The 58,298-nt window shown below is 49.0% G+C and overlaps 1 protein-coding gene across 2 annotated transcripts; it reads right to left on the bottom strand.

Moving 5' to 3' along the window:
• Positions 1–781: 781 nt before the first annotated feature.
• VPS45 (vacuolar protein sorting 45 homolog) lies at positions 782–54,782 on the bottom strand. Of its 2 annotated transcripts, none has more exons than XM_074939109.1 (15): positions 54,556–54,782; positions 53,673–53,807; positions 51,485–51,545; positions 47,263–47,342; positions 46,652–46,720; positions 44,272–44,409; positions 43,744–43,854; positions 41,169–41,303; positions 40,699–40,812; positions 39,922–40,089; positions 32,091–32,249; positions 30,811–30,918; positions 30,167–30,288; positions 21,675–21,806; positions 782–1,583 (listed from the first exon to the last, which is right to left on the bottom strand). In XM_074939109.1, exons 1-15 carry the CDS (start codon positions 54,646–54,648, stop codon positions 1,496–1,498), a joined length of 1,713 nt encoding a protein of 570 aa, XP_074795210.1. In that variant the 5' UTR covers positions 54,649–54,782; the 3' UTR covers positions 782–1,495. The 2 variants fall into 2 exon arrangements, with proteins under 2 accessions (XP_074795210.1, XP_074795211.1); XM_074939110.1 differs by lacking the exon at positions 782–1,583 and adding an exon at positions 1,974–2,034.
• Positions 54,783–58,298: the final 3,516 nt, after the last annotated feature.

The raw sequence follows: 58,298 nt of genomic DNA, 5'->3' as shown, positions 1-58,298 counted from the left end.
AGATCTAAAGAGGTCACAGCCCGAGGGGGCAAGGGATGGCAGGTTTCTGCTGGGCAGGATGGTCATGGCAAAGCAGCTACAGTGCCTATGTGGACGCTCCCTTCCCGTGGGCATCACACAGTGGCTGGGTCACTGGAAAGTCTCCATTTTACTTAGCAGGATCTCAGAGGCTCACTCCTATGAAAGGAGGCAGGACTGCAAGGCCTGGCTGCAGGCAGGTAGGAGCCAGGGTCTCAATTTCCCATCCCATGGGCTAGCCCCAGCCCCGCTGCCGCACTCACAGCGTTAAGGATTTTGGCCCGGGCATCTGGAGGGGAAGGAGTTGGAGCCTTGGAACTCTGTTCCCAACTCACTCAAAGTTCGGTTTCTTCCCCTGAGCCCAGCCTAAGGCTGCAGGATGCAGCCCAGAGAAGAATGGATGGAGCTTTTGGCATCTTCCAGCACTGGAGGCATAAGCCACGGAGTAACCAGGGAGGTGGAAATCATGTCCCAGTATAGGGCTCACTGCCCAGCTGTCAAACTCACAGGGTCAGGCTGCTGTGATCCACTGCCCGGAATGGAGTTATCACGCACTTCTACAAATGGGGAAACCGAGGCACAGAAGTGACTCCTCATTTGGGATCACAGAGCGTGTGTCAGGACCAAAGTTAGCACTTGATATAGCCCGGCTGCCAGCCCTATGATCAGGACTCTGGCATGTTCCTCCCCGCCATCTGCCCTGGGGTTATAATTCAGGCTACTCTTCCCAAACCATCACAAAACCAAAACTGTTGTTTCTGCCAGAAAACTGAATTTTATTTTTATTAGTGTCACACGAACTTTTCCCGATCACAACACGGGAACAGAAAGGGGGGAAGGAGTACAGGGGCCCGTGCTGCTCTGTCCCCCCATGGCCGCAGGGGCTCAAGAATGGGGCCAGTCAGGAATATAGCTAGTTTCATGGACATTATAAAAGGAGGGGGACAAATATCTGGAATCATTTAAAATATAAGAGTTGGTCAGAGTGGGATGTTTAATGAACTTCCAAACATACAGGCCTAGACCCTGAAAGTTATCGGTGAGGAGCTGGGCTGCAGACAATTAAACAAATATAGAGCCAGAGGCTGCGAGAGCCCATCCAGCCTTTACCTTGGAGGGATCAACACACGCAGGCAACTGGAGATTCTGGGCAGGCCAGTTGTGGTTATGAAGAGACACAGAAATAGCTGGATTTTCAAAGGCGCCGGGCACCCACAGGTAACGTTTTCCCAGGATCTGTGATTCCGCCACCTCCCTGCAGTTCTTCTGCTGCGTCCCATTAAAGAGCCAAGCAGGAAGGTAACGCCAAGGATGCTGGGATTTCGGGCCCAGCCTGGCGTGTTGAGGCAGAGGCCAGCTTGTGTATTGTCCAGCAGCAGGATGGCAAGATGGACCGCGGGAGCGCCCGGCGCCGCTTCGACGCCGTCTGGTCAGTCTGTAGGAGCTCCAGATGGGAAGCGGCGGCGTCCCCCAGCGTTCACCGCCTGCTGCTCGCTCTCACTGTAACTTGAGAGCTCTCGGCGCCCCGGCCGCGGAACCCGGAAGCTGAAATTTCCTCGAGGAAGCTGCCAAGCAGAGAATCAAAGTTAGCAGAGCCCAGAGCCAGTGTTTCATTCTTCAGGCAGACAACACCTGGTTTTGAGCCTTCCATGCAGGCAACGGGTGCTCTGCAAGCTCTGAGCTCTGTGCCTGCTCTCAGTACCCCAGGATGTCCCCACCTTGCATCTGGAGAAACTAGGCACAGAGAGGCGCCATGACCTGCCCAAGGGAGTCTGCAGCAGAACAAGGGATAGAAGCCAGGAGTCCCAGCCTCCTACTGTCAAGCTCAGTCCCCCAGACAATGCCCCACCTCACTAGCAGGTTTCCTTCAGACGTGCCGCTTCCTCTCCAAGGGGGAGGCATAGACGAGCTGGGTCAGCGGGCGGATGGGGGAGAAGGGGTGGGCGTTGACAGATGCTCAAGGCTTGTCTTCACTGCGGAGTGCACCCAGGTCTGGGCTTGCTACTCGTGCGGGGCCTGCGAGGACACAGGTTTGGCTCTAGGATTTCTGGGGGTGTCAGAGAGGAGTTATGCAGGGTGAGATCATAGGAGCTTTCTTCCCTCTCCCCAGCAATAAGGATTCCTATAATGTGCCTTGGGGATTTAACCCCGGAGACACTGAAGGGCAGAGTGGAGGTGAGGGTGCACGCCCCACCCACCTGCTTGCATACACCAAGTACCATGCCAGGCCTGGGCACTGACCGCACTGACAACCAGCCTGCAGAGCAAAACCGCCTGATGCTTTCACTCAGCCCAGCCATTCAGAATTAAAGCAGCAGGGCCCACCTCCTCCTCCCAGAGTAGGACTCAGGTCTCTCTCCTCCCCCAGGCAATGAACCACAACTCTGCCTGATCAGGGCAGCATTTACTCATCTCCCCGGCTCTGCCCCTGCTCTTCCTTGCCAGGATCCTCTCACTCACAAAGCCAGGAAGCCGCTCGCTCTGGCTCTTCCCAAGCCACTGATGGAGCGGGAAGAGGCGAGGGTTGTAACCTCCGGCTAATGCTTCCTTGACATTTCACGCTAGGGGTTGGCAGGGTTCCTGCAGGCAGTCCCTCTGGCTGGCTGGGCCACTGCTCCTCAGCTCACTTGCCAGCCACTGGGCCGGACTTGGACACAATGCAAGGGTCTCTTTACTTCCCAGGCATTCACAAGTCTATGCATTCAATCGAGAGATCACTGGTTTAGATTTAAATCGCATCCAGACTCCTTGGGCGCGCTGGCAATTAATTCAGCTGCAAATCCCATTATAAAGAAGACCCCAATTTAGCAAAGGGTTTAAGCATGTGCTTAAATTTATCCCTAGTCAGCAAAGCATGTACGGATGGGATTGGCAGGGGAGCGTAAGGGAGTTTAGATTCCAAGGGCAGCTGAGTGCCTAAATCTTAGGCAATGTTAAAAAACTCCAGACTTAAAGAACACACTTAACTTTAAGCATGTGCTGAAGGGCCAGTGAAACCAATGAGACATCAGCAGGTACCCGAGTGCCTCCAGAATCCAGGACCATTACGCCAGGCTCATTAAGTGTTCACATGCAGAGGAGTAATTAACAAACCTGGCCATAAATCAAAACCCTTTCCACCTCCCCACCCAAACACAGCCTTCAGCCTTTCCCCAAACCCTGCCAAACAAAAGGCTTAGGGAGCGCACCCTCATTACTGCATGCCCAGATACTAGGCGGTATAAGAATTTACACGGAGCAGAGTCTGCAAATCAGTGACCCGCTCCTTGGAGAATTTACCTGCCAGAAGCCAGCTCCTGTGAAACACACCGGGTTTGCAGACCACCCCCACACTCCCCCGCACCTCCTGGCAGTCTCTGGGAAAGGAGCTTGCAAAGCAAAGGCTGGGGCAGCGTGTTAGTGTAATAATCTTCTGGGGAGACAGGAGCTCCCCCTGAGCACGTGAGTTCAGGACTCCTGGGGTCTACTCTTGCCCCTGACTAATGCCTGCTGCTTCGAGGTCTTGGCAATTTCACCCCCTCTGATCAGACGGTCTGAAGAGGCCGAGATTATCCACACCCGGAAACGTGGCCCTGCTTTCAGTGAAAAGGTTTGCTCCTGTTGGGAATATGGAGTCACTTAGCAGCTGGGAGAGAGCAATAGGTCAAAGAGGATGTTGCACGGGGTGTGTTGGGGGTGTGGGCGTGTTAGCAGGAGAAGCAGGGATGTGTTAGAGCCAAACGGGGACTATCTGCATTAAGGACCCAGCCAGGCAGCCTGACCCGTCACAAATCACAGGGAAGCTTAATCCGGACGAGCGCACACGAGCGAGAGGCTAAACCTTGGGAACACATTGGTTTAAATACGTCTCAAAGTGGTTTAAGGGTTGGGGCTTTAATTCAATCCCTTCAGGAAAAACAAACTCCCAAAGGATAATGGGCTAAAGCCACTGGCATTGTTTTTGATTCATTGTAGGCTTTTTACTGGCTCCTGCAGTATCTAGAGGCCTTGTGGTCCAGTGGGGAGGGCACTGGACCAGGCCTCAGGAGACCTGCATATTGCTTCCACTTAACCCAGCCCATCATAATTAAAGAAGCAGGCATCCCTGCCCCCCGTCCCAGCAGGCCTGGGTTATGTTCCCAGCTCTGCCACTAAGCTGCTGGATGACCTTGGGCAAGTCACGCCCCTACTCTGTGCCTCAGTTTCCCCACCCATCTTTTGTTACCATCCCTTTGAAGCAGGGCCTGTGTCTGTGCAGCACCTGGCCCAATGTGGCCCTGGTCTCAGTGGGGGTCTCTTGACACTACAACAATATAAATAACTATAGCACAGCGTTGCATCTGGATTCATGACTATCCTCCCAGCCCCCTTATGAGGCAGGGAAGGAGCGTTCTCCCCATTGTACAGATGGGGAACGGAGGCACAGAGAGGGGAAGTGACTTGGCCAAGGTCACAGGGAGTCTGTGGCAGAGCCCAGAACTGAAGTCAGATCTCCTGAGGCCTAGTCTAGTGCCAAGAGCCCCCTTTTACGCTCTCTCTGGAACCCCCCCCCCCCCCACACACACTTTACAGGTGTGAACTGCAGGGCAGATGTGTTATGAATCTTATGCAAAAACACTCTGCTGCTGGTGGGATCCCAGCTGCTACCGGCCATGGAATGGCAAAGGAAAGAGAATACCCACCAGCCGCGAACACTGCAGCAAGGAACTTAACTTTGTTCACACAGCACCTTCCAGCCGGGCATCTCAAAGCCCCTTACAGACAATTCATTCAGACTCACCACCTCACTGTCAACTGGCTTTCACTGCCCCGGCCTACACTGGAGAAACCTGAGCTACCCCGAGAAGTAACTTGCCCAAGGTCACACGGCAGGCAGTAGCAGAGGTTTAATTAGCACCCAGGAGTCCCGCCTCCCAAGTCCCTTGCTCTAATCTTGAGACAACACTGCCCCCAAAGTAGGTGAGGTAGGAGAAGAATCACATGATTAGGTTGAAGTGCTGAGCTGGGAACACACATACCTTCAGCCCTGTATGTCTGCATGAGCACAGATGGGGCCAGAGGCCCAGCTGATGTAGATCAGTGTAGCCGCACTGAAGCCAATGGAGTGGGGCTGACTGACACCAGCTGGGGATCTGGCCCCAGCGACTCCAATGAAGCAATGCCCATTTACACCAGCTGGGGATCTGGCCCAGCACAGCCTTTGTGAAGCAGCTCAAGAGTTTTGAAAACAAAAGGGACGCCCCGCCCTGTAAGATCTAATCAGGACCTGGGTTGCACGGAGGATGGTTACGCACGCAATGTTCTACACGGTTACCAGGCTATGGATTGATTCATTCCCCCAATGTGCTGATCAAGTTACTTTTAAAAAAAACCAGGTGACACTGCAAAACACAACAAAAATTCCTGTGGAAATGTTATTCCCCCAAAATAGATCGTCAGAATCCGGGGCTGCCTGCCAAGGTGGTGAATCATGAGGCTTTGAAAGCAAGCACCGAACCAGATGCGAATTAAGCCCTGCATTCTGGCGCGGGTGAAGTCCCGACTGATGGCAAGGAGAGCCGGACCCGCGCACGCGGTGGCCGCTCGGTTCTTTGAAGACAGCTGTCAAGTTCCGCCTCCTGGTTTTATTTTTAGGTTCTAAAGGCAGCAGATGGAATCCATAACAGCGCCACAGGGACTGACTTGCTTTTCATTTTAAAGGGGATTCTTGCTCGTTAACTTTATCTCCAGGAGGCTGGATTCACAGCTATGCTAATGTGCCTTCATGCCAGAACTGGTCCCTTGAAAATCTCCCCATGGAGGGGCCCTCCAATTAGAGTGGAGCTGATGAGGGTCCTGCTCCCAGCCCCCAGAACAGAGCGTGGATCGGGGCACAGCTACTGTGCAGTGTGCTGTAGCTATTCTCCACTTCCCCGGGGGCCCCCCAAGAATCAGAGAGCAACTCTAACTCATACTCCACTTTATACTGGGGGCCAGGTAGGCCTCTGCCCAGACCAAGAATACAAGGAGCACAAAGGAGTCGGGAAGCCCCAGATACAGGAACAAAGTGACTGAGAAGCAGGCCCTGTATCTATAAAGATCAGAAGCCTGGTAAAGATCAGGGAGCAGAGAGCTGGGAAAAGATTTGCCCAGTTCACGTGCCCCTAGCCACGGACTTACTCCTACATCCATGTTAGCTAGCATGGATAACCAGCCTCTAGCTGCATGTTAAAACCACATTTAGCACCAAATACTTCTGGTAGCCACATAGCTCGAGCTACTGGAGCTCTGACTAGGGACACCCTGGCTGGGGAGTGGCACATGGAAAACAACAGGGCTAATCCTGTAACTGGGTCACCCTGTACATTCCCTGGGATTAGTCGCTGCAGGATTGTGCTTAACCTGCGCCCAGGACCTGTTGGCTCCAAAGCCGGATGTTCCTACCAGTCTCTTTCTCCTCTTTTTAGCCACATATCTATTCTTTCCCCGCACCTCCAGCAGCCCTGAAACTCTACCAGTCAAAAGCACACAACTCTCCAGTGCTGGAAAACAGTCTTATGGCTCCCTAGCAAAGGATCAACCCTCACTGTGAATAAAGGGGAGGAAAATTGCTCTCTCCACCCGGAGCCCAAGGAAAGGGAGGGGGAAGGAACTGTGATGAGAGACCAGGGTTTTAACTGCCCTGCTGCAGTTTCCTCTTCCTGATGTACTAGGCAAGTTCTGAGATCTGCAGGGTGTGGGCAGGTTTGCACAGAACAAGCAAGCACAGAAATTGGTCAGGTGGGCATAGCTGAATTGAACAGGTGACTCAGTAGGGGGCGCTCTTCCATCCCAGTCAGAACTGACCCCAGTGGCCCAGCGTGGGATTAGGTGGTGCTGTGCTGCAGGACAGGGAGAGCGGGGAGTCAGTCGTGGGGGGCTCTTTTTTGAGTCAGTGCTGACTCCAACACTTGAGCATAGAGCAAAGAGGTGCTATGGAGCCTGAGGTGCAGATTTTTGGAAATGAGGTAAAGCCATCAGCACACAGATAGATGGGAACAGTCCCAGGGAATTTCTATGTGAGACAGGACGCTAGCATCCTGGCCAAATTCCATATCAGGGAACTCCATTCTATCTGACTTCTCCCCCATTTCAATAGTGTGCCACATTTCTCTTTACTCCTCGCCCAACACTGTTGAACAGCATTGCAGGTGGCTGTTAAACAGCTGCCACATTCCACCCCAGAGGTGGCTGCCTTTCAGTGACTCTTGCGTACATGATATAGATACAGTTTTAGAACCCTTCAGGATGGAAAGCAGTAGATAAAGCCCAAGACATTTTCATGACAGCTCTGGACTTATTCTGTCGGACGGATTCGCCCTGAATCCTGCAGGCAGCTGCAAAGATTGTTAAGATCGAAATTCAGGACTGGAACCATGCCAGGCATGGACATTTGCCTTCACAGTAAATAAAATTAAATGAAAAAAAAAGAAGACTAAATTATGTGTATATATAAAAAGAGGATCTACCATTAATACCCCAAGCTTTTCAGCCCTTCCATTATTGTTCATTATGCTAAAGAAAGAAGCAGATGGGAGCTCGAGTCAGAGGTTTATATTTAGCAAGTGGTTCCACCAACGGGCAGATGCAGCGAAATTGCCTTGAACCTAATCTTCAATGTAGGCCCACTATAAAAGAATTTCATTAAGTGGACAGATGTGGCAGTTCATCGCTCATACACCAGATCTATCTTTACGGTGAGTCACTGCCTGGTGTTCTTCACACACAGAACATGGCCACAAAGGCCCTTTTACCTTTTTGATAAGTCGTAACAAGGGTATTTTTAAGCAGATCTGCCAGCTCTAATTTAAAAACAAGGGAGGTAGCCCATCTGATTTTATTATAAAGACATGGAAAATTCCTTAACAGGTATTTATACCTTGCTAGTGTTTTCCATCAGAGGCTCTGAAAGCATTTTACAGTCATGAATTTTCAGCTTTGTGGGGAGATGAGTTAATGATTCTCTGTTTACAGGCAGTTAACTGAGGGTAAAGGCCTGGTTTCTACTAGAATCATAGGACTGGAAGGGACCTCGAGGGGTCATCTAGTCCAATCCCCTGCACTCATGGAAGGACTGAGTATTATCTAGACCATCCCTGACCGGTGTTTGTCTACCCTGCTCTTAAAAGTCTCCAATGATGGAGATTCCACAACCTCCCTAGGTAATTTATTCCGGTGCTTCACCACACTGACAGTTAGGAAGTTTTTCCTAATGTCCAACCTAAACCTCCCTTGCTGCAATTTAAGCCCATTGCTTCTTGACCTATCCTCATAGGTCAAGAAAAACAATTTTTCTTCCTTCTGGTACAACCTTTTACATACTTGAAAACTGTTATGTCCCCTCTCTGTCTTCTCTTTTCCAGACTAAACAAACCCAGTTTTTTCAATCTTCCCTCATAGGTCATGTTTTCTAGACCTTTAATAATTTTTGTTGCTCTTCTCTGGACTCCCTCCAATTTGTCCACATTCTTCCTGATATGTGGCACCGAGAACTGGACACAATACTTCAGCTGAGGCCTAATCAGCGCAGAGTAAAGCTGAAGAATTACTTCTCATGTCTTGCTTACAACACTCCTATTAATACATCCCAGAATGATGTTCACTTTTTTCGCAACAGCGTTACACGGTTGACTCATTTAGCTTGTGATCCACTATGACCCCCAGATCCCTTTCAGCAGTACTCCTTCCAAGGCAGTCATTTCCCATTGTGTATGTGTGCAATTGATTGTTCCTTCTAAATGGAAGGAAACTGAGCATGCACGACTCCCAACGAAGTCAACGGGATCTGCAAATCTATCGATCAATTGATCGTGCTTATCTGCCTTCCATCACTGTAGTATCTGAGCCCCTCACAATATTCTATGGTTGTATCCTCACACAGCACCGTGCAGCAGGGCGGTGCTATTACCCCCCTTGTACAGGTGGGGAAACGAGCACAGAGAGACAAAGAGACTTATCCAAGGTTACATGGGAAGTCAGTGAAAGAGCAGGGATCAGAAAATGTGTCTCCAACCACGGCACCATCTGCCCTTGCTATGCTCAGATGCTCAGTCTGAAGGTCCCACATCAGGCTGAATTCTCATTCACACCGGAGCGATGTGACCAGGCCTTCATGCAATCAAGAATCAGGCCCCCTCTTTTTAGGCTTGTGCCTATGACTTGCCAGGGTGGTGAGCATGGGCATGAGCCAGGTCACAAAATAAGGCAGCGACACAACCCTCAAGATACTACAGCGAGGAGTGCGCGGAGAGTACCCGAAGAGAGCCAAGCCCCTAGGCTTCCAGACCTCTGCTCTAAACACTAGACCGCAAAGAACAAGCCTTCTGCAAAACTCACACCCCTAGGTGTGGCTATGTCCCTGCCCAGCTGATCTATGTGCACGGCCACTGATGCAACATAGAGCAGAGCTCTCGTGTGACCCAGCCATTGGCATCTCTGCAGGGCAAGACATCTCCTAGCGTCCTCTCCCTGCTATGGCTTTCTGGCTGTGCGTAGCTGCGAAAGCCAGGACTTACCCCTTAGAGTTTAGTGCGATGGTTACTCTCATAAATTGGGCATGTGTCCACATCTCTCGGACACTATGGTAACATCTGCACATCTCAAAGATGCGGATCAGCTGTGAAGCGATGCCCCCCTCCCATGGGAATATGGGGCTCTTCTTCATTAAGGCAATTAAAAAAATGAAAATCAGCTGTTATTTTGGGGCATCCCAGGATAAAAACACAGGCCTGCCAGCACTCGGAACTCCCTGCCAAGTGACACACCCCGTGATACGTACAGAGCGCTCCCGATCGATCGTTCAGGAGAGGAACACACGAAGCAGCGAGAGGAAGGGATGGAGACAAACCCGCCGGGCTGCAAGAAGCTGGAGTCTGGCCCTAGAAGCTGGCCTTGCACTACTAGTTATCAGCTGAGACTAGAGCTGCGGAGCGGTTCTCGCTCTGGAGGAATGATACTGGCACCCGCTGCTGGAGTCAGAACCGCTGCGGGCAAACCGCCCCATGAGAAAAGCCTGCTTTCGTTGAACTTAATAGATAAGGCTTTGTCCAGGGACTAGGGCACTGGGATGCAGGGGGATTCTGTCAAGCCCAAGCTTGAATTTCAAATCCGTTGCAGGCCGGGTGTTGAATTCCACACAAAAGAAGTAGGATGCTGGTCATTTACCAATGGAAGGAGGCTGGGCCAAGCCCATGCGCTGTCCCAGTGGAGGAAGGTCACATGGAGGAACAGACGTCCTGAAAGGCTCCCAATTACATTTAAAATGGGAAAGCTCCCCATTCAGCGCTAAGTCACTGCTCTCTCTATCTGCGCTCGGGCCTAATCCAAGTGGACACTTTAATGTTTAAATAGCTCCAGGCTCTACAGAGGAGCTGTTGCTACGACACTAATGCAGCTAACGTTGCAAATGTTCTGTAAGAAAGGGCAGGGTGCTGGGGAACCTGACCCAACGCTTTGCCAGCAAGGACGAGCACAGGGACGGCAGAGCAAATCTTAAAGCTGCTGCAAAACGACATTTGCCAAGAGCCCTGTTGCGAACAGACTGTACAGCATACAGGGACACTCAGGGCCCAATCCTGTGCAGCAGCCGGCTCCTTCAATTCCTGCTAACACTGAGCATCTCTTAGGAGTGCTCAGTACTTCGCAGGATCAGGCCCCGTGGCCCCTGGATTCAAACCTCACTGAAGCTGATAGGGGTCCTATTGATTTCAATGGGCTTTGGATCAGGCCTTAAGGGACAGATTTTTACAGGTTTCTAGGAGCCTAACTCCCACTAAAGTTAGAAGATTTTATCTGCAGTTTCAGTATCATTAAGGCCTGAGGGCCTCCAGGTTGGTAATAGTCTAGCAAACAACGCCCCTGTTCCCTGTAGAACCACTGGCATTTCGTTCATTTGCAAGGATGGACTCGATTAGTGGAACATGTCACATTTTTGAAGTGTAATTTACTTACATGGAATTCCTTGGAATGCATGCTCCACTGTCCCACACACACACTTCGCTCACTGTGCATGTATGGATATATACACAAAGTGAGCAAAGTATAGTTGTGTGTGTATATACACACACCCCTCCCCCCCAGCTCCACCCGGCCAGATGCTCATTTACACTAAGGTTCCTTTACGTTACACACAGATTTTTGCCCACTTTAAGGCCCCTTTACACTGCCAAAGTGGAGTAAAGGGGCCATAATGCCAAAAACAATAAAGGCTGCCACACTGTAAAGCATCCACTCCCAGTACCTTAGGCTTACGCCTATACATTGTACAATGCACGGGGTATTTAAACAAACACCATCACAAAGATACGAACCACAATAACACAACCAGCTCCAAAAGCGCATTTGTCTCCTGCTTAGTTAAAAACAACCAAAAAAGCAGAATCGTTTCCCCTGCCCCATAGACACAGCTGTTGATCAGAGAGTGGAAGTTGGACTGGTAAGAACAATGAAAGCAGAGAATTAAGGTGCTTACGCTGGCTGCTCAGAGTATTAATATAAAAATCTCCTTGTTTATTGTGAGATATCCACTCTAATCCAGAAGGAATAATAGAGAGTTCATTACAGGGAGGCCAGTGGATTACCAGAGGAGTTAGAATGTGATGGAAATATAATAAAACCCTGGGAAGGCTTCCTTGTATTAAACCGCTCTGTCAAAACTGCTAAATTTCTTTGGATCCCACTGCACTGTTAAAAACCTTCTCTCAATGTGCAGTCAGTGAGGAGGGGGTAAAGTGGAGTTGTCTAGGTCAGGGGTTCTCAATCTTTTTCTTTCTGAGGCCCCCCCAACATGCTATAAAAACTCCAAGGCCCCCCTGTGTCACAACAACTGGTTTTCTGCATATAAAAACCAGGACAGGCATTAGTGGGTAGCCAGCGGGGCAACTGCCCAGTGCCCCACGCCACAGAGGACCCCACAAAGCTAAGTTGCTAAGGATTCGACTTCAGCCCTGGGTGGAGGGCTCAAGGCCCTGGACTTCAGCCCCTTGCGGTAGGGCTTCAGCTTTCTGTCCTGGGCTCCAGCAAGTCTAACACCAGCTCTGCTTGGTGGCCCCCCTGAAGCCTGCTCACGGCCCCCTGGGGGGCCCTGGATCTCTGGTTGAGAACCACTGGTCCAGTTCACAGATAATCACAAAGAAACCCCAGGGGATCGATACATGTCTGATTCCCTCAATATTTAATAATGACAAATCTGCCTCGTTTGACATTTGGGCTCAGGACAGTAACTGGAAGAAAGTCTCTGGCCTGGGCTACGCAGGTTAGACAAAAAGATTGGAGGATCCCTTCTGGCCATAAAAATAAATAAATCTACAAACTTCACATCCTGGGATTTTGTGTAAAGTAAGTTGTTTACATTTACACAAAAAGCAACGGTTTCAGAGTAACAGCCGTGTTAGTCTGTATTCGCAAAAAGAAAAGGAGGACTTGTGGCACCTTAGAGACTAACCAATTTATTTGAGCATAAGCTTTCGTGAGCTACAGCTCACTTCATCGGATGCATGAAGTGAGCTGTAGCTCACGAAAGCTTATGCTCAAATAAATTGGTTAGTCTCTAAGGTGCCACAAGTACTCCTTTTCTTTTTACAAAAAGCAATGAATCCAAAAGGATCTGAAATTATAACCGTTTGCTCTTTTCTCTGGAAGAGATCATTTACAAATCCCCCAGACTCTTTAGAATGGAGCCGTTGTGGTGTAATAGGACAACATGGTTTTAGGGTTCTGTTCTTGCAGGGTCAATAATGCTCAGCAAATTTACCAGGTCTTGCCATATTTAATGTATAAAGTCTATTAGTAAATAATCTTACATTGCCATGGTGCCTTTTGTCTGAAAGGCTCCTGAGGTTTGTGAGGCACTAAAGGAATTACTGAGTCTCTTGTCCAAAGGCAAATCACCTCTGGGGTGGAAAGCAGCAGTTGCTTTCAATGGACGGCAAATGCTTTGCAACAGGAAAAATGATGTCCAATAGAGATTGCAGGAGGAATTTCAGGTGGGAAGGAGCATACAGTGTTAGCCAAATTGAAATTTAGCTGCAACACTGGGATTCATTGAATTGTCTCAAGGGGTCAGACCCCCTATTTGATCCCTCATCTGAATAACGGCACCTCCAGCCATACAGCTTCTGCTAGCACCGGGGGGGAAACATTGGTTCAGCACGAACTTGGGGAAGACGACTTCCGGCTGGGCTACCTGCCCCTCTCCCTGTAGCATGTGGTATTTTCCCCTTGGAGCTCTCCCATCCAAAGTACTGGCCCATGCCCAACCCTGAATGGTTTATAAGACCAGAGATCACAGCCAAATTCAAAAAACGACAGGATACCATGTCAGCCAGTTCCTTTCAATGCATTGCCCACGTTGTTACAGACATGCTCTCTGTGGCCTCATCCTGTACCACGGCACTTGCAGACATGCTGTAATTACCCATAAATTCATAGACTAAGGTCTAAAGGGACCGTTACATCATCTCGTCTGATCTTCTGTATAACCAGACCAGAGAATTCTTCCCACTTACCCCTGGACTGAGCCCAGTAACTGGTTTGGCTAAAGCAGCTGCCAGCAACACACCCAGTCCTGATTTGAAGACATCAAGAGCTGGAGAAGCCACCGCTTTCCTTGGCAGTTTGTTCCAACAGTGACTCTTCCTCGCTGATAAAGATTTGTGCCTTATTTCTAATCTGAATTTGTCTGGTGTCAGCTTCCAGCCCATGGGTCTCTCTCTGCCTTTCTCCGCTGGATTAAAGAGCCCGTTAGTACCTGATACTTTCTCCCTGTGAAGGTCCTTATACTCTAATGGAGTCACTCCTTGATCTTTTCGATACCCTGTCTGGCAGGCGTTGTTCCATCACTCAGCCATGGCCTCATCTTCTGAGAGCACCCGAAGGGAGCCGGTTGGTGCCAGCTCTGAAGCGGCTGGCTTTTTGGGAGAGGAAAGCCTGGCTCCTGGGAACTGTCTGAGACACCAGCTCCTGTCGCCTATGTGACACCAAAGAACCATCAGGGAGAGAACTTTCAATCTCTACCAATCCGGGCTGGATCTGAACCAGAGACCGGCAGAGGAAAAGGGGCTTGGGAAAGATGTCAGGAGCTTTCTACGGCACTGAAGTTCATACATTATGGGTTGGACCCTTCTCTGCCTTGCATCTTGTGTCATCATTTCCACCAATGAAGAGTGAGTGCAGAGTGGGTGTAGGATGCTGCTATTCTGATGTGGTTTCATTTTATACCCAACATGCACAGGTGTGAATGACTCTGTAGGGCACAAGAGAAGTAGAAAACCAGACCTTTGTGTATTTGATGGTCATGTTGCCATAGCCACTTCCCTTTACTTTTACAGCTAAGCCTCAGATTTTAATTAAAACTGTATTTTCTTCATCAAGTCACGGCTCCGGTGCAAAGCTTGTCATCCACCTCTTTTCCTCTTTCGCTGCAGAACAGGAGTAGTAAAACATCCACTCTCCTTTGGAGACTAGTGCATCTGACAGTATTTCCAACGTAACTGGCTTTTCTCCTCTTCCTGATTTGCCTGTGATCTTGCCCGATCGTAGGAGTGCTGGAAGTGAGTCACTTTGCTATCGGCAAGCTATGCGTCCACAGAAAGACATTATTCTCTTACCCAGGGTCTCAAGTAATTGTGCTCCAAGTCTTATCCGTGTCCTTTGTAAGCTTCCAGCTCTCCCATCCATGCAGGACATGGATATGCCGCACCTCAGCAGTCTCGTGCGGATTTTTAATAAGAAAAGCCCTGACATTTTGCCCAGACACTAGTGTCCCCCAGTGCTCTGCAGGCCAGAATCACAGGCTCTTTTAACTCCCCGGACAAAGCCTGCAGCAGCAAAGGCATGGTCCAGAAGCTACGCTGCTAGAATAGGAATCGGGAGACCTGCACTTTGCCCAGGTCTCTTTTTCCCCCTCTATATCCTAGAGCTCCTGATACTTGACCTTCCTTTGGAAAATGCTTTGAGACCTATGGACGGAAAGCACTGATTTTATCAGCATTACGGGGATGCTTGCCTCACCCAGTAGGTGAAAAAATGCAAAAATTATTCCAGTTCGTGTCGTTTTCAGATGAGGATCCCTGCTAATCCCCATCCAGAGACACGTGGGCAGGACCCTGCGATAACATGACATCCATCTTTTTTCTTTCCTTCTTTGAAATGCAAATGGAGGTACTGCATCCTACCTTTTCTGTAAATAATTCAGAGACGACGCCAAGCTGCAGTCAGGGGAGAAGGCCTAACTAGCTGACGTTACTCAGTACAGCAGGAATCTGAGCCCAGCCTGAAAGAGTGGCTCCAGCACTCAGCTTCTGGGATCCCATCCCAAAAAGACAACGTGCCAGCTGATTTAGAAAACCAGCAGCTCTTTGCCAGGAGCTACAAGAACAATCAGCATTCTGGCATCCTCTCGGGTGATCAGAGCAAAGAACCACTATCTATATCCCAGTGTGTCATTTTCATTGACAGATTCCTTCTTCTTGAACCTTCGGCTAAGGCCAAGTGCTAGATCAGTTTAATATCGGGTGTGCACCCTGGGGACACCCAGGTATGGAGTGTGCTCAAATACCATGGTGATGGGCAGCGGAATAAATCCCTAAGATAAGCTTTTCCATCTCTAAGTTCTGTGGTTTACCTTCCTCACAGGGCCCTGGTAATTCTAACACCATCGCTATGGCTAATATAGGTCATCTCTTAGCAAGACTGCTCCATGATTAACTGAATCACGCTAGTGCCTAGAAGTCCCAACCAGAACTGGGACCCCACTGAGCAAGGCACAGACATAAAAATCGGAGACCGTCCCCACCCTTCCAATCTAAGGGTGTGTCTGCACTGCAGTCTGAAGTGTGACTGAGGCACAGGTAGCCAGACCTGCACTAACACACCTGAAAAAAAGCAGTTTAGATGCAGTGGAACAGCATAGGCTAGCAATGCAAGAACAAACTCCGGGTTCTGGGCAGCTTGTGTCATGTAGAAATACTCTGAACAGACAGAGGGTGGGAAAGGAAACTTAGGCACAGACAGGGAAATGATTTGCCCAAGGTCACACAACAGATCAGTGGCAGAGGTGGGATTGGAACCCATCTCTCCTGATTCCCAGTCCAGTGCCTTATCCATTGGACCATGCAACCTCTTCTGCCCTCCTCCAGCCTAATCAATACACTGCTGCCAAAGTCCTCTCTATCCCAACCACGTCACCCCGGTCCTCCAAGCCCTTGGCTGACTTTGATCTGTATCAAACAGAAGCTCCTTATCCTCACAACCAGGGACCCTGCCTATGTGTGTACCACACACATACTCTCTCCTCCCCAACCCCCAGATGCAGAATCATGCAGTGAGTACTAAAAATGAAGGGTGAAATTTTCAAAACCAAAGTAGGTCAGCAGTTCTCGACTTAGGGTTACGGTCTCCGGTGGGGTAGGGTCTGGGGTCACAGCTACCCCGTCCTTCCTAAATTGCTAGAAGGGAGACAGTAAAGAGCCTCTGGAGGAAACATCTGGAGAAGTGCCTTTGCTGAGCCAGTCAAACTTTAAGCCCACCACCAAACAGACAGACAGGAAAACACGGTCGAAGAGCCCTGCCTCCCCTCTGCTCTAGGGACACAGCTAGGGATGCGGAGCTGTTCAGTGGAGTGTGTTAATGGTACTACGGCTTCTTTGCAGAGCCCTTCCAATACGCGTGGCCTCCAAGTGTGTTACAGGACACGTACTTCAGTTCAGTACACAGATCCTCTTTCAAGGCAGGTTTCGGCCTTCAATACTGGGTGAAAGTTACACCTGTCAGGAGATCTCTGCTATCGGTTACCTTCTGCCGTTGCTCCGTGTTTCGTTACGGCGCAAAGGCTGTCAAGCCATCAAGATTTGCAGTGGGGCTTCCGTTATAAGCCTAATTTTACCATTCACCAAAACATCTGATCAGTCTCAAAATGGGTAGACTGGACCTGGGGATGAGGCAGAAGCTTGTCCCAAAATTTCAAGTGACACAAATTGGGGGTTCCAGGATTATGGCGCCCTTAGAGCTGTTCAACACTTGAACCTGGTCTCTACCAGCAAAATTACCTCTTGCTGACAGCAGGTGTCAGCAACGGGTGCATCTAAACATGGATTAGCTGCAAATGTAACATCATATTTTCAGGACAGTTTCAGAAACAGCGATTAAGAGCTGCCTGGTATGGGATTCAAATGGAAGAGGGGACAGGACCTCGAGGCTGGTCCTACAAAACCAAATATTTGCAGTGTGCTTTGAGCCTGCTGGCTGAATGGCACTGTGCAAGTGCAAAGCAACAGTGGTACAAGACCGAAGAATCTAAAATTCAAAGGGCTCTCAAGAGTGACGGGTCCAAAACATATTCCCGTGTTCTAAAGTGCACAATGGATTGTAGCCGAGTTGCCAGTGGGGGAGGGGAGAACTCAGTCATCCTGGGATCATGTTTTGGACCCATCACCTGCAAGTGGAGGCATGACAGGAAGGATGGTCCAGTGGTTAGGAGGGAAATTCTGGTCAATTCCCAGCTGTGCCACAGACTTCCTGGATGACCTTGGGCAAGCCTCTTAACCTCTCAGTGCCTCAGTTTCCCACTGTCCTGCCTCACAGGGATGCACAGGATAAATAAATGAAAGATGGGGAGGTGCTCAGGCACAATGGTGACAGGGCCAGACCAGGACCTTAGATAGACAGTGTCCTTTTAACTGTACTGTGCGATCGTCCAGTTTATGCAGGTTCTCCAAAACAAACCTCTTGGCCCTCAAGCTGGGGAGCACCCTCCAGCCTCCTCCAACCCTTCTCACGGCTTCTGTTCCAGGGTCATTAGAAAGGAGGGATTCCATTGTAGGCGGCACATGGCCAAGTACACCAGCAGTGAGGGGAATCTGCCTTTGGATGATGTGCAGTGAGGGATATGCCAGGACTAAGTCACTAGCTGGAAAGACTAAAGTTTCATGTCTCTGAAATAGATGCCACCGCCCCCCTCCCCAGTCTTCTCTGGTAACTGCATCTGCTGCCCCCTTCTCCCCATGCACTCTGGGAAGAGCTTATATCAACAGCAATGATGGCACTTGGCAGACAGCCCTGCTGGGCCTCTGAAAAATGCTGATTCTGGGTTGGCACCTATGTGTCATCTTAGTGCTACCAAGGTCTTACAGTACAGCCTGGGGTATGTGTATTCTGTAGATGGGGGGCATAATTCCAGCTTGGGCAGAAGTCCATGCGTTAGCTCTGCTCGAGCGAGGGCAGTAGACGTAGTGGCCCGGCAGCCCTGGGAGCAGCTGGGGCTAGCTGCCCGAGTACGTCCCTAGACTCTTAGATGGCGCTGTGCTCTGGCAGCTAGCCTAGGCTGCAGCAGGGACACCGCCATAGATGTAGGCCATTAAGCTCAGGCCATAGCCAACCTCTTAGAGTGAGGAGCTTAGCCAGAGGCCTCCAAGAGTCATAGACCAGGAGTTCTGTTCCTGGTTTTAATACTGACTTGCCATTGGCCTAGGGCAACACATGCCTCTTTGTGCCTTAGTTTCTCATCTGTAAGGCAGGGATAGTTACTACTTACTTCAGAGAGTCTCTCCCAATTCAGGAAAGGCTCCCTGGTCAGCACCACGCTCAGTAGATGCTAAACTCCGACGAAGCCAACGGGAATTCAGCACACGTTTAAAGTTAAGCATGGGACTAAGTGCTTGGCTGAACAGGAATGAACTTAAGCAGATGCTTAAATGCTTTCCTGAACCAAGGCTGCTGGGAGGCGCTATGATTTAATTAGCCTGGCATTTTCCAATGGGAGTTAGGTGCCTACCTCCTTTAAGCTCTTGGGGGAGAATCACAGCCTCGATGTGCGTAAAGGGCTCTGAAATGACCTGCTGGACGATGTGATAGATGCAGTGGTATTGTGCTAGCTGCAACATTAAACAAGCCACTGCAGAGAACAGTTTACAGGGTTCAGGCTCCTTTTCCAGACTAGAGATCTATAGGGTCTGGGTTTTACTTTGTTTCTCTAATTTGGGGGCCCAGTCTGCTTTCGGCACCTAGCATCTCTAAACATCACTGGTGAATAGCCACCAGGTGGGAGGGTTTTGACCCAGTTTCCAATCCTGCAGGAAGCTGTCATTCAGCTTGGAAATGGATCTAAGCAACCATAGGTGCATTGTCAGCCTCTGCGCCACACCCTGGGATTTCTTGGTTTATACAAGCTCTTGCATTTGGGAGGGAATGTACGTTCGGCTGCTTGCTGGGAATTAGAGTAAATGGAACACCAGGAAACTGGTTTTCAAAGTGATTCAGGAGCAATGAAGCCAGATGTTTTCATCATAGTTGCATTTTTACAGGCTGGGTGCATCTTTCCAAAATGACATTTTAGCAACTCCCTTTTTCCAGAGGGCCTATTGGACAAGGAGCAGTGAGCATGACTGCAAAGTACTTTATCTTTCCGTTTCTAGCAATGCAGTTTAGCTCCAAGGCTAACCATGGAGCGGGGCGGGGCGCGAATGGAAAGCTAGCTAGTTTGGGTAGGATTTGGTCAAAATGTGGGCTAATACAGACTTGCCTTTGTAACCCAGTTCGTAAGAGCCACTTGCATCTGGACTGGTGTCCAATTCGAGGGCTTTATTAACTGAAGGAAAACTAACAGATTTCAGAGTGGACACTGCTGCACATATGTAAAAAAATATGTTTGGTGGGAGTGGGGGTGACAGCCACTGGATCGTGCAATACGATACAAATGAGTGCTGTGCAAGCAGCTATGCAACCTGAATATATCTTGTGGGAGACGGAATTAGGATGGAGGTGCAGAAATGAGGCATTTAAAAGTCCAGCATAATAGGTATAGTAGCAAATATTTATTGGGCTAAAATTGCAAGTGTGTGTGTGTAGATAATAGATTGATGTACCCAAATGCATCCCTCCACATGCTTTGATGTCATTTATTTTCCTAGACTGCAAGTTCTTCTGGATGGGGACTGTTTCGTCCTATGTGTTTGCACAGAGTCTAGCACAATGGAGCCCTGATCTAGGCACTACCAGAATAGAACTAACAATGATAAAGGCTCACAAACTTGGTCCAGCTGGTGAACAACCCTGGGACAGATTTATGGCTTCAGCAGCCCATCCAGCCTTGCGGGTTGGATGGCTAGACCCAAGAGCAGACATGGGTCCTTGGGGTGTGGGTGTGTGCAACGCAGGCCAGTTAGAGTGTCTATGAGAATGTTAACACTCAGAAATTGCAGAATGTGGAGGCAGAGATTTTCAAAGTTGTCTAGGGGATTTGGATGCTCCACTCCCATTCATTCTAATGAAGTCCCGTTTGCCCAAAGCCCTTAGTCAGCTTTGAATATTGCAGCCTGAATGTTTACATGTAATGTCACCAGAATGATACAGTTTGCATTTAAGGTTTAATGAGGTTTCAGCCTCCCCTCCGTCCGTCCCTACAGGGCAGAGGGGTCCCTTTAAGTTCAGAGCAGCTGTTGGACAACTCCAGGGACTGTTCCAGCTCTAAGATTTCACCACATTTTCTGATAGAGCACATGGGATGGATTCAGGTCACCTGTCACATTCCTTCTAACTTTACCCTCCTGTTCCCCATCAACTGATTGGCTACCGGCCCAGGAGACTTAATTATGAAAGGGGAGAGAATGGGATATTTGGAGGGATGTGGGGGAAGAATTGAAAGAATCCTTGGTTCTCTGCTTAGCTAGCAGCTGGCACGGGAGAGAAGGAGATACTCCCGCCTGTTCCTCCACCCCCTGGCAGGAGGTGGTACAGATGTATGGTCTAGTTTCCCCCTTACTAGGATAACCGAATCCTGACTTGGACGCTTTGATCAGCACTTAGGCCTGTGAAATGGTGCCCATGTTTGGAAACTGGGCTCGTAAGTTTCATCAGCTGATCACATCACACAAGTCCCAGTTGTTTCCTGGAGAAAGCAAGATGGTATTCGGAGGAACTAACAGGGAATTTTAGGATTGGATCACCTGCTTCCATTGCTGCGGCAATGCAATGCCATTGGCACTGCCAGCACAAACCCACTAAGAAGTTAGTTGCTTGGAATGTTTCAGGGGCAGCACTGGTAACATAGGATCAAAGAGAATTAAGGGTGATCAGCATACCCAAGAGTCTTGCAGGATCAAGCCCGTACACCTGGCCCATCTCCTAAGGGAGGATATGGAGGTGCACGGTGGGTTGGGAATGAAAGCTCCTTTTGTAAGAGAGCGACGTGAAGAGCAGTCGGTACTGTGCAGATCTGCAGGCAGCACAGAGATTGCCATTACTGCAAGCACAGAGCCTGCTTCCGATCTCACTTACACCAGTGGAACCCACCTGACCTCAGCAGATTCATGGCTGATTTACGCCAGAGTGATTGAGAGCAGAATCAGGCGTGTGGTCTGGATTTCTGGGCATTCCCTTACCTTCCCATTCATACTACCGTGGGCAGCAAATTCAAAGCAGGAGAAACTATGCACATACGCCTCTCTGTACCTAGAACTTTTATCTTTGACTTTCAAGTTCCTTAAACCTTCAGCCTGACAATCTGTTCCAGAGCCAACAAGGTATTTGGGGCTACACCTACCAGGCAGGGTGGTTAGACCAGAGATCTGACTGTTCAGTGGTGCCCTGAAATTCTCCTGTGTCACAGACCTAGACTCAAATAAACCATTTTCAAACCCATGGGATAGGGCTCCGGTCCTTGTTACCTTTTTGTGTTGTGGATGGTGGTCCCTCCCAATACGATCCGGACCCCAGGGGTGGTGCGGTTAAGGTTATACACAGTTAACGCCTCTTCATAGGTTGCTCCTCCAATGATAAACACAATAATATCTTGAGGCCTGCAATGAAAAGGGAGAGCTCTTGAAACGGAGCAGGACAAAGCATTAGACAACACAGCCTAGGGATAAATCCTGCCCTGGCCAGGGACACTGATTGAGCAAGCCAGTGGATTTTCCCCTATATTTAATTTCTGTGACGTACAGGGCCCTGAGGGGGCAATGGTGCCATAGCACATAACATGGCATTTAAACACTTGTACCTTGCTAAACACTTACACAATGTGTGAACAGTTCTGAAAAGGCGGTAGCAGGCAGGGTCTGTATTCCCACTGGGCGCCACCATGACACATCCACCAATGTTTAATGCACGAGCACAACCCTCCTAGGGCTGTTAATTTAAGATTAATTTAGGAGTCAAATAAGGGCAGCGACAGCGTTGTAGCCATCTTGGCTCAAATCAGCTGCAGTCTTTCTGGCTCATTATGGAATTGGTGGGATTATGCCTAGTTCACCTCTGAGATTATAATCCCTAAGGAGTTTAGGAGCACAGGATTTTACAGGGAAGTTGCAGGGCTGGGGTGCTTTCACCTCGGTACATGCAGAGAGACACGTGGCCCTGAATATTTTGCTTCCCCAAGAAAGCCGGCACTTTGATCTCTCCCTCCTCACACCCCCAACCCCAAGTCACCCAGCTGGCTCAGAGGTACAAGAAGTTGGTCCTGGCTCATGAGGCACCTTTGATCTGTGAACCCTGGAGTGCACTGTACGGGTTCCACAGGATATGGTGCTGTGCATCCTCTCAGGTGACTCCAATAACGTACATTACTGAGTCCGAAAGCTTCTCTCTACAGGGCAGCTAAATTGTGACACAACCTCCTGGTTACCTTGCTGCTGTGCTCCCTAAGCCCTCAAGCCTGATCTCTGTTCTGCAGCCAGGTATTCTCTTAGACTAGAGCTGCTTGCTGCAACAATCAGAATAGCAGCAATTCGTCTACGTGGTCCACGCAAGCTCCTGATCAGAAGCAAGGCCCAAACTGTCAGAAAGTAGTTTCTAGTATAGGGTGCCCAGAATCTGGCACCTCAAGCCAGATTTTGGAAGTTCTTGGAAGCTGCACGTACTTGGCCCATCTGAAAATCAGATCCTGGGTGCCAAAACTTTAGGTGCCTAATATTACAGGGCACTTGGAAAAACATGGTTCTCAGAGTTACGTTAAACAAAGAAATTGCTTCCTGAGGCATTCAATGGACTTCAAACACAAGTTTCATCTGCAGTCAGTGTATAATCTCCTCTTGCTGTTCTTTGGAACAGCGGATAGTGGCTTAGCTTCAGCTGTGTAGCTTTCACGAAAGGACAGGGTTTTTATCAGAAAGGCGTCCCTTGTAGAAAAGGCCTAAAAAGGTACATGAACACGCCAGCCTAGCCGTTCCACACTTGAGCTCTGCAGATACAATGGTGCGATTTATCATGCAGATGTTTTGGGCCATCAGTCCAGAGTAGTTATACGGTGGGAGAACTATCAGGATTTCAGCAGCACAGCGTACGTCGCATTCACAACATTCCCAGCGAGCTAGGATTCTGTGCAGCGATCGCTCCCCGAAGAGTTACAGAGTCCCTTGAACAAAAGCAAGCTGTGAAATCTTCTGTACGGCAGCCTTAAGATAAGCAGGTTATATACAGCGACTGCATGTTCAGACTGTGCAGATTCAAATGTTTCACTACAGTGGACGAAGTTTCTATGCACGAGCAAGGGTGTGAGTCACGGAGCCAGCCCCGGAGGATGGAGACTGCTGTGCCATGGCTTTTAGCTGGTTCAGACATGCCGCTTTGGAAACTGGATGCAAATTTGCCCAGCGCTTTTGGGGATGGAGAAGGGGGAAAAAAAAAAAAAAAAAAAAAAAATCTAATAAACCATAATCTGCGGTACTGAAGAGTATTTCTGAATCCCTTTTCAAGAACCACTTCCGCCGTGATGCCTAGGAGAGATCAGCCAAATCACTGATGGCTAGAAAGAGGGGCCAATGGCACCAGTTGACAATGTACTTTATAATAATTGAAAGCGGGGCGTGGGGGGGTGTGTGGTACTGCAAGCTTAATAGATAAAATCCCTACTTTATTAGACAGTTGCACGTGCGGTTAGAGGACACAGCACACAGCTGGGAGTCAGGACTTCAGGGTTTTATTCCCAGGTCTGCTGGCGACTCCCTGTGTCTCTCCAGGGCAAGTGTTGTTTGCTCCGTTGGGAAGTGGGTATAACACTGATCTGCTATGGGGGTCACAGTGGTTATGTCTCACAAATCCCAACCAGCCAATTACATCTGTTAAATTGAACTAGTGACTGTAACTGGATCAGTAAAGCAACAGGCAAATAAAACAAACAATTTAGCACAGGGAGTCACTTAGTTACAACCTCCACCCAACCCCACTTCATCCACTGGGTCTGTCTCCAAGCAGCTCAGGCTCACAAGGCCTAAGGGATTTACGTCCCCAAATCCCCAACTACCTCCTTTTGGCTCCTTCAGAATGCCCGGCCTCAATCTTGGCATCATAGCACACGGTCACCCTTGTTTTCAAGGCTTCATGCACCACCACCATAAAGTGCTTTGAGATCTGCAGATCCCAGGAGGTACAGCAGCCCCAGGCAGGCAGCGAGCCTGCCCTAGAAGTCAGGGCTACGTTGCTGTGCAGGAAGTTGATCCCAATGCACGAGGCCGAGAAAACACACTATCAGACTAGTGGCTCCAGCACAGCAGGGCACCACATTTGCAGGAGGGAGCAGCGGGGGCTTACTGCCCAGATGAAGCCCCAGACAGAGGAGTCTGGCATTGGCTGTTCTTGTCCCTGCGTCCAGAGACAATCAGATCTTGGCCGCTTCCAAACGGTGCTAAACAGATTTTTTTTAAAAAAACCACCCCAGCAAAGGCAGCTAAGGAGGAACCCAGAATGCATATGAAAACAGTATCAACACAGCTCATCCTGACATTACTCCTCCGCCCACGCTACCCCTGCAGTAGCTTCAGTGAAAGCACGAGCGGCCTTACAAATTAATTGGGGAGGTCTAGTCACACTTAACATCATGACCCAGAAGAGGCAGATCAGAGTGAGGCTGCTTAGCTCTGCAGTTGATACCAACTTGGGAGAAGACATGAGGACTGAATTACTTTGACGGCGTCAACCATCTTTCAAACCCTCCACTGCTCCCCCTTCTCTATCGCAACCAACCTAAGCTGATTGAAAGTGAATACCCGGCCTGGCCGAGTCAACCCCCACCTACCTATCATCTCTCATCTGCTGTGGAGCTGTTAACGTTCACCTCCTATCAGCCTCTGGTGCCGGCCTCCACTGCCCACTTGTTAAATTTTCACACAGGCAAGGAGGGAGCTCCCCCTGAACATCTGCCTTCAAATCCCTCCTTCTACAAACTCTCCTTTGCCCTGGTGCCTGCTAAAACCTTCACAGCAGTTCGGCTGCTGGTGTGTGGAGACCGCTGCCTAGTGTCACTGACCAAGATTGTCTCACTGGTTAGTTGTACTCCCCTGTCTGAGGGTCTCCACCCATTGGCGGAGAAGGACCTTGCCCATTTTATGGACTTCTGATCAGACCAGGTTTCCAAACATGGTGGTATTCTTATTCCGAACAGGGCAAATCCCCATTTGAGTGGAGTCCAGGTCACAGAAACCACCCCAGCTGGCACACCAGAGCGCAGATCTAGCTAACCCAGTAAGCTGAACAGCTGCATAGCAATGCCATTGTCAGACAAGAGTATGGCGGAATCAAGCCCCTGACAAGCATTTTAAGAGGAAGGATGGTCTTGTGGGTAAGGTACTGGGCTGGGACACTTGGGATCGCAGCCCTGCTACAGACTCTCTCTGACCTTAGGCAAGTCACTTCATCTCCCTCTGACTCAGTTCCCCGCCTGTAAAACAGCGATAATAATCCTTCCTTTCTCCCAGCCTGTGTGTATCTTGTCTGTTTAGACTGTGAGCCCTTTGGGGAACTGACCGTCTCTGACTACATGTATGTACAGCACCTAACACAGTGGGGCTCTGATCTCAGCTGGACCCTCTATGAGCTACTGTAATACAAATAATGAGCTTTTGGCGAGCTGTCGCTAGCATGACTCACGCAGTAGTGTCGATGGGCCTGCACGTGTATGGCAAATAGGAGGAGAATGACATTTAAACGGCAGGAAAAGGAGAGTTGGAAGCGAAAGATTAAGTGGAATTGCTTGGAACCCTGCTCGATGATTTACAGAGATTCCCCTCCCCTCCTTGCTGCTAATTTGGACCAGGAGCTTCTCCTCCCCCACAAGAGCATAATATTTATTACAGAAAGACTCATACACTGAGAAGCCTTTAAAAATTCTTTGCCGTTCAAGCGGTTGCCTCCCTTTGATGGTGAAATACAAATGTTTCATCCTGACCTTTTGCTGAACTCGCGTCAATCACTGGAACGCCGTCCGCTGAAACCACACGTGGCAACACGCTCTAGTCCAGTTTGCCCTGGGCTGGGTTTTAAGTGATTCCCTGACATGTATTATCAATGTTGTGAAGTTTAAGGTGGCTCCTCTCTCAGTTCCTTTGGAACATTTCGGGATAGATTTTAAGGCCTGATTAATTTTCCATCAATCTATCTATCTATCTATCTAAGGTACTTCTGTGGCCCCCCATGACCCTGGAACTTAAGTACCTCACAATCTAATATATTTATCCTCTATGGGAGAGCTGGACTATGATCCCCGTCGTAGAGAGAACGTGAGGCGTGCTTATAATTCCTGCACTAGGTCTGATTGAGTGCAGGGGCCGCCGGGGCTTGTGGGCCAAGTACATCCCTAGCTCTCAGATGGGACTGGACTTGGGGTGGCTAGCTTGTCCCGCCACCCCACCGACACTTCTATTTTCAATGCGCTAGCTTGATCAGAGCTAGCATGCGTATGTCTCCTTGGGCTGGGAATCACCCCCAGCTTAAAGTGTAGACATACCCTAAGTGACTTGCCCCAGGTCAGACAGGAGCAGAGAACTGAATGCAAGTCTCCTGAGTCCCAGGCTAGTAGCGTAACCACCAGGCCATCTGTACACTGAGCCCTGGATTTCCAGTGCTCCAGCACCTTAAACTCACTGGGGTATGTTCTCCCCCATCAATGCCTGCAGCCAGACCATCTAGTGCTCTCAGCCAGCCTCATGAGGCAAGGTGGGCCTGGAACAGGAGACCAAGCAAGTGGTGCAGCAGGAAGCGGTGCATGCATCTCCAGGGGGCGCTCCGCCCCAAGCCAGTGCTGCTGACCCTCATGCCACAGTGACACTGGGGGAAAAATACACGGCCACCTTCTGACCTCATCTAGGAGCAAGCGGCAGGTCGGCTTACATTGCCCACTTGGTCCTTGGCCTTTCTGCTGACACGGCCAGCTGTGCTAGTGGGTTTTGCCAAGAGGACTCCTGTCTCTTTGGAAGCAGTACAAGACCAAGTTAGGCCAACTTTCAGCATCTATTGCCCAGCCCCCCCCCGCCGCAAAAATAATCAATCAAGCACTGAATTATTTTGTACTTTAAGAAAGGTGAAAATAACCCCCAGCTTTTATCTGGCACATCTAACTGTAGTTCTCAAAGCGCTTTTACAGATAGGGAAACCGAGGCACAGGATGGGTCCTACTCAAGGTCACCCAGCAGGCCAGTGGCCGAGCTGAGAATAGAACCCAGGTCTCCTGAGACACAGGCCAAATTCTGTGTGGACTAGGCTACACTGTCTCCCGCTGATAAAGAGAGACAAGAGTTGTATTTCTTAACAATCCCAAGGGGCTGCAACAAGATGCTGGCATTCTGGGTACACCTAACTGTCCAGTGAGAGCCCAGCTAATCTCATGCCCCTGCGCTATAGCCCTCCAATGAACCCCGATGGCTCATGACAATCTGTGGGAGGCTCCACAATGCAGCTGTTATTTAATATTGCACTAGAGGTTCCAGTTGGGATCACCTTGCTAGGCGCTGTACTAACCCCAGGGAAGACCTGCTCTGAAGAGCTTAGGGCAGAATATGGTTTGGCATCTCTGCCGTTGCCTTTTGGGGTTTGTTTATTTTGCTGAAGTTATAAGAACTCCCTGTGTTTACTCAGTCAGTTACGTGGTTAGACTGGTGCTATGGTTTGGGGTGGGGAAGAGATGGAAACTTGGTTTTTGTCCAACTTAGCTATATTTTGTTTTGGATCTAGGCATTTCTGACCTTCTTATTCATTGGGAAATTAAACCCTGCTCCCATTCCCTGAGGAAATCCCTTAGCACCGTGATGTCGCCAAGGGCAGATTCTTGCACTCTGTGCCACACCACTGGAGACAAGCCCTTTTAGGGCCATCTCATTGGCAACCAGCACGTTTAATGGCAGAGGGTTAAACGAAGCTAGAGGCACTGGCTGGCTCAAGGGACCCTTTGCCCCACCTCGCTGGCTCCAATCAAGCATCTGGAAATGGAGCGTCTGGAAATGGTTATTGCTGTTTGGTGGCCTGCGTGAAATGAATTGGTGGGTCTCACTTCAGGGCCACTGGACAAATGCCCACGTCAAAGAGAACAGAACTGGCCCCTTTGGCAGGCTGAGCAGAGAGGCCAAGGAGACTGAAGTCCCATCTCAGCCTAGAGCAATCCCTCCAGGGCCAGGCTGGAGCATTTCCTAGGAGGAGACTTCCATTTCTTGACATTCCTAGGAGCAAGCTTGAGTTTCTGCTGCCTTCATCCCCATCCTGGGACAATCAGATGCTTTTCCCTTTCCAGCAGCCCCTTCCACAAGCCCCACAATCCACTGCTGGATTTTTAAAAGGAGCATCTGGCATGAGGCAGAGATTTCCTGGCACGTAGACAAACAACTCATCTCTTGTGTGCCCATAATTCTTTTATCACTCAGAAATAAAGTGGTTAATGGCCTCGGCTGTCAAGCTGGCGTGGAATCTGGACGCCTTTCCGTTCTGAAATATGTTTTCACTTGTATCAGCTGGATCGCAAAGCCCTATGGTGGGGCTAAGGAAGGAAGCGAGAGCTGTGCTGGGTGTACCTCCAAGAGCCAGAGAAATTAACGAGCATTATTGGACACACTCCCTCCCCTCCCAATTGCTCAATGTAGCTGAACCTCGGTCCCAAAGTCCGCTTCCCTTCTGCTCTAAATGAGTTTGCAGTTTTAATTTAACCCAGCCTGCCCTGCAACAGCCACCCGATTTGTTGAAAAATTATTAGCTCGCAAAATGTGGCAGCTGCTAATAAAAGCTGGCAGGATCCGGTGTGTGAGGGGGGTGAGGATTGTTGCAACACTCTGCATATAAAGTGCCTTCCCCAGAGGGTCGCCGAGCGCTTCGCTGTGCCAACCCACCGGGGCTCATCAACAGGGAGTGAACCTAGGATAGTCAGCATCAGAAGCACAGGTGTCTACCTTTTGGAGCCAAAAGAATAACTCTAAGCTTGCAGCAATGGCAGGCTCTTATCCTCTAAACAGATTGTTCATTAGAAGTGGCTTGAACACCCTGAACCAGTATATTACAGAAGCAGAAACTGATTTACAGATAAGGAAACTAAGGTACAGAGGATTAAGTAACTGGTCCAAGAGCTGGGAATAGAAACCAGGTCTCCGGCCTCCCAGTCCTGTGGTTTAAGGCACAAGGCCATGACTTCCTCTCAGAGGTCATTAAATCATTGGAACCTATACCTGCCTTTAATGGCCATATTGACAATGGACCAGCTCAGCCCTAAAAGGGCAGCCACATTCTTTTTCAGTTAGGACTACTAGCCAGCTTATTAGCCACACTGGGCGAGGTCAGGTTCTCACCAGAAAGAACAACCGGCTCAGGAGGGCAAGTTAGCCATACTTTAACTTGCTAGCAAGAATACTGTGGGAGACCATATGAAAAGCTTTGCTAAAGTCAAGATATATCATGTCCAACACTTTCCCCATATCCAGTTATCTCGTCATAGAAGGCAATCAGGTCGGTCAGGCATGACTTGCCCTTGGTCAAATTGAGACAGAGACGTTAAGCGACTTGCCTATGGTCAAACAGCAAACCAGTAGCAGAACTGGGAAACAGAGATCAAGTTTCAGTTCCTTGCTTCCCCTCTAGAGAGTGCTGCTGTCTTGAGACAACTGGAAGGAATCAAACTGACAAACAGGCTAATACTCTTAAAGCAGAGCTACAGGGCAATTCCATACATGCACTGTCTGAAGGCAAAGGGAAAAATATAGGGGGAGATTTCCAGAAATGCTCCAGGACTTAACTCTGCTGTTCTTACTTTTACCATCGATAGGCCAAGATCGAGTGCTATGGAATCCCCTCCACATCATATAGTTATTAAACAAAACGTCATGATGTTTCCTGAGCATGCTGGACACAGGTATTAACTATCCCTTATTTACCCCAAAGGGGTTCTCCTGTCCCCAGCCTGCCCCCTCTGTACCTGTCCCGGAGCGTGCTGGGACCCAGGTAGGGGTACTGGCCATCCTTAAGTTTTCCTTTGATGAGCTGATCTAGAGTCTCGTGCAGGAAGGGCTGATGCTGCGTATACACGTTCTCAACACCCTGGGATACAGAGAGAAAGTGCTTTTAATTCAAGGCAGGAAGCGGAGAGAGCGGGCCAACAAAACCACGATCCAGAACGACCAGCATCCAGCTGACGCAGTGACTGTTGGTACAGACCAACTGCCTTGTGCCCTTGCAGTGCGCTGAGCGCACAAATACTCCAACCTCTGAAAGCCAGGAAACAAGGTGTACACCGGCCCCACCCCGCAACCTTAGCTCCATGCCCAGAGCTGGCAAGAGCCACTGGAGATTGCTTATTAAAGGGCAGCCCTAGCTGAAATAAACACAAGCCGACAGGAGGAGTGACTAAAGGTGCACTGCAGGTGGTGCATGGTGTCCCTTGGCATTGCCCTCTCATCCACCTGCATGCACTCCATCTGTGTTAGGGACAGCTCTGTCGAGTGGTGCTGGCTCTCATGCGACTGTCACACGGCAATGCTACACAGAGCCCCTCGGGTCCCTTGCACGCCCCCTGTCCTTGTCTGGGCTTTGCCAGGGAACACATGGCAGAGATCTTAATACCTTCAGTCCTTTGAGGAACTGCTTGGTAATGGCGACGGCATCCTTGGGGCTGAAGAGATCGCTGCCCCGGACCCGCTTCCCACCGTATTCCACAACCGCTGACACCAGCTGTCCAGAGAGAGGGGAGACCGGAGACCAATTAATATGGGGAACTAGCTTCAGGAAAGCTTATGTGGGTTTAGCATTGATGAAGGTGCTGGAGCGATGCCCAAGGAGCCAAAAGGGACTCCAGCTAGCCCCAACCCGATACACAGGTGAGGTGCAGGGCAAGTGTCCCCCGTATGCTCCCAGCAACATATTCCTGGTGCTACCTTGGAGAGGTGTCTTCAAAGGGTTGAGAGGGGAGTTTAATATCCATGGTCTATTCAAACTGCAACTTCTCTGCCAAATGGGGACCCACCCCGCAACCAAGCCTCTCTTGGTGTTGGGTCTGAGACCAGTAAAAATTAAACATAGAACACCGCAGCAGAGAACCAAATAGGCCATGGGGCCAGAACTCCTAAGTGAGTGGAGGGGTTAGCAAATCCAGCCTACCCACATGAGAGTTCATACAGCACCTAACACAACGGAGCTCAGTCCTGGATCAGGGCCCCAGGCACTACTGTAATAAATAAGAACAGCAGGGACAGGGATTTTGAGTTGGGTTTTAATTGTTCAAAATGAGCGGTTTACTTGGGAGGTGGGAGTGGAGGGAGGACCTGGGACATGGGCCGAGGAGGATGATGCCAGTCTATAGCTCCAGTCTCACAGCAGCTCTCAAAGCGCTTTGCAGACGTCAACCAAGGCCATTTGGGGTATTTCAAAAGGATTGTCCTTCAGAAATTTCCTTCTAATTACAAGACTTTTGTCACCTCAGTATCTGATCGCCCATCTGAGCCAGGGTAAGAGTCGCCTCGGGCGGGGAGAAGTCAGCAGTATCCAGAGAGATGGGGACAAACTCCAGAAGCTGATGTGTTCTCCCAAATCATTAACTGTATATTTTATAGTAATGCCCAGAGGCCCCAGTCAAGATCAGGGCCCCGTTGGGCTCAGTGCTGTACAATGTGAGAGGCAGATACGGTGCCTGCCCCAGGAAAGCTCACAAGTAACAAAGGATGGAGGAGAGCTACACAGACAACATCCCATAATAATTCAGATATTAGCTCCCACCCGGGGACAGCTCTATTGATTTCAGTGAAGCTAGGACCATTGATACTAGCTGAGGATATGCCCCCTTGTGTTTTCCTATCCGCTGCCCACTTAACCCACCCTTCCAGAACTGGGACAAGAGCTGCACCTACCTTCCGATACTTCTCAGAAACCCCTTTGTTCTTGAGGTCCATCATCAGCCCGGGCAGGCTGTTGCTGCTGTGTCGCTCATAGTGCAGGGCGTAGAGCATCACCAGCCGCGTGGCATCCAACTCGGTCACCCTGGGGTTCTGCAGGAGCCGCCGCACGTTCTGCAACGATAGAAAGGGGCCCCCCCAAACACAGCGTTCAAAGGCTGGGGTTTTTTGGCCCTGCGCATTCGACCGGCATTTCTAGAGAAATTGTGTAAATCACATCTCAAACCTGCCGCGTAGGGACAAAAGAGCCGCGTGTGTAGAAGGCAAAGTCTCAGGCAATCTTTGGGCAGGAGGAAGCATGCAGCGGGGAGAGGAGGAGAAAGTGAGAGGGCATCAGAAGTACGCAACGGGAAGAGAAGACAGGGATGAAATGAAGCACAAAAGGAAAAAGAGTTTTTGCACCAGAGGCAACAAAAATTTATTGCCATCACGTTTCCAACATTACATTCTCATGCAATCCATCGCTTTAGCTGCTACAGGGACAGGATGTCATTGCAAACAGGAGGGGAGGTGTCCACTAGGGAGTCTGCCTAAGGGCTTGTCGACACTACAAAATTAAGTCAACCTAACTTACGTCGGCAGACAGCCATGGCAGTAATGACGTTGCCGGTGCGTGTGTACGCTTTGCTCCCGGCGAGTCCTCACCAGGAGCGCTAGTATCGATTGTACCGTCGGCGTGGGGCATCGTGGGACGGCTCCTGAGAGCTGGTAACAGTCAGCGTAAGCAACGCGCCATGGGCACTGACACTGCTCTGTCCTAAGTACGTTGACCGTGACTCGCCGCCGCTTGTGGAGGTGGGATTACTAAGTCACCGTCGCTGGGCAGTCACGGCGGCAGGAGTGAAATTGAAGTGCAGACCCTTCCATCGTTAGGTCGATGTAAGATGCCTTGCCCTGTCCTAACTCCGTAAACAACACGGGCCAGGCTTAAGATGTGACCCAGGTTATACAGAAAGAGTTTCACTACCCCTGCTGTATCCCACTAGTCCCCAAACTGTGGGGCAGCAGAAGAACATTCAGGGGGCGCAGCAGGGCCTGGGGCAGCCCCCATGGGAGGGTGGGACGTGCCACTCAGCCCTGCTCTGCCCCCAGCCACAGCTCCAGGCTCAGGCCCCACTCCCAGCCGTGGTCCTGGCTCCTAACCCTGGCCCTGACCGTGGCTCCCAGGGGGGCACAGACAGATTCCATCATGGGTAAAAGGGGGGGGGGGGACCACTGCATTAGCTACCTAGGGGTTGGAGATGGGCAATTATATTCTGTGTAAACTGGCCTTTGACCAGGATCTACCAGCCCAATGTTATTCCCTCCTGTTACAAGAAACAGCGCCATTACTTCTCTCCCCCACCCCAGCATACATCCCCTCGTCAGTGTGCACGGACTCTGTGAAGTTGTACAGTTGAGATAACGGCGCAAACAGCGCAGCCAAGTTGGCAGATGTGTAAGGGAGCATGGGGAAGAATTAACCTTTTAACTCTCTCCTTTGTTCCGGATGCCAGAGAAGAGGCGTCAAGGACTGAATGAGCCTGCAGGCCTCCTGTCAGGGGCTGATAACTGCTGTAGGATCCTCTGGACAGTATAAATCTGCCAGAGGTTCAAAAGAAAAGCCAGCCTGTGTTGGCTCAAAGGCACAGAAACGAAGGCGGCTCCGTCTTTGTGATGAACTAGAGAATGTGATCTCCTAAAGGGCAAGGCCAGACCTCCGAGCGTTCTAGCCCTTGCTAAGGCACTATGGGATATCCCCCAGAATCCGCTAGCGCAGACAGTGTCAGGCAAAGCAGACGCACAAATTTGGTTGAGTCGAATTGCGAACAGGTTCCCGTCTATGGACACAAATTGCTGTAACTGGATTAGGTGACAACCACGAAAACGTAGGGTGAAATCCTGGCCCCACTGAAGTCAATAGCAAAACTGCTGTTCATTTCCATGGGCTTTCACCCACACAGTGTGGATCCTGCAGGGATGTTTGCTTGCAGATTTTGGATCCCTGGCTGAGTGCATAGTGACAACGTCCATATAAGAAAGTGGGCAGCAGATGAAACAGAAAAGCAATTGTCCACACAGGAGAAGATGGGATTCAAAACCTTCCAGGCAGTCGTCTCTAAGACTCATGTACAATGTCGCACTAACTAAGAGACCAGGAAAGGAATAACTGAAACGTACTGTACTCCAGGGGCCTAGGGCACAAGTGAAATTATCCACTGCTGAAATGACATCAGAGAGAGAACAATCCCTTCTTTCTTTGGTGCAGTGGGTTATTCTTCATTGTTTCTGTGGCCTTTCCCCTATGCTACCAGTAGGAGACTGTGACAGAGAACTGCCTGGGGCAACGCAGCTAAAGATATACTGATCACAGGCATTTCCATGTTAAAAAAAAAAAAAAAAAGCCAACTGTGTGGTTTGCATGTATTTTCTAGCGGCTTCGCAAAGGTCCAGTCAGGTACTGGCTGTACCATAGTCTCCTTTAGCCAAGTGGCCGCAGCACACTCCAGGAAAGTTTGTGCAGTGGAAGTTGGAGCAATACTCCGAAAGGTTTCTCAAGTGTGCAGTTCATAATGTAGCTGCCCCGTTGCTCGTAAAGGTGCATCTCGGTCCTTCCAGGATTAGGGCCAAGGGGGGATTCCATTAATGGTAGAACAGTAAGAGGGGAGACCTCTATTTTCACGAGTGGGCCTTGATTCCAAGTGCCACCTAGGCATAGATTTTCAAAGGTGCCAAAAGCCTGCAGCTCCTGTTGGCTCCCATTGGAACTGTTCAGCCCTGGGATACAAATGGCCCCATCTGTCTGAAGACGGACACCCAAACACTGAAGCATCCTTGATTAAAGAGCACTTCAAAAAAAAGTCACAGCAGATCTTCCAAAGAGTGTATCTGCTGTCAGAAAACATGGCACGTTCTTACTCCACATTTGTGTGCACTCAGGCCCTAAGTTCTCAGTTACAATAAAGGCCATTTACACCCCTCTGACTGCATCGAGGGTTCTTACGGTAGGTGCACCTCAGCCTTTGCACTCACCTTCAATCCTCTTCATACTAAGTAAGTAAAACCCATTTATTCATGTTGGAATATTGGTGACATAATAGCACAATATTCAGAAGCTTTCTCAACCTGTTGCTGGCTTCAAACACTCCCCGTGTGATCTGCCCACACACCATCTATCCACCTCCTCACTGGTCATCCCATACTATGGTGGTCCACCACCATTCCTTCCATGCTAACTTTAAGGTTATTTCCATCTCTGGGCCTGATGTGACCAAAATACACTAGCTTGCGTCTGTTAATTTCCAAACAGCAGAATCAGCTTCTCTCCAATAATGCTTCTAACAAGCTTTCGTCTTGTTCTGAGACCAGAAGATAAGCACAAGATACCACATCTCAAAGGCTTACATTTCTTCTTGCCAGCAGCCATAATTTCCCCATAATTTCTGCCATGGAGGTATAAATGGATTTTAGTGCAAGTCCTTGTCTACACACAAAACATCATTTTAACTATACTGGTACAGTTAAAACAGTATATTCCCCTAGCGGGGCCCCAGTTAGACCAATATAAATGTGCGTATACCAGTACAGCTTACATGGGAATGGAATGGAAACCAGTTATCCTGCTATAAGGCACTTTTACTGTGGAGCTCTTTGCCAGAGGATGTTGTGAAGGCCAAGTCACTAACAGGGTTCAAAAAAGAACTAAATACATTCATGGAGGACAGGTCCATCAATGGCTATTAGCCAGGATGGGCAGGGATGGTGTCCCTAGCCTCTGTTTGCCAGAAGCTGGGAATGGGCGACAGGAGATAGATAACTTGATGGTTCCCTGTTCTGTTCGCTCCCTCTGGGGCACCTGGCACTGTCGGCAGACAGGATACTGGGCTAGATGGACCTTTGGTCTGATCCAGTATGGTCGTTATTATGTTCTTATACCTGTGTACCTACATCCACAGTATACTGGCACAGCCCTTAACTATCTTGGCCCTGGTCTACACTGGGGAGGTGGTGGGGGGTGTCGACCTAAGATATGCAACTTAGTCGGCGTATCTTAGGTCGATTTACCTGGCCGTGAGGATGGCGGCAAGTCAACCGCTGCCGCTCCCCTGTCAACTCCGCTTCCGCCTCTTGTGAGCTGGAGTTCCAGAGTCAACAGGGAGAGCATTCGGGGATCGATTTATTGTGTCTAGATGAGACCTGCCGGGGAGTGGGGGGGGAACAACTATACACACACTTCTAACCGAAGTAGTTATGCTGATACAAAAACAGTGTGTAGACAAGACAGAGGCGAGAATTGGGCTCTTAGCATCTGTTTTACAGCCCCATCATTGCTACCTAACAAGTTCTTACTCCCATTTCCCCTGCAGGGACTGATACAGCTACAAGAGTGGAAGATGGAGTCTCTTCTGCCTCTTCCGTCACTGAGTGCATCACCAGCTAACAGGATTTATTTTGTATTTTTTGCTAGCACTACGTGCTAGGCACTTGCCAGAATCTCTGTTACTGCTGATGGGAGAGGCAGAAAGATGTCAGCAGGTGCACGTGGTGCTGGCAATGAGAATTCAAACACTGATTTATAAACAGTTTCTAGATCACATTTGCTCCATGAGACAGCATAAGCCAGGGACTCCAAGGGAGTGTTTTAGCAAGTCCCTTTTATGGCTAAGACTCCACATTAGTACATCCTTATCAGAACATAGCAAATGAACACAAATCGACCAGGTTCACAGCTGGCATAAATCTGCATAGCTGCATTGACTTCAACCTTATGATGCTGGTTTACACCAGCCAACATGGCTATATTGGGCTCTGTAGGTGCACATCTGAGGGTCTGGCCTACAGATTAGACTATTTGGACAACTAATATCCCATAGCCACCCTCTTGGAGCACTGAGCAACACAGATTAGAAAGACATGCATTTCAAATTCTTTGCAAATGCTGATCGTTAACGCAATACTTTCCTACTGTGTGACAGCATTTATTACACTATATAGCTTTCATTTTAGTGGAATCTCTTTTTGAAAGTCATTTTCAGTACATAGATCAGCAGCATTTTAAAAATGATAAATATGGAGTCTGTGGCTGCATTCTTTGTGTGTCATAACACAGTCACCCTCGGGAAAAAAAACCCCAGCAGCATTGTTTAGTCAACAGCCTCAATGCATCATTATTGACGTACTGTCAGATTCTGGGGCAGGTCATGGAATTATATGAGCCATCAAGGGGTCAGAGCATCAGTCTCCACACTCAGCTGTCAAACAGAAGTCCCTTTTCAAGGTTTTCTGAGCCTTTTGCCAAAGAAATCCTTTATTTAAGCAGCTCTATACGGTTTAAAAAAAAAAAATCAAACCCAAAATAAGGGCAGGGCTCAGAGACAAGGGCTTCTCCCAAACACAGTCTGATCACAGTTGGATTTCATGTTTTAGATTGTTGATTCTTTTCAGTTTCAAAGCTCTAAGGCCGTTTCGTTCTTTCAGCAACAGCCATAAGTGATGACGTTTGTTAATGCTATGTTACCAGTACTGTGTGTACAAGGAAGAGCGGCAGAGACACTCGCAATATAGTTTTGCTCCATTTAGGTTGGTTTCAGATACAAATAAAAGGAATTGGGATTTCACAACATCTAACAGGAATACAAGTGCTTGGGATTTGTGTGCGTGTTAATGTTAATCATAGTAACGTACGGCTGGAAGGAACCTCAAGAGGTCATCTAGTCCAGCCCCATGTGCTGAGGCAGGACCGAGTAAACCGAGACCAGCCCTGACAGGGGTTGGTCGAACCTGTTCGTTAAAACCTGCAGTGATGGGGATTCCACGACCTCCCTTGGAAGCCTGTTCCTGGGCTGAACTAGCCTTGGAGATTTTTCCTCATATAATCTCAATTCCTAACCGAACTCTCCCTTGCTGCAGATTAAGCCCACTACTTCTTGTCCTCTCTTCAGTGGACATAGGGAATAATTGATCACCGTCTTCTTGATAAATCTTCGAATAGGGTAAGGACTGTTATCAGGTCTCCCTCAGTCTTCTCTTCTCAAGACTAAACATGTCTAGTTTTTTTTAATCCTTCTTCAGAGATCAACTTTTCTAAACCTTTTACCATTTCTGCTGCTCTCCTCTGGACTCTCTCCAGTTTGTCCACATCCCTTTTACAGTGTGGCACCCAGAACTGGACACAGGACTCCAGCTGAGACTTCGCCAGTGCCAAGCAAAGTGGGACAATGACCTCCCGCAGCTTACATACAACACTCCCACTAACACACCCCGGAATATTAGCCTTTTCCACAACAGCGTCATATTTTGGACTTATATTCAATTTGTGATGCACTATAATCCCCAGGTCCTTTTCAGTGATGCTCAGCTACAAATGGGGAATAACTGGCTAGTTGGAAGTGTTTGATTTTCTTTTCCCCCTAAGTCTAGTATTTTGCACTTGTCTTTACTGAATTTCAGACCAATTCTCCAATTTGTTAATGAAAAGACGCTTGATTTTTTTTCGGTCTTAAGTCATTTCCTTGTGGCTTTGGAAACCCAAACACAGAAGCATGGTGCTAGTGCAGGAGAATCAAAGCAACTGACTAAGGTCCCAATTCTGTAGCTGGACCCCATAGGCCACGTGTAGCCTCATGGACACCACTGGGGCTTTTCATGGACAGAGGGTTCCACCCAACCTGGAGTTCATTGTGTCATGGAGGCCTGCAAATCCTGCTGTGAAACTGACTAATCTAGTCACCTGCAAAGCGTGTGTGTGCGCAGGCGTTCACTCACACAGAGCTCATTGCATGATCCCGGCCTGCAAACCACAACATGAAACCAACCAGTCTAGTTATGTCAAAGTACCATGCACACCTACAAGATTGCTTCTGTAGCACTGGTTTCACATGTGAAGGCGAGTGAAGTGCCAAATGCAAGCAAACAGCCCAAATGAGGACAAGTAGATGGTCAGAATCGTTTCTATTCTAATCATCCTCATCTCTGGAGTATTAGTAACCTAGGGAAGGACTGCTACTGACAGCATCCCTTTTTAATCAACTGTATCCATGGGGCATTCATCAGATGACTAATTTTAAGTCAAGGCAACTGACAGTTCTCTCACCACCTGCTTTATGTGAACACAGCAAATTATACATGCCCTAGCTCACACAAGAGCTAAGTCAGACTTAGCACTTGGCTCAAAAGGAGCTCAGAAGCTACCCTCAGGGATTGAGAAATAACATCCTTGCCTCTAGTCTAGTAAATCTGATGTGGGACTCCCACTCCAAAAATATACACGCCCAATAAGGACGCTTGGGCATAGCTGCCACAGAGGGCAATAGAAATGGTTGGAGCTCTAGCAAAATCAACCCAAGTCCCCCAGCAAAGCACCCCTATGAGCTTCTGTAAGCACCAAAGGTCCCACCATAGAGGGATGCTCAAATTTCATCCAACTGCTGGCTGCACTGGCAGCTTGCCATGAGATGGGGGCTGCATATGATGAACGCACAGGCTAAGGACAGTTGTATTCCAGGGTCCTACTCTTCAGGCATTATTCAGACGCTCCCCAAATATAGCAACAGAGCATGTTCAGCCGATTGTGGCTTGCAAACTGTGACAACCATGTGTGTTAGTTATCATTACTCAGGATTCATTCCTGTCTGAATTACATGGATGACTGTGGAGAAGCTAGTTCTACCATCCGAGGTCCCGGCCCCGTAGGCTCCATGTGCCTAACTCCCACTGACGTTAGCACTAGTTCCACAAGCAGAAGGGCTGCAGGATCAACCCGGCTGGAAACAGATAAAGGAAGTTTGGCTTCTGGGCTTTGGGTTACCTGGTGAGCACTGGAGTGGTCATTCTGGCAGGCCAGTTCCTGCTCGACCTCCGACACCTCCAGCAGGTTCCGCTCACTGGCCAGCCGGGAGAGCTCCCCCACCACAGTCACGTGCTTCGATACCGTGCCCGACATCTTCTTGAACTGCGGGTAGTTCTCCACAAATGCCTGCAATGGGGAAACTGAAACTCAAACCTCTTGAAAATGGCAAGCAGAATATAGTAACCAGGACTTGCACCGGGTTTTCGTCAGTGCATTTCCACTGGCTTCAGTGGAGTTACTCCTGATGTACACCGGCCTGAGTGAGATCAGTGCTGCAGGGCAGGTACTCCCGGTCTCCCCAGAGAACCTCTGCATGGTGTCCCCTGCAGGGGGAGCTCTGCAGCTTGAAGGAATCTTTACAGGGAGCAGAGGGTTTCCTAGTGGAAATCCACCCAGGTGTGGCTGCTACTTCAATTCTTGAACCACGGCCCCCGTTGCATGGCGCAGTAGAGGTGAGCGGCTGTGCTGAAGAGGATTTTATTAAGACAGGGAGGAGGGTGCAGGTGTGGTAGTTATTTGTGTTGCCCTAGTCCTTGACCAGGACCCCACTGTGCGAGGGCTGTACAAACACAGCCCAAAAAGACGGCTTCCACTCCCAAGGAGCCTACATGCCACAGGAGACTGAGTCACCAGGATCAGGGCATGAAGCAGGGATGTAGTAAATGCTGGCGATTTGCAATGTCCTGCAGTGGATTGTTTCTAAGATGCCTGGTCAATCGCGTACGTCCTCTTTACCTTCATGTCAGCTATGGACTCCAGCTTCTGCTGCTCCTTCGGTTTCCTCCGCTGGAAATCCTCCATTAGGTTCTTGATATTGCTCCCAATCTCTGCAAAGTTCAGGTACATGTTCTGTGGACAACAAACACAGGGGGATGGGAGCGAAGGCGGCTCCCAGGAGAGTTGGTCCCTTTGGAAATCACCGCCCCCAGCTCCCAAAGCTTTAGGAGGGTCTATTGCATACTCCCATGCTGCGCTCTGAGGGTGAGCGAACGAGCTGTGGGATACAAAATGGTTTCATTTAGGCAGTATGAATGGGCACTAAAGCCCGCCTGGGACACTGTTGGGGGGAAACTGAGGCACAGAGCGGAGACAGATCCTGCCCAAGGTCACATAGCGACTCAGTGGCAAAATCAGGAATAGAACCCAGCCCCCAGTTTAGACTGCCTGAGAGCTCTCCCGCTCCATCACAGCACCCAGCTACCTACATTGGCGTAAAACTCGTCGTTCTCAGCAGACAGAACCACCTCCCTGAGATCCTTGCTGATGCCAGGTACTCGAGAGAGGTCAATTCGGTTGTTGTTAATCCCCAGCAGCTCATGGACCATGGCCTGGTACGTCCACTAAGAAGGGTGGAGGTGGTGGGGGGGAAGAAAGAAGAGACAAACGTTTAACTTAAATCACAACCAATGTAAATCAAGACTGAAATATAATGGGCCTAATTCGTATTTACAGTAAGGTCCCTTTACACCACTCTGGCATATAAGGGCACACCTACATGGCAGCTGGGAGCGGGACTGTTCACTTCTGTACCTCTTCTAGCTGTGCTCTAGCCAGCTTGCTAAAAATTTCAGTGAGGACGCTGCGGTGTGGGAGGCCGGCTGCTGCAGCCCACGCTGAGGCCTGTCCCACGGCACTCTCACTGCTATTTTTAGCGAGCTAGCAAGAGTAGAGCTAGCACGGAACGTCTACATGAGCGGCCATGCGCAAGTAGTCGGACCCAAAGGGGATCCTTAAAGTGAATTACGGTTGCACCTACTTTAAAGCACCCCTGCACTGCCAGAGACCTTAGTGTAAATGAAAATCAAGACCAGTGTTTTTTAAAACAAAACTGACAATATTCCCGATTCCTTACACCTTGTAAAATGGAAACTGCTCAGGCCGATGGCCAGCATCTTGTAACAGATATCACATTTATTATTGCTAATAAGTTAGCACCTTGGGACCCCAATCCAGGATCAGGGCCCCACTGTACTGACAGCCAGGAACACAGTCACGGCTCCGGACAGCTTGTTGTATTTGTATTCAAAAGCAACCAATGTACTGAAAAGTAACGACACGAAGACGTGATACTGGAGCAGTGGGGATTAATATTCCTGTTAGAACCCATTTACTTGCTGCCGTCATCTCCCCGTTCTCTGCCCGTGAACGGGAGTGTATTTTTGGCTGCAGAGACGCTGCTGTTACAGGCTGTACTGTTTCCTGCTTGCTCCTCTGCTTCTTATGCAGGAGGAGGAATGTGTGGTTTTGGAGATCAGTGCGTTATATATTTAGCCCGAGAAGCCTAATGTTATCAGAAGGGAAGTTTGCCAGCTGATCAAAGCGTTGACATGTTTGCCACCCTATTTACTCTCATCTGAATCTCTGCACTGGGGCTGAAGAAGTCTCTGTTCTCCTGGGACCTATCCTGCCTGCAGTCCTTAGCCCTACAAGCCAGGACTTTAAAGCATGGGCTTCTGACGCTGCCAGATCACTCTGGTCAACGAGCCAGAAGAGCCCAAGGCAGTAGAGAAATTCTTCCCTACCTTTTGATCTGAGTAACAGATGAAGTCACCCCACAGGCACATTTAGCATCTAGTGGGAGTGGGGGGCGGGAAACTGTCTACGTGCTGAACAAGCACAGGAATGTGTCTAGAGAGACCTTCTTTAGAATACAGCTACGCTAAACACAACTGCATCAGGGGACCAGGTTACTCCCCCATTCCATAACTAGTGCATGTCCCAGGCTTTAGGTGACAGAGTCCCATCTACACTACAAACTGGTACAGCAGGAGTGGGCCAAGGAGTAGCCGTGCTGTAACCAGGTCTCCCGACACAGTTGTGTCCGCAGCATAGATGGGGCCTTACTGGTAAAAGGGGAGGTCAGTCTCCATGGCCCGCTCAGTCCTCGACCTCTCTGCTGAAGTTCACTGCCAGCTGTGATGGTGGCTTTTGTGGCTGGGGCACTGGCCCATTGAACTGGACTGAGACTCAATGAACTCATTTCACGCAGGCCGAAGAGGCTAAGGGTTTACTGCCCCCACTGACCTGTGCTGGATTTAAATCAGTGCCCATGCAGGGCACAGAAGCTCCTTTCCCAAACCACTGAACCATCCAGTCAGCTGAGAAAATTCTCCCAGCCAGAAGGAGAAAAAGTACTGGATGAAAACGGAGGAGGTGTTTCAGCTCCAAGCAGCGTGTTCCACCATCAATACAGATGCCCTGGCTGCCCTGTGAAAAAGCACTTCTGCAGAGACAGCCATTACCCAACCATCAGGCCGACTGGCGCCCGAACACATCCCGAAAAAATCAAAGGAGACAAATAACGGACTGTTCAATGCCGAAGTCTGCAGCACGGCCACGGTGCTGCTCAAAAAACCACCACCCACCATACTATCCACGCTAGCGCTCATCCATAACGCAGCAGGGAGAACACGCTGATGCAAGGTCATTTGATAGATGTGCTGCCAAGCAGGTGCTACAAATAATCCGTTAAGAGGGACACAGCTAAGACGTTTAGGCCCTGCATTTAAAGCATGTTTTACAATACACAAATGGCTGGAGTTTCAGGAGGCCACCTGGATCTGCCACTGAAGCCAGCAGGATCCGGTGATGCTGAAAACTAGGCCAGAGATGGTGAGAATTTTTTAAGGAGGGAACCATGCTTTATTTGAAATCTTTCCCTTGAGTGCAGTGAACCCAAACCCCAGGACCCTGAGCTAGTGCCAGAGAGCCATGGGCACGTCAGCATCCCACCTTCCTGTCCTCTCTCATCCCTTCCAGCTGAGCAAGAGCTACTGTCACCTGGTTCAGAAGTGGGGTGATGGCATCGTCGGAGCGGTCCAGAATAAGCAGTAACGGAGGAACTTCAGTGCGCCGGAAATCAAACAGCTCGTATTCTTTAGTAATCACTTGCTGGAGGGGCAGAAAGCCAGATAAGTCAGTCAGTCCTAACTGCAGAAGAATTCCCTGCAGCCTGGGTGCTAGGGAGTGAGAAGCAAATAGAGAGTGTGCTGTTATAAGTAAGCACTGCTAACGGAATACCTTGCATTTTGCCAGCGTTGTCAAAAAGCTTGACAAGAATCTATTCGTTAATCTCCACAACACCCCTAAGAGTTAGGGAACAAGCATTCTGCCAGTTCCACAGATGGGGAAACCGAGGCATCGAAAAGGGAAGTGACCTGCCCAACGTCATGCAGCAGATCAGTGGCACAGCCAGGAATCTCAAAGAAGAACAGCTCCCAAAAGAATATTTTTCTCCTCTTAAACGCTGCAGATTTGTGACAGGAAGCACAAGTAGATTGCCAGGATCAGTGCAGGGCAATTCCATACCTTGACGCATTCGGCGAGTCTCTTTGCAGGATCAGAGGAGAGCTGGTAACGAATCATGGGGCACTTCTTCAGAGACAGAAGCAAAGCAGTCAGCCCTTGGGCTGTTCTGGACAACTGGGCCAGATCCCAGCTGCGACCCTGAAAATGAAGAATACTCCCATAAAGAAACTCCAGTACTGCCCTGTACCCTTCTTCTGGTTAACTTGAGAGAGAAATGGAGGCTCCCCAAGCCTAATACAGAAGAAAAAGGAACAGCAATAGAGGAGAAAGTTTGTGCATTCACCTCGACTAAGGCAAATTGTTGGCCTCCACAATGCCAGTTAAGTTAAGGGCACTGTCAGAATAAAGTATTTTCTTTAGTTACATTGGTCCTGCCTCAGCTTCAGAGGAGCGGGGAGAAGGGAAGGAGACCAGATGACCTCAAAGTCCTTTCCAACCTTACATTTCTATGATTCTTCATCTGCTTTGAGAAGTACAGCACAGATGATGACAACCCAGAGAGTATTAACAATCTAGGCCCTGATCCCACAAGACTTGTGCTCAGGCCAAGTATGAGGTCCCAATAACGGGACTCTTCACGGAAGCCAAGTTAAGCTCACGCGTTAAGCGTTTGCAGGATCAGGGCCTTCGTCTACTTTGTTCATCCCACTCGGCCCTGGAGAGACAAACTCAAGCTGAGCAATTTCACTTTCAGTCTCTGAACATTTTCCCTTTGGAGATTCTTGAGCCCCAGCACAACAGCTGGTGCATTTGGCTTCTTCACATCACGGGGGATATTTATACTTTGTTTTTTTAAAATGGCTTCTCAAATTTAAAAAACAAAACAAAAATTTATGCATAAGACATTTTGATTTGTGTTTGGTTATGTCAAAATTTGCCTTTCCTAGCAAATCCTAGCTTTCGCTCTGAACTACTGGCGATGGCCCTTGAAACAAGCTCCTTTACTACTGAAAAAACACCGGTGAGATTTTCCCCAAATGCTGAACGAAACATACGCTTAAAGCTAGCGCAGTGCCGAGGAAGAAAGAGCAGTTTTTAACGATACTGTAAGATCAAAAGAGGCCTTGAATCTGCCGTCATTGAAGTCAGAGGGAGTTTTACCAGTATCTTCAACTGGAGGGGGATCATCCTTTAGATGAGCACAGCTGCTAGCAAAAAAATGAGACCACTGGCTTGTGATTCCTGGCAACTGTGCCAGGAAAGAGGGAACATAGTCACCATTTGCCAAAGCAGCTGCTAATTTGGGGTGTCACGGTTTTTGGGGTGCTCAACCTGAGGCCAGATTTTCAGAAGTCCTGAGCAATCCAAACTGAAATCAAAGGAAGCCGAAGGTGCTGATACCTCTGAGTTCAGGATGAAGGGGTCTCAAATTGGGTGTCCAAAATGTGACACAACACAAATTAGTGGATGCTTTTCAAAACTATCTAGTCATATACACACACAGTCCCCCTCAGTTAGTGTCCAGAGCCTACTTTCAAAGGCAGAGCAGTAGCACTCTTCAGTATTTACTGGACACAGCAAAATAAAAAAAAATAAGTATTTAGGATTAACTAATTTGGATCTTCTGAAGTATTTTATTTCAATGGTGTCACACAGGCCTCAACCCTGCTATCTTTATTCATGTATGACCTCTGTCGATTTCAATGGGAGTTCTTCCTGAGTGAGGACTGCCAGAGGCACATAGGAATTGCCAGACTGGATCAGACCGAAGGTCCATCTAGCCCAGTGTCCTGTCTCGGACAGTGGTCAGCACCAGCTGATTTAGAGGAAGGCACAAGAAACCCACATTAGGAATCAACCTGATCTCTACTGGCTTATACCCTGAAGTGTGAGGTTTAATAAGCATGAGGACCTTAGTATTTTCTTAATTGACTCCTCTCTTTTTCAGGTTCCTTGCCTCCTCTAGGAGATGATCTAGGAGGTTTCTAAATAGCCCTGTGTGCATCTTCTCTCATTCTTACTGCTTGGTCTTTGTCTTATGGAATGTTTCTTATTTAAACCGTCCAGGTGGCTGCACGGAAGACAAACACCATGACACTTGAGAGGTTAAGGTGTTGGCTTGACAGCTGTGGGGTTTGAAGTCCACTGAGCAGGTGCAGCATGGGCAGCAATTCAGGCTCAAACTACCCCATCTCTGCCCTTCAGGGAGTCCATTTAACACTAAGTGGGAGGACAATTTACATAGCACTTCCAATCCATGGCCTTTCATTTATTGACAAAGCAATCAGCTCCATAGTAAGGGTTGCAAGTTATAACAGCCTAGCTTCCCAGCTGGGCAACTGGCCAGGATGTTCAGATAGTTATGACCATGTTCTGGTGTCCTTCAATCCCAGCTATGAGCCAAAATGAGACCCTAGAGGAGCGTTAGCCTTTTCCATACCTGGCAGCAGCCCAGGAGGTTGAGGGAAAACACGTGTGGATTCACGGCAATGTAATCGCCATAGAACTCCTGCCAAGAAACACAAGTCAATACAGTTAACGTCACACCAACACTTACGCCTCTTATGCAAGCAAATGTTTCAAACACCAGCTATTCAGCCCAAACACACGAACATAGGGCCACATCCTTAGAGTCGTAAGTGATTCACAGCCCCAATGACTCCCAGCGATCCCCACTCCTCCCCCCACAACTCTCAGAGTTCCTATCTCTGCTGGCATTTCCAGTCTGTTCCTGACATATGGCTTTTACTCCACCTTTTGCATGTATGCCTGCCAGTCACCACTATGGGAGACACGTACCAACCCTGCTCTGGCAGAGGAGCTTGGAAGCAGGAGCTCTGGCAGCTCAGGGCAGATTATTTTTAGACAGTGTATCCATTCTTCTAGTCCTAAATTGCTGCATAGTGTTGTTGTGCGCATACTGTTCAATGGCTGCAGAGGTTATTCCCCAGAGGTGGCTGCAGTGACAAGTATACGTAGCCTGTTGATCAACTCTAAAAGTACTTTGGGATGGAGAGAGTCATGTAAAATATTAGATAATATTACACGCACCTGAACTTCTGCCACAACTTCCTGCTCGTCAGCCTCAGCCAGGGACTTTACATCACTCTTACTGATCACGTTACTGAAATCTGAAAGGAGACACGCAAGACACAGCAGGTCAGCAACGGCTGGGGTCGGAAGTTAATGCGTAATACGCGAAAGGACTTGCTGAACAAAAAGTAATCAAGAGTCTTTCAGTTGAAAAGGGTAGAGGCCGAATCATAGCAGGGATGGATTTCAGTCTGCATTCATTATGATTATTAATACAGTCTAGATATTTATTGTAACCCTATTTCCCCCCCATTAACGTCACGTGATGATTCAGGGAGCTGGGCTGATGGCCCTGGAGACTGAAGCTTTCCTGCGTTTAGACACAGCGGGTCCAGCATGGACGGTGGCACAGGAAGTTTCCCCTTTATGTTGCTCCCGATCTAACGGGTGCCCAATGGGGCACTTGGAACTACAGCAGCAGCACCAAGCCCATGACATGCTCAATATATCAACAACAGGTTTCAGACTCAACTTCTACATAGAGTGCTTCCGCCGACGTGCACGGGCTGAAACTGTGGAAAAGCAGCATCACTTGCCCCACAACCTCAGCCGTGCAGAACACAATGCCATCCACAGCCTCAGAAACAACTCTGACATCATAATCAAAAAGGCTGAGAAAGGAGGTGCTGTTGTCATCATGAATAGGTCAGAATATGAACAAGAGGCTGCTCGGCAGCTCTCCAACACCACTTTCTACAAGCCATTACCCTCTGATCCCACTGAGAGTTACCAAAAGAAACTACAGCATTTGCTCAAGAAACTCCCTGACAAAGCACAAGATCAAATCCGCACAGACACACCCCTGGAACCCCGACCTGGGATATTCTATCTACTACCCAAGATCCATAAACCTGGAAATCCTGGGCGCCCCATCATCTCAGGCATTGGCACCCTGACAGCAGGATTGTCTGGCTATGTAGACTCCCTCCTCAGGCCCTACGCTACCAGCACTCCCAGCTACCTTCGAGACACCACTGACTTCCTGAGGAAACTACAATCCATCGGTGATCTTCCTGATAACACCATCCTGGCCACTATGGATGTAGAAGCCCTCTACACCAACATTCCACACAAAAATGGACTACAAGCCGTCAAGAACACTATCCCCGATAATGTCACGGCTAACCGGGTGGCTGAACTTTGTGACTTTGTCCTTATCCATAACTATTTTACATTTGGGGACAATGTATACCTTCAAATCAGCAGCACTGCTATGGGTACCCGCATGGCCCCACAGTATGCCAACATTTTTATGGCTGACTTAGAACAACGCTTCCTCAGCTCTCGTCCCCTAACGCCCCTACTCTACTTGCGATATATTGATGACATCTTCATCATCTGGACCCATGGAAAAGAAGCCCTTGAGGAATTCCACCATGATTTCAACAATTTCCATCCCACCATCAACCTCAGCCTGGTCCAGTCCACACAAGAGATCCACTTCCTGGACACTACAGTGCTAATAAACGATGGTCACATAAACACCACCCTATACCGGAAACCTACTGACCGCTATTCCTACCTACATGCCTCCAGCTTTCACCCTGACCACACCACACGATCCATCGTCTACAGCCAAGCTCTGCGATACAAGCGCATTTGCTCCAACCCCTCAGACAGAGACAAATACCTACAAGATCTCTATCAAGCACTCTTACAACTACAGTACCCACCTGCGGAAGTGAAGAAACAGATTGATAGAGCCAGAAGAGTTCCCAGAAGTCACCTACTACAGGACAGGCCTAACAAAGAAAATAACAGAACGCCACTTGCCGTCACCTTCAGCCCCCAACTAAAACCCCTCCAATGCATTATCAAGGATCTACAACCTAGGATGTTGAAGGATGACCCAACACTCTCACAAATCTTGGGAGACAGGCCAGTCCTTGCCTACAGACAGCCCCCCAACCTGAAGCAAATACTCACCAGCAACCACATACCACACAACAGAACCACTAACCCAGGAACCTATCCTTGCAACAAAGCCCGTTGCCAACTGTGCCCACATATCTATTCAGGGGACACCATCACAGGGCCTAATAACATCAGCCTCACTATCAGAGGCTCGTTCACCTGCACATCTACCAATGTGATATACGCCATCATGTGCCAGCAATGCCCCTCTGCCATGTACATTGGTCAAACTGGACAGTCTCTGCATAAAAGAATAAATGGACACAAATCAGATGTCAAGAATTATAACATTCATAAACCAGTCGGAGAACACTTCAATCTCTCTGGTCACGCGATTACAGACATGAAAGTTGCGATATTACAACAGAAAAACTTCAAATCCAGACTCCAGCGAGAGACTGCTGAATTGGAATTCATTTGCAAATTGGATACAATTAACTTAGGCTTGAATAGAGACTGGGAGTGGCTAAGTCATTATGCAAGGTAACCTATTTCCCCTTGTTTTTTCCTACCCGCCCCCCCGACGTTCTTGTTAAACCCTGGATTTGTGCTGGAAATGGCCCACCTTGATTATCATACACATTGTAAGGAGAGTGATCACTTTACATAAGCTATTACCAGCAGGAGAGTGGGATGGGGGGGGACAGAAAACCTTTTGTAGTGATAATCACCCATTTTTTTCATGGTTTGTGTGTATAAAAATGTCTTCTGTACTTTCCACAGTATGCATCCGATGAATTGAGCTGTAGCTCACGAAAGCTTATGCTCAAATAAATTGGTTAGTCTCTAAGGTGCCACAAGTCCTCCTTTTCTTATATCAATAACGGCGTCTCTTGCAATGTGTTTGTATAGCACGCAGCACAACATGGCCTTGATCTCAGCTGGGGCATCTAGGCACCACTGTGTTCATTTATTTCTAATCTGTATGGAGCCGCCACCACCACTTTTAACTGTGCCTCCCCCCCCCCAATCGAGACAAGCGTTTCTTCTCTGGCATCATTGTGTTCGTACAGATCAACAATGACACCTAGTGGCTGGTTGAGCCCATTCCCATGATTCTCAAGGCAGAAAGAAAAAGGGTTGGGAACCTGTTTTTTACAGGACTGAATTTAAAGCCCATACTATGTGCGACTAGATCACTGAAGTTCCAGAATTACACAGCATGAACACAGTACTAGAGAAACACCAGGCTGGGCCAGCAGGCAGTGAAAGGTTCAGTCTACTTGTTCTAGGCACCCATGGACCAGTACATTCCACTACATTCTAACCTTGGCTCTGGCTCAGATCCAGAGCGAAATAATGTCACTCTCTCAGCCTTTCTACCTCAGTTTCCCCATCTGTAATATAGGGATGGGAATGGCCTACTTTACCCCCAGTGGGAGGTTTAATTCATGTCTGTAGAGTGTTGTGAAGATGTAAAGCCCTCGAAGTGTGAAGTGTTATTGCGTATTGTGGAATGTAGTGCCAAGTGGGGTTAGCGTTCACATTGTCAGTCCACTCCCTCAATCCTAGGGCAGCTGGGTTGGTCGAGTCAGAGAAGAGAAAATGCTGAGGAAGAGGATAAGAATCTCTCATAATTTTGCAGGAGGCTGCTCTGCACAGCTGATGAGTATTGCTGATGTGGGCAGCTAAGAGCGAGATCTGGTTGTAAGATCGTGATACTAGGAATCACAAACCCCAGATGCTGTTTCTGAACATGACACTTGCTTCTTGTGTGAACGCTGATTCACCTTTCTGTGCCTCAGTCCTCCCACTGGAGAGCGACCCACTGCCCAATTGCTTTGAGATCCTTGGATGAAAGAACTTTGAAGGACAATGCATTTTTAAGTGCCTTTGATGAGCTTGAAGTACAGCCTGGAAGGAGGAGCAGCTCGGCATGAGGTTACTTGGAGGGGGCAGAGCAGGGACATATTGCAAAAACTCAAGGCTAGTGGCACATAGAAGGGGAAACAACATCTAGGGGCTTGTGTCTATGTAATGCTTTAACAGTATAGTTAAAGTGGTACAACCCCCTAGTGTGGCCACACTTATACTGGTGCTTATACTAGTATAGCTTATTCCTGTAAATTTCGGGGGAAATACGCTAACCCCGTATAATCCCTATATAGATCAGGCCTTCCCGAGGTGAGACTGAGGATCAGAAGGCTGCTGAATAAGAACAGAAACAAGGACTTTAAGAATGCTTCAGGTGAAGAAGAAAATATTTGCATCATATCAGAGTCTGCCTAGAATGTCTGAAATAGTTGGTGAACCAGGACATACTTACAAATATAATAGATGCTGTACTTGGGCCTCCGCAGCTCCTGAATGAGGTATTCCACATTCTCCTTGATAAAAGGAAAACCCAGATGGAGAAGAATCAGAAAAGGTCCCAATAATTATGCATTAGGTGATTAGACTAATTAATGCTTCTAAGCTGGCAGCACTCTGGATCTGATTCTGCAAATCACTATGCTCTTGCTAAAATTACTGGAGGCTGGGGTTTTGCAGCACCACCATTCTGGGAGCACTCAATACCGGAGCCGGGTGGAAAACGGTTTGCCTGTCCTTTGAATATTTTCAAGATATTGAGAATTTTTCCCCTCCCAAATTAGGACGAAAGCCAAAATTCTGAGAATCTTCCCAAACTGAAATTCCAGGGGTGACAAAATTCAATTTGGGGCAACTGAAGTGGACTTGCAAACTATAATTAGCTTAATTATTTTTTTTATGGAGGCATTTCAAATTGGGATTTTTCATTGAAACTAGTCAAAACTAAATGTTTCAACAATTTCTAAACTTATTTTCCAAAAAAATTGTGAGTAGGAGAATTCATCAAAACTGGCCCTTCACTGCTAAAGGTTTTGGTTCTGACTAATTGGCATTTTCAGACCAAAAAAGTTTGAAAAACCAGCTCTTCTCAATGTTTAAGGACTCGCTCCAGCAAGAGGCCAGACTGGAATTCTCCTCACTCGTAGGAGAGGGAAAATCTACAGGAAGGACCTCCCCACAAGCAGCCCTGGATGCAGCTGACTTGGCTGCTAGGTCCACGTCCTCTACAGTGGCCATGCATCAGAGCTCGTGGCTCCAATCCTCTGGCCTCCCTCAGGAGGTACAGACCCTCCAGGACCTGCCCTTTGAGGCTTGTCTATCGACCTGACTTTCAAAGGAACTCACAGCCAGATTTCCACATGCTCAGCACCACAACTGAAACCAAATTTTCAAGAGGGCTCAGCTCCCATTTAGGCACTTAAAGCAGGGCCAGGTTCTCCTGAATGGTCAGTAGCCTCCAGGGACACAGTTAAGAACAGATTTTCAAGAATTCAGCCCACAATATGCACCTGACTGCTGAGCTCATCTGAAAATCGGGCCATTTATTTGGGGCCTAGCTGGGCTCTTTTCAGTATTGTGACCTACATTTGTGCTAAGCAGCATTAATAAAAAAGAAATATTAAGCCATGAGGAGATGTCTCTCTCCCTCTGGGAATTAGACATGGGAAAGGCCTACAGGATCATTGAACCCATCCTGCAAGTTCAGCAGACTGACCCCCAGCTACTACAGTGAGCATTACAGACACGTATTATAGCGAGTATTATAGACTAAATAAATGTGCCATTTTGCATGGTGGGTTGTGTCCCACAGAATTCTGTGTTTCACAGTACTACTGCTCCCACATGATGCCACCTCTCATGATTCTGCATTTTTCTTAAAGCCCCAGCTCCTGGAGTCATGTGACTACATGAAAATTCACTTGTCAATTAAAAGAAAAGAAGGAAAGAGTAAGTTTCTAACCCCTTGTTGTTGAAGAGAATAGCTTGAAAGCATGAATCTTAAAGGTTCTAAAATCAGATGGAAAATAAAAGACCTAAAATGTATTATTTTTTAAAATCTCATGATTGATGTTTGAACACTTTGAGTTAGCAATACTACTCCAAATCCAAATTGGAGCAGGGTTTGTTCCTTCAACTTAGGCAAAAGGCTGAGTATGCTCGGTAAGAAGTTACAGGGAATTGTTGGTGGCTTTCATTATCTAATTAATTTCATGAATGAAAGAATTTTCATCTTTGCAAAAACTACCAGGAAATTTACCAGCCCAGGTAGAACATCAACTCTCCCACACTGTATAATGGGGCCAATGTAGGGGTTGGGGGGAGAAGGGGAGGGTTAAAGGGGTGGGGGTTTTTTGTTTTGTTTTTTTAAAATTACTCACTCCAGGAGAGCGGACAAGGTAAAGTCTGTACAGCTATCAAACTAAGGCATTGATCGTGAAACACAACCTTGTGCTTAATTTTATACACATTAGACATCCTGATGAATTCATTAGGACTGCTCAGAAGCATAAAGCTAAGCACGTGGGAAAGTATTTCCAGGATCAGAGCCTTAGATACCAGCATCATCTGCTCAGCTTGTATGTAGGACCTGGGCAGAGCAAATACCAATGCAAACAGCAGCTGCTTTTACAAAAGTATCTTACCTTTGTCGGTCGCAAAAAACAGATTGCTTTCAAGTGTTTCATAGTCTCTCTATTCAAAGAATCGATACGCTCAAAGAGGTAAACTTCCTTCTGAAGGATTTCTGACTGTGTATACACCATGCTCACGATACTGGTCTGCAGGGAGAATGAAGGAGAAGCCAAGTTATGTCAGCTTGCTGGGGCAGGCTCATGAGATACCGAGACAAGGGAGTGCTGACTATTGGTTAGTGCACAGGACTGGGAGTCAGGATTCCTGGGTTCAGTTCCCCCTGGCTCTGCCACTGATTTGCTGTGTGACCCTGGATAGATTATTTCACCTCTTGTACCTCAGTTTCCCTGGATAGTTCATTGCAATTTTATGTCAATACGCAGGTGTGCAGCAGCCGTCGGTGCACTGGGCTAACATTGCAAAGCATGGCCTCAGCAGTGTTCATGGAGCGGGTGTGGCAGAAGCTTTATTGGTGCTTGAGAGCAGCCACCTCACACAAATCCTTGATACCCCCATTCTCCAACCTGCTCCTCGTCCCACTAAGGAAGCAGAGCAGAACTGCTTACAGCCTGCTCCCTAGCCCGGTACTGGCAGGGTATTCCCCCAGGAGCTAACTGCTTAGGAAGGGACATCAAGTTTGCAAATTATTAGAGCCAAGATGAGGAAAGGAGGAGGGTCTAGGAAGCCATAAACTCCCTCTACTCCCTGGCAGGGCATGCACTAGAGTAGCAAAGACATCTTTATCTTCCTGTAGATCCACACCATCACAAGAGGAAGACTCCAACCTGTGGTCAGGGTAGAAGCCAATGTTACCCCAGTAGCTCATGAAAGACAAAATGACAGAGACAAAGGAGATGCCATTGTAAATATAGAAGCCACAGTGGCCTAGCTCACCGTTTCTTTATCCATCAGGAGGACCTTCATCCCAGGCCCGCTGTCTTCAATCATCTTGGACACATATTGCTTCACTGCAAAGACTACATTCATTTTTGCAAGCGATTGCTTTCCCCCTCCCTGCCCCTTCTGCAGTGGGTAATACTAGGCTAGGCACGGAGCAACCAACTCCTCCTTTCTCCTGTGCAGCTAGCTGCTTGCTTCCTTCCTTGTTTGCTCCTATTGCAGCACTGGGAGTTGTAGTTCACAAGAAGGAGGAATGTACTGCCAAGCAAACCCATCCTCTTTCATAGGAAGGGGTTGCAACTACAACTCCCAGCAGCCTCAGCATAAATGCATTCAATTTCCTGCAGCGTGGGTGTGTTTTCAATGTACTTTACACTGTGGAGCTGTCAAGTCTTTCTCATGCGGAAGGGAGATACTACACTGGGGCTTGACTTGGGAACAGTGTTTAAAAGAGCACGCTCTTGCAATGAAGCATTTTGCTGCATGATTCCTTGAGATGCAGCAAATCACCCTCACTGATATTATCACCACTTGACACCTGGCATCATTATGGTAGCTTAGAGGGGGTTTTGTCCCCTTTTGGCCCTGAAGATCATCAGCATCTAAACTTTATTTAGGCTTCCAGACAAACAGCGCAGAGGCTGTTGCAGTCATTGAACTACAAGACAAACTGTTGCACAGAATCCCAAATGACAATTCTCCCACAACCCTTAATTCTATTATTTTTGGCCTAAAAAGCTGTAGCCTGAGCCCTGAGAAGCTGCACAATTTTGACGGTCAACCTGCGAGAAAACAACGGCATGCCTAATACCTGGAGAGAAAAAAAGAGTTGTGTTATGCTGACTGCTGCGTGGCTCTTTGATCTATGGACAATTGCAGACCTCATTAAAGCTGATGGGTCGGCTAACCACCCTTCTTTCAGGCCAAATGGAAGGAGCAATTAAATGCCCCTTTGGAGAGTGATAGCTGGAAATGGTAGGAAGCCACAGCCCAAGACAATGGGCTGAATGGCTAGGATGACAGAAGCTAAGCTCTATGTGTTTCCTGGGGAAAGATTGCAAACACTGGGCAAGAGAAGATGTGATGAGTGTGGCCCTGGGATAAAGCCAAGAGACAGAGGTTCTTTTGGACACAGTACTCGATGGAAAGGCAGACCTACATTTCTGAGCAAATTGCTATTGTTTGTTTCTATTGTGTTTAGGGAAACAAGACTTTGTGTACTTTGTAAATAAACAAGATAGCACCAAAGAAATATCTGACTCCTAATTTCGCCTCTTAACAGAAAAAACCTGCCAAAGTCCCGAATATTGACTAGGTGCTTGGGCCAAAGGGGGTTGTATAAGGGTTGAGCAACAACCTTGAACTTCTGTTGACTCACACTGAGGAAGGAGAGTAAACCTCCCACATACGCTGCTCCTGCCCGCCCTTGCCAATCCTCCCTGCTGCTCCTGCAGCCCCCCCAGTGCCAAGCCCCCCAACTGCTCCTGCCCCCTATGCCAATCCCCCCTGCTCCTCCTGCCCCCTATGCATTCCCCCCTGCTCTCCAGTGCCAAGCCCCCTGACTGCTCCTGCCCCCCATGCCAATCCCCCCTGCTGCTCTTGCTCCCCACGGCCAAGCCCTCTGACTGCTCCTGCCCCCATGCCAATCCCCCCTGCTGCTCTTGAGCACGCACCCCACTGCCAAGCCCCCCCATAGGCTGCTCCTGCTCCCCCCGCGCAATCCCCCTGCCGCTCCTGTAGCCCCCCAGTGCCAAGCCCCCCATAGGCTGCTACTGCCCCCCGTGCCAATCCTCCCTGCTGCTCCTGCCCCCCAGTGCCAAGCCCCCATAGGCTGCTCCTGCCCCCCCACTTCTCCTGCACCCTGTGCCAATCCCCTTCCCCAGTGCCAAGCCCCCCCATAGGCTGCTCCTGCCCCCCCGTGCAATCCCCCTGCCACTCCTGTAGCCCCCCAGTGCCAAGCCCCCCATAGGCTGCTCCTGCCCTCCAGTGCCAAGCCCCCTCATAGGCTGCTCCTGCCCCCCCGCTTCTCCTGCACCCTGTGCCAATCCCTCCTCCCCAGTGCCAATCCCCCCCCAGGCTGCTCCTGCCCCCCCCGTGCAATCCCCCTGCCGGTCCTGTAGCCCCCCAGTGCCAAGCCCCCCCCCATAGGCTGCTCCTGCCCCCCAGTGCCAAGCCCCCCATAGGCTGCTCCTGCCCCCCCCCCCGCTTCTCCTGCCCCCCGTGCCAATCCCCGCTCCCCAGTGCCAAGCCCCCCCCCGCGCTACAGCCCCCTCCCCCCCAGCGGCCTCGCCCTCCGCCCAGTTCCAGCCCGGGCCGTTGGAACCGGCGCCTCGAGCGCGGAGCGGCCGTTGCAGAGCGAGGCTCCGCCGCCGGGGCCGGGTGGGTGCGGGGCGCAGGGCGGCGAGAGACAGGCCCGGGGCGGGGGGTGGATACGGGGATTTTCACTATGCCCCCCCAAATCCCTGGGGTGAATGAGGGAGCTTTGGGAAGCCCCCAAGTCCCTGGGGTGCATGGGGGTGTATGGGGAGCCCCCAAATTCCAGGGGAAGCTCTGGGGAGCCCCCAAATTCTGCGGGTGCATGGGGGTTTCACTATAACCCCCAAATTCCTGGGTGAATGGGGGAGCTGTCGGTGCCTCCCAAATTCATGGGGGTGAATGGGGGGATGTGGGGAGCCCCTGAAATTCCTGGGGTGTGTGGGGCAGCTATGGGGGTTTCACTATAACCCCATAGAAGATAACTAAAGTGGGGGTTGTGAGGGAGTCTCATTATAGCCCCTCAAATTATTGGGGTGCAGTGGGGTTTTGCTTAAGCCACTCCCCAGATTCCTGGTTATGAATAAGAGGGGGGGCTGTGAAGGTTTTGCTATGCCCCTCTCAAATCTCTGAGTGTGGTTAAGGGGGAGATTGGGGATGTTTCATCCCCACCCATTACATGGGAGGAATTCATGTGAGATCCTCCTGTTGCCACCCCACAAATTACAGGGAGGTAAAGAAGGATGGGGTGAGCTTGTCTTACAGCCTCCTCCATCCCAAATTCCAGGATGAAGACCAGGGTGGGGAATTGGGGTTCTCCCTTTAGCACCCCACCCCCCAAGTTCATGGGGAGTTCTGGTTATCTAGCTCATCTAGTTAGCTCAGCTCCTGGAAAGTGAAGCTATGGACTACCCCCACAAGTGCTTATCCAAGGGTCCAGGAGGGCTTGTACATCCCACACCAAAGCTGATCTATGGATTTTGTTTTACTTAGCTCTTAGAAACGGACCTGATAGGGTATGAAGGTTAAAAATTGTAGCATCCCTACAAGGAAGGAATAACTGTAGATTGTAGCCTAAACTCATCTCTGTTTCTGATTTCAGGTTCCACTCTCAAAATGCCATTACTTGAAAAACAGGGTAAGTTCTAATCCTTGGATCTATTTATGTAAGGTGTCTCAAACGGCAAGGCGCCAGGCCAAAATGATAGTTGTTAAAATCACTCTTCAGGAATGACAAAATAATCAGGTCAACCTTTCCAATCAGTAATTTATTTCCAACGTAATATTAGCCAACAAGCAACTACGGATGAGAATTTAGGGTCCAATTCTGCAAGGAGCTGAGCATCCTCAACTCCCACTGAAGGCAGTCTCAGAAGAGGTATTCAACATCCCAAAGGATCAAGCCCTTAAGAAGCCTTAGACCTGATTCTCCATTCACTCACATTGTTGTACATTAGGAACGATTGCATTTAAATAATTGGGGA

Source organism: Natator depressus, chromosome 24 (assembly GCF_965152275.1).
Source record: "Natator depressus isolate rNatDep1 chromosome 24, rNatDep2.hap1, whole genome shotgun sequence".
Taxonomy (NCBI): Eukaryota; Metazoa; Chordata; order Testudines; family Cheloniidae; genus Natator; species Natator depressus.
Note: the sequence above shows the minus strand (reverse complement) of the source record. Positions and strands in the feature narration are given on the sequence as shown.

Bases quoted from the DNA above. Each gene is read 5' to 3' on its own strand.
- VPS45 (XM_074939109.1), bottom strand. From the start codon at position 54,648: ATGAATGTAGTCTTTGCAGTGAAGCAATATGTGTCCAAGATGATTGAA. The intron at 43,855-44,271 runs GTATGGAATTGC...CTGCCCCTCCAG, and splicing joins GACTCGCCGAATGCGTCAAG to CAAGTGATTACTAAAGAATA. The intron at 40,090-40,698 runs GTAAAGAGGACG...TCCCCATTGCAG, and splicing joins AGTCCATAGCTGACATGAAG to GCATTTGTGGAGAACTACCC.